We start from the raw sequence: 72,089 nt of genomic DNA, 5'->3' as shown, positions 1-72,089 counted from the left end.
CAAAGTCTACACATGTGGGAAAAAATGCATTTTAAGCCGATTTTAACGTCGATTTGGTGGAACGGTTAAACGCTTCAGTCATTACTCTATGTGACAGTGTCAGACAGTTTAAATACAATGATCAACTAGTATGTGCTGCTAAAGTGTTGTTTGTCAAACAGTTTTAGGCCCATATAAAATGTATTTTTCGAGTTCTGATAATTTTCATCAAAGTCTACACGTGGGAAAAAACGCATTTTCAGCCGATTTTAACGTCGATTTGGCGGAACGGTTAAACGCTTCAGTCATTACTCTATGTGACAGTGTCAGACAGTTTAAATACAATGATAAACTAGTATGTGCTGCTAAAGTGTTGTTTGCCAACCAGTTTTAGGCCCATATAAAATGTATTTTTCGAGTTATGATCATTTTCAGAACTTTGGACCGTTTGCTGTCTAGCTGAATTAGAGAAACACCGAACCATTGTCTCTTTGTAGGTGCATGATTCATAATACTGCAGTACAGCATAGAAATTTAATTAATATGATGAACTATTATGTGCTTCTTAAGTGTTTCTCACAGAGTTCTAGGCCCATCTAACATGTATTTGTGGAGTTATGATCATTTTCAGAACTTTGGACGATTTGCTGTCGAGCTGAATTTGAGAAACACCGAACCATTGTCTCTTTGTAGGTGAATGATTCAGAATGCTGCAGTACACCATAAAACTTTAATTAATATGAGGAACAATTATTTTGCTTCTTAAGTCTTTCGCAAAGACAGTTTAAATACAATGATAAACTAGTATGTGCTGCTAAAGTGTTGTTTGTCAACCAGTTTTAGGCCCATATAAAATGTATTTTTCGAGTTCTGATAATTTTCATCAAAGTCTACACATGTGGGAAAAAATGCATTTTCAGCTGATTTTAACGTCGATTTGGTGGAACGGTTAAACGCTTCAGTCATTACTCTATGTGACAGTGTCAGACAGTTTAAATACAATGATAAACTAGCATGTGCTGCTAAAGTGTTGTTTGTCAGCCAGTTTTAGGCCCTTATAAAATGTATTTTTCGAGTTATGATCATTTTCAGAACTTTGGACGATTTGCTGTCGAGCTGAATTAGAGAAACACCGAACCATTGTCTCTTTGTAGGTGAATGATTCAGGATGCTGCCGTACACCATATAACTTTAATTAATATGAGGAACAATTATTTTGCTTCTTAAGTCTTTCTGAAAGACAGTTTAAATACAATGATGAACTAGTATGTGCTGCTAATGTCTTGTTTGCCAACCAGTTTTAGGCCCATATAAAATGTATTTTTCGAGTTATGATCATTTTCAGAACTTTGGACCGTTTGCTGTCTAGCTGAATTAGAGAAACACCGAACCATTGTCTCTTTGTAGGTGCATGATTCAGAATACTGCAGTACAGCATAGAAATTTAATTAATATGATGAACTATTATGTGCTTCTTAAGTGTTTCTCACAGAGTTCTAGGCCCATCTAACATGTATTTGTGGAGTTATGATCATTTTCAGAACTTTGGACGATTTGCTGTCGAGCTGAATTAGAGAAACACCGAACCATTGTCTCTTTGTAGGTGAATGATTCAGAATGCTGCAGTACACCATATAACTTTAATTAATATGAGGAACAATTATTTTGCTTCTTAAGTCTTTCGCAAAGACAGTTTAAATACAATGATAAACTAGTATGTGCTGCTAAAGTGTTGTTTGTCAACCAGTTTTAGGCCCATATAAAATGTATTTTTCGAGTTCTGATAATTTTCATCAAAGTCTACACATGTGGGAAAAAATGCATTTTCAGCTGATTTTAACGTCGATTTGGTGGAACGGTTAAACGCTTCAGTCATTACTCTATGTGACAGTGTCAGACAGTTTAAATACAATGATAAACTAGGATGTGCTGCTAAAGTCTTGTTTGTCAACCAGTTCTAGGCCCATATAAAATGTATTTTTCGAGTTCTGATAATTTTCATCAAAGTCTACACATGTGGGAAAAAACACATTTTCAGTCGATTTAAACGTCGAAAAGGCGAATCGGTTAAACGCTTCAGTCATTACTCCATGTGACAGTGTCAGACAGTTTAAATACAATGATGAACTAGTATGTGCTGCTAAAGTGTTGTTTGTCAACCAGTTTTAGGCCCATATAAAATGTATTTTTCGAGTTCTGATAATTTTCATCAAAGTCTACACATGTGGGAAAAAATGCATTTTAAGCCGATTTTAACGTCGATTTGGTGGAACGGTTAAACGCTTCAGTCTTTACTCTATGTGACAGTGTCAGACAGTTTAAATACAATGATCAACTAGTATGTGCTGCTAAAGTGTTGTTTGTCAAACAGTTTTAGGCCCATATAAAATGTATTTTTCGAGTTCTGATAATTTTCATCAAAGTCTACACGTGGGAAAAAACGCATTTTCAGCCGATTTTAACGTCGATTTGGCGGAACGGTTAAACGCTTCAGTCATTACTCTATGTGACAGTGTCAGACAGTTTAAATACAATGATAAACTAGTATGTGCTGCTAAAGTGTTGTTTGCCAACCAGTTTTAGGCCCATATAAAATGTATTTTTCGAGTTATGATCATTTTCAGAACTTTGGACCGTTTGCTGTCTAGCTGAATTAGAGAAACACCGAACCATTGTCTCTTTGTAGGTGCATGATTCAGAATACTGCAGTACAGCATAGAAATTTAATTAATATGATGAACTATTATGTGCTTCTTAAGTGTTTCTCACAGAGTTCTAGGCCCATCTAACATGTATTTGTGGAGTTATGATCATTTTCAGAACTTTGGACGATTTGCTGTCGAGCTGAATTTGAGAAACACCGAACCATTGTCTCTTTGTAGGTGAATGATTCAGAATGCTGCAGTACACCATATAACTTTAATTAATATGAGGAACAATTATTTTGCTTCTTAAGTCTTTCGCAAAGACAGTTTAAATACAATGATAAACTAGTATGTGCTGCTAAAGTGTTGTTTGTCAACCAGTTTTAGGCCCATATAAAATGTATTTTTCGAGTTCTGATAATTTTCATCAAAGTCTACACATGTGGGAAAAAATGCATTTTCAGCTGATTTTAACGTCGATTTGGTGGAACGGTTAAACGCTTCAGTCATTACTCTATGTGACAGTGTCAGACAGTTTAAATACAATGATAAACTAGCATGTGCTGCTAAAGTGTTGTTTGTCAGCCAGTTTTAGGCCCTTATAAAATGTATTTTTCGAGTTATGATCATTTTCAGAACTTTGGACGATTTGCTGTCGAGCTGAATTAGAGAAACACCGAACCATTGTCTCTTTGTAGGTGAATGATTCAGGATGCTGCCGTACACCATATAACTTTAATTAATATGAGGAACAATTATTTTGCTTCTTAAGTCTTTCTCAAAGACAGTTTAAATACAATGATGAACTAGTATGTGCTGCTAATGTCTTGTTTGCCAACCAGTTTTAGGCCCATATAAAATGTATTTTTCGAGTTATGATCATTTTCAGAACTTTGGACCGTTTGCTGTCTAGCTGAATTAGAGAAACACCGAACCATTGTCTCTTTGTAGGTGCATGATTCAGAATACTGCAGTACAGCATAGAAATTTAATTAATATGATGAACTATTATGTGCTTCTTAAGTGTTTCTCACAGAGTTCTAGGCCCATCTAACATGTATTTGTGGAGTTATGATCATTTTCAGAACTTTGGACGATTTGCTGTCGAGCTGAATTAGAGAAACACCGAACCATTGTCTCTTTGTAGGTGAATGATTCAGAATGCTGCAGTACACCATATAACTTTAATTAATATGAGGAACAATTATTTTGCTTCTTAAGTCTTTCGCAAAGACAGTTTAAATACAATGATAAACTAGTATGTGCTGCTAAAGTGTTGTTTGTCAACCAGTTTTAGGCCCATATAAAATGTATTTTTCGAGTTCTGATAATTTTCATCAAAGTCTACACATGTGGGAAAAAATGCATTTTCAGCTGATTTTAACGTCGATTTGGTGGAACGGTTAAACGCTTCAGTCATTACTCTATGTGACAGTGTCAGACAGTTTAAATACAATGATAAACTAGGATGTGCTGCTAAAGTCTTGTTTGTCAACCAGTTCTAGGCCCATATAAAATGTATTTTTCGAGTTCTGATAATTTTCATCAAAGTCTACACATGTGGGAAAAAACACATTTTCAGTCGATTTAAACGTCGAAAAGGCGAATCGGTTAAACGCTTCAGTCATTACTCCATGTGACAGTGTCAGACAGTTTAAATACAATGATGAACTAGTATGTGCTGCTAAAGTGTTGTTTGTCAACCAGTTTTAGGCCCATATAAAATGTATTTTTCGAGTTCTGATAATTTTCATCAAAGTCTACACATGTGGGAAAAAATGCATTTTAAGCCGATTTTAACGTCGATTTGGTGGAACGGTTAAACGCTTCAGTCATCACTCTATGTGACAGTGTCAGACAGTTTAAATACAATGATCAACTAGTATGTGCTGCTAAAGTGTTGTTTGTCAAACAGTTTTAGGCCCATATAAAATGTATTTTTTCGAGTTCTGATAATTTTCATCAAAGTCTACACGTGGGAAAAAACGCATTTTCAGCCGATTTTAACGTCGATTTGGCGGAACGGTTAAACGCTTCAGTCATTACTCTATGTGACAGTGTCAGACAGTTTAAATACAATGATAAACTAGTATGTGCTGCTAAAGTGTTGTTTGCCAACCAGTTTTAGGCCCATATAAAATGTATTTTTCGAGTTATGATCATTTTCAGAACTTTGGACCGTTTGCTGTCTAGCTGAATTAGAGAAACACCGAACCATTGTCTCTTTGTAGGTGCATGATTCAGAATACTGCAGTACAGCATAGAAATTTAATTAATATGATGAACTATTATGTGCTTCTTAAGTGTTTCTCACAGAGTTCTAGGCCCATCTAACATGTATTTGTGGAGTTATGATCATTTTCAGAACTTTGGACGATTTGCTGTCGAGCTGAATTTGAGAAACACCGAACCATTGTCTCTTTGTAGGTGAATGATTCAGAATGCTGCAGTACACCATATAACTTTAATTAATATGAGGAACAATTATTTTGCTTCTTAAGTCTTTCGCAAAGACAGTTTAAATACAATGATAAACTAGTATGTGCTGCTAAAGTGTTGTTTGTCAACCAGTTTTAGGCCCATATAAAATGTATTTTTCGAGTTCTGATAATTTTCATCAAAGTCTACACATGTGGGAAAAAATGCATTTTCAGCTGATTTTAACGTCGATTTGGTGGAACGGTTAAACGCTTCAGTCATTACTCTATGTGACAGTGTCAGACAGTTTAAATACAATGATAAACTAGGATGTGCTGCTAAAGTGTTGTTTGTCAGCCAGTTTTAGGCCCTTATAAAATGTATTTTTCGAGTTATGATCATTTTCAGAACTTTGGACGACTTGCTGTCGAGCTGAATTAGAGAAACACCGAACCATTGTCTCTTTGTAGGTGAATGATTCAGGATGCTGCCGTACACCATATAACTTTAATTAATATGAGGAACAATTATTTTGCTTCTTAAGTCTTTCTCAAAGACAGTTTAAATACAATGATGAACTAGTATGTGCTGCTAATGTCTTGTTTGTCAACCAGTTTTAGGCCCATATAAAATATATTTTTCGAGTTCTGATAATTTTCATCAAAGTCTACACATGTGGGAAAAAAATGCATTTTAAGCCGATTTTAACGTCGATTTGGCGGAACGGTTAGACGCTTCAGTCATTACTCTATGTGACAGTGTCAGACAGTTTAAATACAATGATAAACTAGTATGTGCTGCTAAAGTGTTGTTTGTCAAACAGTTTTAGGCCCATATAAAATGTATTTTTCGAGTTATGATCATTTTCAGAACTTTGGACGATTTGCTGTCTAGCTGAATTAGAGAAACACCGAACCATTGTCTCTTTGTAGGTGCATGATTCAGAATACTGCAGTACAGCATAGAAATTTAATTAATATGATGAACTATTATGTGCTTCTAAAGTGTTTCTCACAGAGTTCTAGGTCCATCTAACATGTATTTGTGGAGTTATGATCATTTTCAGAACTTTGGACGATTTGCTGTGTGTTGTTTGTCAACCACTTTTAGGCCCATATAAAATGTATTTTTCGAGTTATGATCATTTTCAGAACTTTGGACGATTTGCTGTCTAGCTGAATTAGAGAAACACCGAACAATTGTCTCTTTGTAGGTGCATGATTTTGAATGCTGCAGTACACCATATAACTTTAATTAATATGAGGAACAATTATGTGCTTCTTAAGTCTTTCTCAAAGACAGTTTAAATACAATGATAAACTAGTATGTGCAGCTAAAGTCTTGTTTGTCAGCCAGTTTTAGGCCCATATAAAATGTATTTTTCGAGTTATGATAATTTTCATCAATGTCTACACGTGGGAAAAAACGCATTTTCAGTCGATTTAAACGTCGATTTGGCGGAACGGTTAAACGCTTCAGTCATTACTCTATGTGACAGTGTCAGTCAGCTTAAATACAATGATGAACTAGTATGTGCTGCTAAAGTCTTGTTTGTCAACCAGTTTTAGGCCCATATAAAATGTATTTTTCGAGTTCTGATAATTTTCATCAAAGTCTACACGTGAGAAAAAACGCATTTTCAGCCGATTTAAACGTCGAAAAGGCGAATCGGTTGAACGCTTCAGTCATTACTCTCTGTGACAGTGTCAGAAAGTGTAAATACAATGATAAACTAGTATGTGCTGCTAATGTGTTGTTTGCCAATCAGTATATAAAATGTATTTTTCGAGTTATGATCATTTTCCGAACTTTGGACCGTTTGCTGTCTAGCTGAATTAGAGAAACACCGAACCATTGTCTCTTTGTAGGCGCATGATTTAGAATGCTGCAGTACACCATATCACTTTAATGAATATGAGGAACTATTATGTGCTTCTTAAGTCTTTCTCAAAGACAGTTTAAATACAATGATAAACTAGTATGTGCTGCTAAAGTCTTGTTTGTCAACCAGTTTTAGGCCCATATAAAATGTATTTTTCGAGTTCTGATAATTTTCATCAAAGTCTACACATGTGGGAAAAAACGCATTTTCAGTCGATTTAAACGTCGAAAAGGCGAATCGGTTAAACGCTTCAGTCATTACTCCATGTGACAGTGTCAGACAGTTTAAATACAAAGATGAACTAGTATGCTGCTAAAGTGTTGTTTGTCAACCAGTTTTAGGCCCATATAAAATGTATTTTTCGAGTTCTGATCATTTTCAGAAATTTGGACGATTTGCTGTCTAGCTGAATTAGAGAAACACCGAACCATTGTCTCTTTGTAGGTGCATGATTCAGAATACTGCAGTACAGCATAGAAATTTAATTAATATGATGAACTATTATGTGCTTCTTAAGTGTTTCTCACAGAGTTCTAGGCCCATCTAACATGTATTTGTGGAGTTATGATCATTTTCATAACTTTGGACGATTTGCTGTCGAGCTGAATTAGAGAAACACAGAACCATTGTCTCTTTGTAGGTGAATGATTCAGAATGCTGCAGTACACCATATAACTTTAATTAATATGAGGAACAATTATTTTGCTTCTTAAGTCTTTCTCAAAGACAGTTTAAATACAATGATGAACTAGTATGTGCTGCTTATGTCTTGTTTGTCAACCAGTTTTAGGCCCATATAAAATGTATTTTTCGAGTTCTGATAATTTTCATCAAAGTCTACACGTGGGAAAAAACGCATTTTCAGCCGATTTTAACGTCGATTTGGCGGAACGGTTAAACGCTTCAGTCATTACTCTATGTGACAGTGTCAGACAGTTTAAATACAATGATAAACTAGTATGTGCTGCTAAAGTGTTGTTTGTCAGCCAGTTTTAGGCCCTTATAAAATGTATTTTTCGAGTTATGATCATTTTCAGAACTTTGGACGATTTGCTGTCGAGCTGAATTAGAGAGACACCGAACCATTGTCTCTTTGTAGGTGAATGATTCAGGATGCTGCCGTACACCATATAACTTTAATTAATATGAGGAACAATTATTTTGCTTCTTAAGTCTTTCTCAAAGACAGTTTAAATACAATGATGAACTAGTATGTGCTGCTAATGTCTTGTTTGTCAACCAGTTTTAGGCCCATATAAAATGTATTTTTCGAGTTCTGATCATTTTCATCAAAGTCTACACGTGGGAAAAAACGCATTTTCAGCCGATTTTAACGTCGATTTGGCGGAACGATTAAACGCTTCAGTCATTACTCTATGTGACAGTGTCAGACAGTTTAAATACAATGATCAACTAGTATGTGCTGCTAAAGTGTTGTTTGTCAAACAGTTTTAGGCCCATATAAAATGTATTTTTCGAGTTCTGATAATTTTCATCAAAGTCTACACGTGGGAAAAAACGCATTTTCAGCCGATTTAAAGGTCGATTTGGCGGAACGGTTAAACGCTTCAGTCATTACTCTATGTGACAGTGTCAGAAAGTGTAAATACAATGATAAACTAGTATGTGCTGCTAAAGTGTTGTTTGTCAACCAGTTTTAGGCCCATATAAAATGTATTTTTCGAGTTCTGATCATTTTCAGAAATTTGGACGATTTGCTGTCTAGCTGAATTAGAGAAACACCGAACCATTGTCTCTTTGTAGGTGCATGATTCAGAATACTGCAGTACAGCATAGAAATTTAATTAATATGATGAACTATTATGTGCTTCTTAAGTGTTTCTCACAGAGTTCTAGGCCCATCTAACATGTATTTGTGGAGTTATGATCATTTTCAGAACTTTGGACGATTTGCTGTCGAGCTGAATTAGAGAAACACAGAACCATTGTCTCTTTGTAGGTGAATGATTCAGAATGCTGCAGTACACCATATAACTTTAATTAATATGAGGAACAATTATTTTGCTTCTTAAGTCTTTCTCAAAGACAGTTTAAATACAATGATGAACTAGTATGTGCTGCTTATGTCTTGTTTGTCAACCAGTTTTAGGCCCATATAAAATGTATTTTTCGAGTTCTGATAATTTTCATCAAAGTCTACACGTGGGAAAAAACGCATTTTCAGCCGATTTTAACGTCGATTTGGCGGAACGGTTAAACGCTTCAGTCATTACTCTATGTGACAGTGTCAGACAGTTTAAATACAATGATAAACTAGTATGTGCTGCTAAAGTGTTGTTTGTCAGCCAGTTTTAGGCCCTTATAAAATGTATTTTTCGAGTTATGATCATTTTCAGAACTTTGGACGATTTGATGTCGAGCTGAATTAGAGAGACACCAAACCATTGTCTCTTTGTAGGTGAATGATTCAGGATGCTGCCGTACACCATATAACTTTAATTAATATGAGGAACAATTATTTTGCTTCTTAAATCTTTCTCAAAGACAGTTTAAATACAATGATGAACTAGTATGTGCTGCTAATGTCTTGTTTGTCAACCAGTTTTAGGCCCATATAAAATGTATTTTTCGAGTTCTGATCATTTTCATCAAAGTCTACACGTGGGAAAAAACGCATTTTCAGCCGATTTTAACGTCGATTTGGCGGAACGGTTAAACGCTTTAGTCATTACTCTATGTGACAGTGTCAGACAGTTTAAATACAATGATAAACTAGTATGTGCTGCTAAAGTCTTGTTTGTCAACCAGTTTTAGGCCCATATAAAATGTATTTTTCGAGTTCTGATAATTTTCATCAATGTCTACACGTGGGAAAAAACGCATTTTCAGTCGATTTAAACGTCGATTTGGCGGAACGGTTAAACGCTTCAGTCATTACTCTATGTGACAGTGTCAGACAGTTTAAATACAATGATAAACTAGTATGTGCTGCTAAAGTCTTGTTTGTCAACCAGTTTTAGGCCCATATAAAATGTATTTTTCGAGTTCTGATAATTTTCATCAAAGTCTACACGTGAGAAAAAACGCATTTTCAGCCGATTTAAACGTCGAAAAGGCGAATCGGTTGAATGCTTCAGTCATTACTCTATGTGACAGTGTCAGAAAGTGTAAATACAATGATAAACTAGTATGTGCTGCTAATGTGTTGTTTGTCAACCAGTTTTAGGCCCATATAAAATGTATTTTTCGAGTTATGATCATTTTCCGAACTTTGGACCGTTTGCTGTCTAGCTGAATTAGAGAAACACCGAACCATTGTCTCTTTGTAGGCGCATGATTTAGAATGCTGCAGTACACCGTATAACTTTAATGAATATGAGGAACTATTATGTGCTTCTTAAGTCTTTCTCAAAGACAGTTTAAATACAATGATAAACTAGTATGTGCTGCTAAAGTCTTGTTTGTCAACCAGTTTTAGGCCCATATAAAATGTATTTTTCGAGTTCTGATAATTTTCATCAATGTCTACACGTGGGAAAAAACGCATTTTCAGTCGATTTAAACGTCGATTTGGCGGAACGGTTAAACGCTTCAGTCATTACTCTATGTGACAGTGTCAGACAGTTTAAATACAATGATAAACTAGTATGTGCTGCTAAAGTGTTGTTTGTCAGCCAGTTTTAGGCCCTTATAAAATGTATTTTTCGAGTTATGATCATTTTCAGAACTTTGGACGATTTGCTGTCGAGCTGAATTAGAGAGACACCGAACCATTGTCTCTTTGTAGGTGAATGATTCAGGATGCTGCAGTACACCATATAACTTTAATTAATATGAGGAACTATTATGTGCTTCTTAAGTCTTTCTCAAAGACAGTTTAAATACAATGATAAACTAGTATGTGCTGCTAAAGTCTTGTTTGTCAACCAGTTTCAGGCCCATATAAAATGTATTTTTCGAGTTCTGATAATTTTAATCAATGTCTACACGTGGGAAAAAACGCATTTTCAGTCGATTTAAACGTCGATTTGGCGGAACGGTTAAACGCTTCAGTCATTACTCTATGTGACAGTGTCAGACAGTTTAAATACAATGATCAACTAGTATGTGCTGCTAAAGTGTTGTTTGTCAAACAGTTTTAGGCCCATATAAAATGTATTTTTCGAGTTCTGATAATTTTCATCAAAGTCTACACGTGGGAAAAAACGCATTTTCAGCCGATTTAAACGTCGATTTGGCGGAACGGTTAAACGCTTCAGTCATTACTCTATGTGACAGTGTCAGACAGTTTAAATACAATGATAAACTAGTATGTGCTGCTAAAGTTTTGTTTGTCAACCAGTTTTAGGCCCATATAAAATGTATTTTTCGAGTTATGATCATTTTCCGAACTTTGGACCGTTTGCTGTCTAGCTGAATTAGAGAACACCGAACCATTGTCTCTTTGTAGGCGCATGATTTAGAATGCTGCAGTACACCATATCACTTTAATGAATATGAGGAACTATTATGTGCTTCTTAAGTCTTTCTCAAAGACAGTTTAAATACAATGATAAACTAGTATGTGCTGCTAAAGTCTTGTTTGTTAACCAGTTTTAGGCCCATATAAAATGTATTTTTCGAGTTCTGATAATTTTCATCAAAGTCTACACATGTGGGAAAAAACGCATTTTCAGTCGATTTAAACGTCGAAAAGGCGATTCGGTTAAACGCTTCAGTCATTACTCCATGTGACAGTGTCAGACAGTTTAAATACAAAGATGAACTAGTATGTGCTGCTAAAGTGTTGTTTGTCAACCAGTTTTAGGCCCATATAAATTGTATTTTTCGAGTTCTGATCATTTTCAGAAATTTGGACGATTTGCTGTCTAGCTGAATCAGAGAAACACCGAACCATTGTCTTTTTGTAGGTGCATGATTCAGAATACTGCAGTACAGCATAGAAATTTAATTAATATGATGAACTATTATGTGCTTCTTAAGTGTTTCTCACAGAGTTCTAGGCCCATCTAACATGTATTTGTGGAGTTATGATCATTTTCAGAACTTTGGACGATTTGCTGTCGAGCTGAATTAGAGAAACACAGAACCATTGTCTCTTTGTAGGTGAATGATTCAGAATGCTGCAGTACACCATATAACTTTAATTAATATGAGGAACAATTATTTTGCTTCTTAAGTCTTTCTTAAAGACAGTTTAAATACAATGATGAACTAGTATGTGCTGCTTATGTCTTGTTTGTCAACCAGTTTTAGGCCCATATAAAATGTATTTTTCGAGTTCTGATAATTTTCATCAAAGTCTACACGTGGGAAAAAACGCATTTTCAGCCGATTTTAACGTCGATTTGGCGGAACGGTTAAACGCTTCAGTCATTACTCTATGTGACAGTGTCAGACAGTTTAAATACAATGATAAACTAGTATGTTCTGCTAAAGTGTTGTTTGTCAAACAGTTTTAGGCCCATATAAAATGTATTTTTCGAGTTATGATCATTTTCAGAACTTTGGACGATTTGCTGTCTAGCTGAATTAGAGAAACACCGAACAATTGTCTCTTTGTAGGTGCATGATTTTGAATGCTGCAGTACACCATATAACTTTAATTAATATGAGGAACTATTATGTGCTTCTTAAGTCTTTCTCAAAGACAGTTTAAATACAATGATAAACTAGTATGTGCTGCTAAAGTCTTGTTTGTCAACCAGTTTCAGGCCCATATAAAATGTATTTTTCGAGTTCTGATAATTTTCATCAATGTCTACACGTGGGAAAAAACGCATTTTCAGTCGATTTAAACGTCGATTTGGCGGAACGGTTAAACGCTTCAGTCATTACTCTATGTGACAGTGTCAGACAGTTTAAATACAATGATGAACTAGTATGTGCTGCTAAAGTCTTGTTTGTCAACCAGTTTTAGGCCCATATAAAATGTATTTTTCGAGTTCTGATAATTTTCATCAAAGTCTACACGTGAGAAAAAACGCATTTTCAGCCGATTTAAACGTCGAAAAGGAGAATTGGTCAAAAGCTTTAGTCATTACTTTGAGTGACAGAGTCAGACAGTTTAAATACAATGAATAACTAGTATGTGCTGCTAAAGTGTTGTATGTCAAACAGTTTTAGGCCCATTTAAAATGTATTTGTTGAGTTATGATCATTTTCATCATAGTGTGCACATGTGGGAAAAAACGCATTTTCAGCCGATTTAAACGTCGAAAAGGCGAATTGGTTAAACGCTTCAGTCATTACTCTGTGTGACAGTGACAGACAGTTTAAATACAATGATGAACTAGTATATGCTGCTAAAGTGTTGTTTGTCAAACAGTTTTAGGCCCATAGAAAATGTATTTGTCGAGTTATGATCATTTTCATCATAGTGTGCACATGTGGGAAAAAACGCATTTTCAGCCGATTTAAACGTTGAAAAGGCGAATTGGTTAAAAGCTTCAGTCATTACTCTGTGTGACAGTGTCAGACAGTTTAAATACAATGATTAACTAGTACGTGCTGCTAAAGTGTTGTTTGTCAACCAGTTTTAGGCCCATATAAAATGTATTTGTCGAGGTATGAGCATTTTCATAACATTGGACGGTTTGCTGTCTAGCTGAATTAGAGAAACACCGAACAATTGTCTCTTCAGAGGTGAATGATTCAGAATGCTGCAGTACAGCATAGAAATTTAATTAATATGATGAACTATTATGTGCTTCCTAAGTGTTTCTCTCAGATTTCTATGCCCATCTAACATGTATTTGTGGAGTTATGATCATTTTCAGAACTTTTGACGTTTTGCTGTCTAGCTGAATTAGAGAAACACCGAACCATTGTCTCTTCAGAGGTGAATGATTCAGAATGCTGCAGTACAGCATAGAAATTTAATTAATATGATGAACTATTATGTGCTTCCTAAGTGTTTCTCTCAGATTTCTATGCCCATCTAACATGTATTTGTGGAGTTATGATCATTTTCAGAACTTTTGACGTTTTGCTGTCTAGCTGAATTAGAGAAACACCGAACCATTGTCTCTTCAGAGGTGAATGATTCAGAATGCTGCAGTACAGCATAGAAATTGAATTAATATGATGAACTATTATGTCCTTCTTATGTGTTTCTCACAGAGTTCTAGGCCCATCTAACATGTATTTGTGGAGTTATGATCATTTTCATCATTGTGTGCACATGTGGGAAAAAACGCATTTTCAGCCGATTTAAACGTCGAAAAGGCGAATTGGTTAAACACTTCAGTCATTACTCTGTGTGACAGTGTCAGACAGTTTAAATACAATGGTGAACTAGTATATGCTGCTAAAGTGTTGTTTGTCAAACTGTTTTAGGCCCATGTAAAATGTATTTGTCGAGTTATGATCATTTTCATCATATTGTGCACATGTGGGAAAAAACGCATTTTCAGCCGATTTAAACGTCGAAAAGGCGAATTGGTTAAACGCTTCAGTCATTACTCTGTGTGACAGTGTCAGACAGTTTAAATACAATGAATAACTAGTATGTGCGGCTAAAGTGTTGTTTGTCAACCAGTGCGCATGCGCGACTGGCATCCGACAGCACCAGGAAGTGGAACACCGCGGGTGGAACACGGAAGGGAGTTTTTTCCGGACTCCAGAACGTCTTTACGGAATCTTTTTCATTTTTATGTGACTGATCCTCCAGCAGTGGTTGTTTTCAGTGCGTGGGGGGTCCCCCCCCCCACACACCCCAACCACCCTTTTTCTTCGGGTGTGCGATGACCGATCACATTGAAACAAACTCTGCGACCGGGAAAATGGATCACGTACGGCTGAATGAAGAAGCAAACGCACCAAAAGGTGGCGGCGAAGCAGACAGAAGCTATGGAAAAGAGCTTACAGTCTGTGTGGAACTGCAAGGGGAGGAAAGTATTACGACGACGGAATTGATGAAGAACGTGCGAGAGCTCTGCGGCGGTTTACTAGCTTGCCGCACCACCGGAGATCGACGATACGAACTTACAATGAGTCACCAAAGAGGGAAAGATCGCCTGCTGGAGGGATTCAAGATTGGAGAGGTAAGAATAATAGCCAGAGAATTGAGGAACGACGAGATGGTCGTTTCTTTCCTCAACCTCCCGGCTTATATTACTGACGACGAAATACTGGGGAAGCTACATGGTTGGGGCGTGTCGGCCACCTCGCCGATTAAGCGCAGAATGTGGCCAGGAACCCGTATTGCGGACGGTACACGGTTTATGAGAGTAAAATTCAATAAATTAGTTCAGAGTCTTCCATACTCTGCAAAGTTTCACACTGCCATAGGGCCAGAGTACTTCCGCGTCATTCACGATAGACAATCAAAGGTCTGCCGCCTCTGTATACAGCCTGGACATATCCTACGGGAATGTCCGGAGTTCTTCTGTCGCAAATGTGGATTGCAAGGACACTTTGCGAGAGAGTGCAAAAGTGCCAAGAAATGTGACCTGTGTCATAACACTTGGAATGAATGTGACTGCAATAAGAGCGAGGAGGACGGCGGCGCTCCGCTGGTCACGACGGCCGCTTCAACCGATAGGCAAGGCGAACTGCATAGCGAGGATGAAAATAAAATGGAGACTGAGACGGGGCAGGCGGATGTGAGGGATGAAACTCAACCTGCAGTGGCGGGTAGTATGAACCAAGCAAGCAAGGTGAGGCTAGATCTGAGCTCCGGCTCTGACGAGGAGAGCGGAGCGAGACGAGGAGCGAGGCTGAAGGCGGAGGTGGGAGGGGAGGTGCTAGCCTTGGGAGTGGGCCCCACCCCCCCTCCTACCCCGCTGCTGCTGAAGCAAATCAGAGATCCTGCATCTGAGATGGGAATGATGAATAGGTCATCATCTCAGTCCCAGCCCCTCCAGCGACTGCCTCTTGATAACCCGATCTCAAGTGCAAGTGAGGCCGAATCCGAGATAGACTTGTCTCATATGAACAGAATTGGGAAAAGGCTAAGTGAAAAGCAGATGAGAAGGAGAAGCAAGAGAAACAAAGACAGAGTTAATAACTAAATGTCGAAAATCATACTCTCTTCTCAGTGTGACTCTAATGATTAGCTTCACTTCTCTAAATGCTAACGGCCTACGCACAAAATCGAAAATAGATTCTGTACTGCAAACTTTGAACTCGGATGTAGTCTGCCTGCAAGAAACTTGGTGGGACCAGGAGCATCACGACTATGTGGCGAACCAGAGAAACAAGCAGGTATTTTCAAACCACGGGTCAGCAAGATCATGCGGGGTAGCAATCATATCTAAGATTGCTTCAGGCATGAGTGCTGAAGAGATATACAAAGACGATCAAGGCAGAGTATTAATTGTAGATTTTTCACTTAATAAACAACGATATAGAATAATTAACATATATGCACCAAACAATGAAAATCATAGAAAGCAGTTTTTCATTAAATTAAAGAAATGGTACGGAAACAATGTAATAATAACTGGAGACTTTAATGTGGCTCTAACAAAAATGGACGTGTCAGTAAACAATACCTTCAAGAGTGACGCCAGTCGAACAACCCTAATGAATTTGATAAATCACCATAACCTAGTAGAAATGTGGAGAATCTCAAACCCTTTGAAGCGGGACTTCTCGAGAAGGCAGATTGTAAAGGGGGTCCTCAAACAGTCCAGAATCGATCTCTGTCTGGCTTCCTCCAGCATTATCAGGGACATTAACAAAATTAAATATGAGTTCAATAGCTGGAGCGATCACGCATCTTTATACTGGCAATTAGGGGACGATGGAAGGCCCAGAGGTGGGGGCATCTGGTGCTTCAATGCCAGTCTCCTTGAGGACCAAACCTTCAAAAAAAAGATAAGGAATCTACTGAGCAATATAACAGATGAATTAGCTTTAGAAGAAAACTACATTAAATCATGGGACGATGTAAAAAGACGAATTAAGAGAGCCTGTATAGATTATAGTAAAGAGAAAGGATGGCGGGAAGGAATGGAGGAGAGAACATTAAGGCACCTCCTCGCAAAAGAAATTACATTACTTGACCATAACCCTGACAGAAGTTGTGCAAAATTTGAAGAATATGAAGCTAAACTTCACTCTTTTGAAAAGAAAAGATGCATAGGAGCAGCTGCTAGAAGTAGATTTAAAAATATCACAGATGGGGAGAAATGTACAGCTTTTTTCCTTGGCCTAGAAAAACAAAAACAAAACAAAGCCAGAATGGGTCAGATTGAAAATAGTAAGGGGGAAATAATAGCTGAGCAGGAAGACATACTGGACGAAATACATAGGTATTACGAGAACCTCTTTACTAGTAACAGCTCCAATCCAAAACAGACTAAAGAAATACTGGAATGTATTGATAGGGAAATCAATCACATCGACAAAGAAGAGTGCGACACGGTAATCACATTAGCTGAAGTAGAACTGGCAATAGATGGACAAAATAAGAAGAAAAGCCCAGGCCCAGACGGAATCTCGACAGAGTTCTACCAGTGCTTCAAAGCCCAGCTGGCCCCCTTGCTGCTAAAACTTTACACTAGTATTAGAGTAAACCAGACAACTCCGGACTCCCTCACAAAAGGTATCATCACAATTGTATTTAAGAATAAAGGATGCCGGAACCAACTGAAAAACTATAGGCCAATTAGCCTACTCAATTCAGATTATAAGATTCTGGCAAAAATTCTGGCTAATAGACTTCAAGCAGTAATAGGCTCAATCATCAGCAATACGCAAACTTACAGTATCCCAGGCAGAGATATTACAGACTCCATCAATACAATTAGGGATACAGTAAAAACAATGACTATGCAGAGGGGCCTGCTGCTTGGAGTAGACCTAGAAAAAGCTTTTGACAGGGTTGAGCATCCGTTCCTCTGGTCCGTAATGAAAAAGTTCGGCTTCGGAGCAAAGTTCATCGATTGGATCAAGGTTTTATATCGAAGTGCGAGTAGCAGGGTGAAATGCAACGGACTTCTCACCAGGGACATTCGGATCGAGAGGTCGGTGAGACAGGGATGCCCCCTCTCAGCTCTGCTATACACCCTGGTCGCAGAACCCCTCGCACTCCTAATACTGAAAGACAAAAATATAAAAGGTATCTTAACGCCAAATGGCAACAAAACCAAAATAGTCCAATATGCAGACGACATTAATATCATGGTCTCGGATGGTGACAGCATAGACCATGTCTTCAAACACCTAGGGGCCTATGAGAAAGCCTCTGGCGCAAGAATCAATAAAGAAAAATCTGCAATAATGTTCTGCGGTAAGAATCAAAAAACGATAAACAAATGGGGCCTTAAAGAGACCACAGGGTGCAGAGAAATCTTGGGTGTGTACATTGGGAAAGACGAGAGTGAAGCAAGAGATAAAACATGGAAGAGTGTGATAATTAAAATACAGTGTACCTTGAACCTGTGGAGGGCGAGGGGGCTTAGTCTAAAAGGAAAGGTAATAGTATCTAATGCCCTAGTGCTGTCAAAAATAAATCATGCTTTGGGAACCTGTGAGCTGCCCGATTGGGCACTAAATTCATTGAACGGTGAGATCTCCTCCTTTCTTTGGAAGGGTAAGGGAAATATGTTCGCCCACAGGACGTTAATTGCTAATAAACGGGAGGGGGGATTAGGGCTGATTGACATTGGTGCCAAAAGAGACGCACTGAGGGTTAAATTGATAGGGAAATTCTTGGATTCGACCAGGCAGTATCCCTTGGAGGACGCACTCGCAGGCTACCTGGCGGAGTTTGGGGAGAGGAGCAAATACAATCTCTGTACCCACTACCCCAGAAAAACTTACAGTGGCCTGCCGGGCTTCTACCAGGAGGTGCTGGAGGCATGGGGAAGGATACTCCCCCACCTCAGACCCGAGTGCAGTAAAAAAGAGCATGTGCTGCAGTTACCTTTCCTCTCGAATCCATGCTTCACCTATAATGGGAGAAACCTCGTCAGCAGTCACTTGACGGCAGCAGGCCTAACAAGAGTGGGACAGGTGACCGACCACAAAGGGAACTTTGATATAGGGAATGTACTATGGGAATTAGACAGATGGAAGGTGCAATACAGGGAAAAACTGATTGTCTCTTTCGGGGAAAAATTTGATCAAAGCCTACTACCTGAGTGGCGAGGCATGCTCAAAGAGAAAGGACCCAAGGTGCAGGATGATGCCCTGAACTTCCTCCTGTGCCTTAGAGGAAAATTCCCCACCATCCAATCAGTGAAAACCAGAGACTGGTATAGATTACTCATTTCAAAGATTGTGACAATTCCAGTTTCAGAAAAGGCCTGGTCAAGGATATTTCCTGGCTATTCAATTAGAAATATATGGAACAACATGGAAATCCCTTTTGCCACATCAGCCATCTTCCACCTGGATTTCAAGATAAGGTACAGGAGGATTTTTACTGGCATCATCCTGCATCAATAACACAAAGACTTGCACAAAAGGGAGTGTGTGGTCTGCATGGAAGAAGCAGAAGACATTGAGCACCTGTTCCTTAGGTGCACGGCCCTCACAAACTATAGGGAGAGGGTCAAGAGCCTACTGGTGGAACATTGTGGCCTTAGGAGACTAACAGGGCTTACATGGGACTGGGCCTACATGTTTGCCCCCCCCCCCAAAACAATGAGCCCAACGGAAAACTTACTGATAAACACTGTGCTGGCATTTGCCAGGCGCGCAACATGGACAAGAAGGAACTTGGCACTATATGAGGGTAGAGACGTAAGCATACAAAACCTCTTTGGAAACTCACTAAAAGCCCACTTATTGTTGCTAAATGGAGGAAACAAAGACCTTTTTGTAATCCAATTTATGCAACAAACTACCCTACTCCAGGAAACTGAATGCCACTCTCTCTCCTTCGCATTCTGATAGGATAGAGAAGGGAGAAAAAGGGAAAACATGTATTTCCCAAGTGTTTAAAAATGTTTTCTTGGCATAATTGTTACTGTTGATGATTCTGTATTTTTATATTAAAAAAAAAAAATGTATTTGTTGAGTTATGATCATTTTCATCATAGTGTGCACATGAGGGAAAAAACGCATTTTCAGCCGATTTAAACGTCGAAAAGGGGAATTGGTTAAACGCTTCAGTCGTTACTCTGTGTGACAGTGTCAGACAGTTTAAATACAATGGTGAACTAGTATATGCTGCTAAAGCGTTGTTTGTCAAACAGTTTTAGGCCCATGTTAAACTGTCTGACACTGTCACACACGGTGTTTCTCTAATTCAGCTAGACAGCAAACCGTCACAAGTTCTGAAAATGCTCATACCTCAACAAATACATGTTGTATGGGCCTAAAACTGTTTGACAAACAACGCTTTAGCAGCATATACTAGTTCACCATTGTATTTAAACTGTCTGACACTGTCACACAGAGTAATGACTGAAGCGTTTAACCAATTCCCCTTTTCGACGTTTAAATCGGCTGAAAATGCGTTTTTTCCCACATGTGCACACAATGATGAAAATAATCATAACTCGACAAATACATTTTACATGGGCCTAAAACTGTTTGACAAACAACACTTTAGCAGCATATACTAGTTCACCATTGTATTTAAACTGTCTGACACTGTCACACAGAGTAATGACTGAAGCGTTTAAGCAATTCCCCTTTTCGACGTTTAAATCGGCTGAAAATGCGTTTTTTCCCACATGTACACATAATGATGAAAATGATCATAACTCGACAAATACATGTTAGATGGGCCTAAAACTGGTTGACAAACAACACTTTGGCAGCATATACTAGTTCACCATTGTATTTAAACTGTCTGACACTGTCACACAGAGTAATGACTGAAGCGTTTAACCAATTCCCCTTTTCGACGGTTAAATCGGCTGAAAATGCGTTTTTTCCCACATGTGCACATAATGATGAAAATGATCATAACTCGACAAATACATGTTAGATGGGCCTAAAACTGTTTGACAAACAACACTTTAGCAGCATATACTAGTTCACCATTGTATTTAAACTGTCTGACACTGTCACACAGAGTAATGACTGAAGCGTTTAACCAATTCCCCTTTTCGACGTTTAAATCGGCTGAAAATGCATTTTTTCCCACATGTGCACACAATGATGAAAATAATCATAACTCGACAAATACATTTTACATGGGCCTATAACTGTTTGACAAACAACACTTTAGCAGCATATACTAGTTCACCATTGTATTTAAACTGTCTGACACTGTCACACAGAGTAATGACTGAAGCGTTTAAGCAATTCCCCTTTTCGACGTTTAAATCGGCTGAAAATGCGTTTTTTCCCACATGTACACATAATGATGAAAATGATCATAACTCGACAAATACATGTTAGATGGGCCTAAAACTGGTTGACAAACAACACTTTAGCATCATATAATAGTTCACCATTAGTTCACACAGAGTAATGACTGAAGCGTTTAACCAATTCCCCTTTTCGACGTTTAAATCGGCTGAAAATGCGTTTTTTCCCACATGTGCACACTATGATGAAAATGATCCTAACTCCACAAATACATGTTAAATGGGCATAGAAATCTGTGAGAAACACTTAAGAAGCACTTAATAGTTCATCATATTAATTAAATTTCTATGCTGTACTGCAGCATTCTGAATCATTCACCTCTGAAGAGACAATGGTTCGGTGTTTCTCTAATTCAGCTAGACAGCAAACCGTCACAAGTTCTGAAAATGCTCATACCTCAACAAATACATGTTGTATGGGCCTAAAACTGTTTGACAAACAACGCTTTAGCAGCATATACTAGTTCACCATTGTATTTGAACTGTCTGACACTGTCACACAGAGTAATGACTGAAGCGTTTAACCAATTCCCCTTTTCGACGTTTAAATCGGCTGAAAATGCGTTTTATCCCACATGTGCACACAATGATGAAAATAATCATAACTCGACAAATACATTTTACATGGGCCTAAAACTGTTTGACAAACAACACTTTAGCAGCATATACTAGTTCACCATTGTATTTAAACTGTCTGACACTGTCACACAGAGTAATGACTGAAGCGTTTAAGCAATTCCCCTTTTCGACGTTTAAATCGGCTGAAAATGCGTTTTTTCCCACATGTACACATAATGATGAAAATGATCATAACTCGACAAATACATGTTAGATGGGCCTAAAACTGGTTGACAAACAACACTTTAGCAGCATATACTAGTTCACCATTGTATTTAAACTGTCTGACACTGTCACACCGAGTAATGACTGAAGCGTTTAACCAATTCCCCTTTTCGACGGTTAAATCGGCTGAAAATGCGTTTTTTCCCACATGTGCACATAATGATGAAAATGATCATAACTCGACAAATACATGTTAGATGGGCCTAAAACTGTTTGACAAACAACACTTTAGCAGCATATACTAGTTCACCATTGTATTTAAACTGTCTGACACTGTCACACAGAGTAATGACTGAAGCGTTTAACCAATTCCCCTTTTCGACGGTTAAATCGGCTGAAAATGCGTTTTTTCCCACATGTGCACATAATGATGAAAATGATCATAACTCGACAAATACATGTTAGATGGGCCTAAAACTGTTTGACAAACAACACTTTAGCAGCATATACTAGTTCACCATTGTATTTAAACTGTCTGACACTGTCACACAGAGTAATGACTGAAGCGTTTAACCAATTCCCCTTTTCGACGTTTAAATCGGCTGAAAATGCGTTTTTTCCCACATGTGCACACTATGATGAAAATGATCCTAACTCCACGAATACATGTTAGATGGGCATAGAAATCTGAGAGAAAAACTTAGGAAGCACATAATAGTTCATCATATTAATAAAATTTCAATGCTGTACTGCAGCATTCTGAATCATTCACCTCTGAAGAGACAATGGTTCGGTGTTTCTCTAATTCAGCTAGACAGCAAACCGTCCAATGTTCTGAAAATGCTCATACCTCGAGAAATACATGTTGTATGGGCCTAAAACTGTTTGACAAACAACGCTTTAGCAGCATATACTAGTTCACCATTGTATTTAAACTGTCTGACACTGTCACACAGAGTAATGACTGAAGCGTTTAACCAATTCCCTTTTCGACGTTTAAATCGGCTGAAAATGCGTTTTTTCCCACATGTGCACACAATGATGAAAATAATCATAACTCGACAAATACATTTTACATGGGCCTAAAACTGTTTGACAAACAACACTTTAGCAGCATATACTAGTTCACCATTGTATTTAAACTGTCTGACACTGTCACACAGAGTAATGACTGAAGCGTTTAACCAATTCCCCTTTTCGACGTTTAAATCGGCTGAAAATGCGTTTTTTCCCACATGTGCACACAATGATGAAAATAATCATAACTCGACAAATACATTTTACATGGGCCTAACACTGTTTGACAAACAACACTTTAGCAGCATATACTAGTTCACCATTGTATTTAAACTGTCTGACACTGTCACACAGAGTAATGACTGAAGCGTTTAAGCAATTCCCCTTTTCGACGTTTAAATCGGCTGAAAATGCGTTTTTTCCCACATGTACACATAATGATGAAAATGATCATAACTCGACAAATACATGTTAGATGGGCCTAAAACTGGTTGACAAACAACACTTTAGCAGCATATACTAGTTCACCATTGTATTTAAACTGTCTGACACTGTCACACAGAGTAATGACTGAAGCGTTTAACCAATTCCCCTTTTCGACGTTTAAATCGGCTGAAAATGCGTTTTTTCCCACATGTGCACACTATGATGAAAATGATCCTAACTCCACGAATACATGTTAGATGGGCATAGAAATCTGAGAGAAAAACTTAGGAAGCACATAATAGTTCATCATATTAATAAAATTTCAATGCTGTACTGCAGCATTCTGAATCATTCACCTCTGAAGAGACAATGGTTCGGTGTTTCTCTAATTCAGCTAGACAGCAAACCGTCCAATGTTCTGAAAATGCTCATACCTCAACAAATACATGTTGTATGGGCCTAAAACTGTTTGACAAACAACGCTTTAGCAGCATATACTAGTTCACCATTGTATTTAAACTGTCTGACACTGTCACACAGAGTAATGACTGAAGCGTTTAACCAATTCCCCTTTTCGACGGTTAAATCGGCTGAAAATGCGTTTTTTCCCACATGTGCACATAATGATGAAAATGATCATAACTCGACAAATACATGTTAGATGGGCCTAAAACTGTTTGACAAACAACACTTTAGCAGCATATACTAGTTCACCATTGTATTTAAACTGTCTGACACTGTCACACAGAGTAATGACTGAAGCGTTTAACCAATTCCCCTTTTCGACGTTTAAATCAGCTGAAAATGCGTTTTTTCCCACATGTGCACACTATGATGAAAATGATCCTAACTCCACAAATACATGTTAGATGGGCATAGAAATCTGTGAGAAACACTTAAGAAGCACTTAATAGTTCATCATATTAATTAAATTTCTATGCTGTACTGCAGCATTCTGAATCATTCACCTCTGAAGAGACAATGGTTCGGTGTTTCTCTAATTCAGCTAGACAGCAAACCGTCACAAGTTCTGAAAATGCTCATACCTCAACAAATACATGTTGTATGGGCCTAACACTGTTTGACAAACAACACTTTAGCAGCATATACTAGTTCACCATTGTATTTAAACTGTCTGACACTGTCACACAGAGTAATGACTGAAGCGTTTAAGCAATTCCCCTTTTCGACGTTTAAATCGGCTGAAAATGCGTTTTTTCCCACATATGAACACTATGATGAAAATGATCATAACTCGACAAATACATGTTAGATGGGCTTAAAACTGTTTGACAAACAACACTTTAGCATCATATACTAGTTCACCATTGTATTTAAACTGTCTGACACTGTCACACAGAGTAATGACTAAGCGTTTAAGCAATTCCCCTTTTCGACGTTTAAATCGGCTGAAAATGCGTTTTTTCCCACATGTGCACACTATGATGAAAATGATCATAACTCGACAAATACATGTTAGATGGGCCTAAAACTGTTTGACAAACAACACTTTAGCAGCATATACTACTTCCTCATTGAATTTGAACTGTCTGACTCTGTCACTCAAAGTAATGACTAAAGCTTTTGACCAATTCGCCTTTTCGACGTTTAAATCGGCTGAAAATGCGTTTTTTCCCACATGTGCACACTATGATGAAAATGATCCTAACTCCACAAATACATGTTAGATGGGCATAGAAATCTGAGAGAAAAACTTAGGAAGCACATAATAGTTCATCATATTAATTAAATTTCAATGCTGTATTGCAGCATTCTGAATCATTCACCTCTGAAGAGACAATGGTTCGGTGTTTCTCTAATTCAGCTAGACAGCAAACCGTCCAATGTTCTGAAAATGCTCATACCTCGACAAATAAATGTTGTTTGGGCCTAAAACTGTTTGACAAACAACACTTTAGCAGTATATACTAGTTCACCATTGTATTTAAACTGTCTGACACTGTCACACAGAGTAATGACTGAAGCGTTTAACCAATTCCCCTTTTCGACGTTTAAATCGGCTGAAAATGCGTTTTTTCCCACATGTACACATAATGATGAAAATGATCATAACTCGACAAATACATGTTAGATGGGCCTAAAACTGGTTGACAAACAACACTTTAGCAGCATATACTAGTTCACCATTGTATTTAAACTGTCTGACACTGTCACACAGAGTAATGACTGAAGCGTTTAACCAATTCCCCTTTTCGACGTTTAAATCGGCTGAAAATGCGTTTTTTCCCCCATGTGCACACTATGATGAAAATGATCCTAACTCCACAAATACATGTTAGATGGGCATAGAAATCTGTGAGAAACACTTAAGAAGCACTAAATAGTTCATCATATTAATTAAATTTCTATGCTGTACTGCAGCATTCTGAATCATTCACCTCTGAAGAGACAATGGTTCGGTGTTTCTCTAATTCAGCTAGACAGCAAACCGTCACAAGTTCTGAAAATGATCATAACTCCAGAAATACATGTTAGATGGGCATAGAAATCTGAGAGAAAAACTTAGGAAGCACATAATAGTTCATCATATTAATAAAATTTCAATGCTGTACTGCAGCATTCTGAATCATTCACCTCTGAAGAGACAATGGTTCGGTGTTTCTCTAATTCAGCTAGACAGCAAACCGTCACAAGTTCTGAAAATGCTCATACCTCAACAAATACATGTTGTATGGGCCTAACACTGTTTGACAAACAACGCTTTAGCAGCATATACTAGTTCACCATTGTATTTAAACTGTCTGACACTGTCACACAGAGTAATGACTGAAGCGTTTAAGCAATTCCCCTTTTCGACGTTTAAATCGGCTGAAAATGCGTTTTTTCCCACATGTGCACATAATGATGAAAATGCTTATACCTCAACAAATACATGTTGTATGGGCCTAACACTGTTTGACAAACAACGCTTTAGCAGCATATACTAGTTCACCATTGTATTTAAACTGTCTGACACTGTCACACAGAGTAATGACTGAAGCGTTTAACCAATTCCCCTTTTCGACGTTTAAATCGGCTGAAAATGCGTTTTTTCCCACATGTGCACACAATGATGAAAATGATCCTAACTCCACAAATACATTTTACATGGGCCTAAAACTGTTTGACAAACAACACTTTAGCAGCATATACTAGTTCACCATTGTATTTAAACTGTCTGACACTGTCACACAGAGTAATGACTGAAGCGTTTAACCAATTCCCCTTTTCGACGTTTAAATCGGCTGAAAATGCGTTTTTTCCCACATGTGCACACAATGATGAAAATGATCATAACTCCACAAATACATGTTAGATGGGCCTAGAAATCTGTGAGAAACACTTAAGAAGCACATAATAGTTCATCATATTAATTAAATTTCTATGCTATACTGCAGCATTCTGAATCATTCACCTCTGAAGAGACAATGGTTCGGTGTTTCTCTAATTCAGCTAGACAGCAAACCGTCACAAGTTCTGAAAATGCTCATACCTCAACAAATACATGTTGTATGGGCCTAACACTGTTTGACAAACAACACTTTAGCAGCATATACTAGTTCACCGTTGTATTTAAACTGTCTGACACTGTCACACAGAGTAATGACTGAAGCGTTTAACCAATTCCCCTTTTCGACGTTTAAATCGGCTGAAAATTCGTTTTTTCCGACATTTGCACACAATGATGAAAATGATCCTAACTCCACAAATACATTTTACATGGGCCTAAAACTGTTTGACAAACAACACTTTAGCAGCATATACTAGTTCACCATTGTATTTAAACTGTCTGACACTGTCACACAGAGTAATGACTGAAGCGTTTAACCAATTCCCCTTTTCGACGTTTAAATCGGCTGAAAATGCGTTTTTTCCCACATGTGCACACAATGATGAAAATGATCATAACTCCACAAATACATGTTAGATGGGCCTAGAAATCCGTGAGAAACACTTAAGAAGCACATAATAGTTCATCATATTAATTAAATTTCTATGCTATACTGCAGCATTCTGAATCATTCACCTCTGAAGAGACAATGGTTCGGTGTTTCTCTAATTCAGCTAGACAGCAAACCGTCACAAGTTTTGAAAATGATCATATCTCCAGAAATATATGTTAGATGGGCATAGAAATCTGAGAGAAAACTAAGGAAGCACATAATAGTTCATCACATTAATTAAATTTCAATGCTGTACTGCAGCATTCTGAATCATTCACCTCTGAAGAGACAATGGTTCGGTGTTTCTCTAATTCAGCTAGACAGCAAACCGTCCAATGTTCTGAAAATGTTCATACCTCGACAAATACATGTTGTGTGGGCCTAAAACTGTTTGACAAATAACGCTTAAGCAGCATATACTAGTTCACCGTTGTATTTAAACTGTCTGACACTGTCACACAGAGTAATGACTGAAGCGTTTAAGCAATTCCCCTTTTCGACGTTTAAATCGGCTGAAAATGCGTTTTTTCCCACATGTACACATAATGATGAAAATGACCATAACTCAACAAATACATGTTAGATGGGCCTAAAACTGTTTGACAAACAACACTTTAGCAGCATATACTAGTTCACCATTGTATTTAAACTGTCTGACACTGTCACACAGAGTAATGACTGAAGCGTTTAACCAATTCCCCTTTTCGACGTTTAAATCGGCTGAAAATGCGTTTTTTCCCACATGTGCACATAATGATGAAAATGATCATAACTCGACAAATACATGTTAGATGGGCCTAAAACTGTTTGACAAACAACACTTTAGCATCATATACTAGTTCACCATTGTATTTAAACTGTCTGACACTGTCACACAGAGTAATGACTGAAGCGTTTAAGCAATTCCCCTTTTCGACGTTTAAATCGGCTGAAAATGCGTTTTTTCCCACATGTGCACATAATGATGAAAATGACCATAACTCAACAAATACATGTTAGATGGGCCTAAAACTGTTTGACAAACAACACTTTAGCAGCATATACTAGTTCACCATTGTATTTAAGCTGTCTGACACTGTCACACAGAGTAATGACTGAAGCGTTTAACCAATTCCCCTTTTCGACGTTTAAATCAGCTGAAAATGCGTTTTTTCCCACATGTGCACACTATGATGAAAATGATCCTAACTCCACAAATACATGTTAGATGGGCATAGAAATCTGTGAGAAACACTTAAGAAGCACTTAATAGTTCATCATATTAATTAAATTTCTATGCTGTACTGCAGCATTCTGAATCATTCACCTCTGAAGAGACAATGGTTCGGTGTTTCTCTAATTCAGCTAGACAGCAAACCGTCACAAGTTCTGAAAAGGCTCATACCTCAACAAATACATGTTGTATGGGCCTAAAACTGTTTGACAAACAACACTTTAGCATCATATACTAGTTCACCATTGTATTTAAACTGTCTGACACTGTCACACAGAGTAATGACTGAAGCGTTTAAGCAATTCCCCTTTTCGACGTTTAAATCGGCTGAAAATGCGTTTTTTCCCACATGTGCACACAATGATGAAAATGATCATAACTCGACAAATACATGTTAGATGGGCCTAAAACTGTTTGACAAACAACACTTTAGCAGTATATACTAGGTCACCATTGTATTTAAACTGTCTGACACTGTCACACAGAGTAATGACTGAAGCGTTTAACCAATTCCCCTTTTCGACGTTTAAATCGGCTGAAAATGCGTTTTTTCCCACATGTGCACATAATGATGAAAATGACCATAACTCGACAAATACATGTTAGATGGGCCTAAAACTGTTTGACAAACAACACTTTAGCAGCATATACTAGTTCACCATTGTATTTAAACTGTCTGACACTGTCACACAGAGTAATGACTGAAGCGTTTAACCAATTCCCCTTTTCGACGTTTAAATCGGCTGAAAATGCGTTTTTTCCCACATGTGCACATAATGATGAAAATGACCATAACTCGACAAATACATGTTAGATGGGCCTAAAACTGTTTGACAAACAACACTTTAGCAGCATATACTAGTTCACCATTGTATTTAAACTGTCTGACACTGTCACACAGAGTAATGACTGAAGCGTTTAACCAATTCCCCTTTTCGACGTTTAAATCAGCTGAAAATGCGTTTTTTCCCACATGTGCACACTATGATGAAAATGATCCTAACTCCACAAATACATGTTAGATGGGCATAGAAATCTGTGAGAAACACTTAAGAAGCACTTAATAGTTCATCATATTAATTAAATTTCAATGCTGTACTGCAGCATTCTGAATCATTCACCTCTGAAGAGACAATGGTTCGGTGTTTCTCTAATTCAGCTAGACAGCAAACCGTCACAAGTTCTGAAAATGCTCATACCTCAACAAATACATGTTGTATGGGCCTAACACTGTTTGACAAACAACACTTTAGCAGCATATACTAGTTCACCATTGTATTTAAACTGTCTGACACTGTCACACAGAGTAATGACTGAAGCGTTTAAGCAATTCCCCTTTTCGACGTTTAAATCGGCTGAAAATGCGTTTTTTCCCACATATGAACACTATGATGAAAATGATCATAACTCGACAAATACATTTTACATGGGCCTAAAACTGTTTGACAAACAAAACTTTAGCAGCATATACTAGTTCACCATTGTATTTAAACTGTCTGACACTGTCACACAGAGTAATGACTGAAGCGTTTAACCAATTCCCCTTTTCGACGTTTAAATCGGCTGAAAATGCGTTTTTTCCCACATGTGCACACAATGATGAAAATGATCATAACTCCACAAATACATATTAGATGGGCCTAGAAATCTGTGAGAAACACTTAAGAAGCACATAATAGTTCATCATATTAATTAAATTTCTATGCTGTACTGCAGCATTCTGAATCATTCACCTCTGAAGAGACAATGGTTCGGTGTTTCTCTAATTCAGCTAGACAGCAAACCGTCCAATGTTCTGAAAATGTTCATACCTCGACAAATACATGTTGTGTGGGCCTAAAACTGTTTGACAAATAACGCTTAAGCAGCATATACTAGTTCACCGTTGTATTTAAACTGTCTGACACTGTCACACAGAGTAATGACTGAAGCGTTTAACCAATTCCCCTTTTCGACGTTTAAATCGGCTGAAAATGCGTTTTTTCCCACATGTGCACACAATGATGAAAATGATCATAACTCGACAAATACATGTTAGATGGGCCTAAAACTGTTTGACAAACAACACTTTAGCAGTATATACTAATTCACCATTGTATTTAAACTGTCTGACACTGTCACACAGAGTAATGACTGAAGCGTTTAACCAATTCCCCTTTTCGACGTTTAAATCGGCTGAAAATGCGTTTTTTCCCACATGTGCACACTATGATGAAAATGATCCTAACTCCACAAATACATGTTAGATGGGCCTAGAAATCTGTGAGAAACACTTAAGAAGCACATAATAGTTCATCATATTAATTAAATTTCTATGCTGTACTGCAGCATTCTGAATCATTCACCTCTGAAGAGACAATGGTTCGGTGTTTCTCTAATTCAGCTAGACAGCACACCGTCCCAAGTTCTGAAAATGCTCATACCTCAACAAATACATGTTGTATGGGCCTAACACTGTTTGACAAACAACACTTTAGCAGCATATACTAGTTCACCATTGTATTTAAACTGTCTGACACTGTCACACAGAGTAATGACTGAAGCGTTTAACCAATTCCCCTTTTCGACGTTTAAATCGGCTGAAAATGCGTTTTTTCCCACATGTGCACATAATGATGAAAATGATCATAACTCGACAAATACATGTTAGATGGGCCTAAAACTGTTTGACAAACAACACTTAAGCATAATATACTAGTTCACCATTGTATTTAAACTGTCTGACACTGTCACACAGAGTAATGACTGAAGCGTTTAAGCAATTCCCCTTTTCGACGTTTAAATCGGCTGAAAATGCGTTTTTTCCCACATGTGCACATAATGATGAAAATGACCATAACTCAACAAATACATGTTAGATGGGCCTAAAACTGTTTGACAAACAACACTTTAGCAGCATATACTAGTTCACCATTGTATTTAAGCTGTCTGACACTGTCACACAGAGTAATGACTGAAGCGTTTAACCAATTCCCCTTTTCGACGTTTAAATCAGCTGAAAATGCGTTTTTTCCCACATGTGCACACTATGATGAAAATGATCCTAACTCCACAAATACATGTTAGATGGGCATAGAAATCTGTGAGAAACACTTAAGAAGCACTTAATAGTTCATCATATTAATTAAATTTCTATGCTGTACTGCAGCATTCTGAATCATTCACCTCTGAAGAGACAATGGTTCGGTGTTTCTCTAATTCAGCTAGACAGCAAACCGTCACAAGTTCTGAAAAGGCTCATACCTCAACAAATACATGTTGTATGGGCCTAACACTGTTTGACAAACAACACTTTAGCAGCATATACTAGTTCACCATTGTATTTAAACTGTCTGACACTGTCACACAGAGTAATGACTGAAGCGTTTAACCAATTCCCCTTTTCGACGTTTAAATCGGCTGAAAATGCGTTTTTTCCCACATGTGCACACAATGATGAAAATAATCATAACTCGACAAATACATTTTACATGGGCCTAAAACTGTTTGACAAACAAAACTTTAGCAGCATATACTAGTTCACCATTGTATTTAAACTGTCTGACACTGTCACACAGAGTAATGACTGAAGCGTTTAACCAATTCCCCTTTTCGACGTTTAAATCGGCTGAAAATGCGTTTTTTCCCACATGTGCACACAATGATGAAAATGATCATAACTCCACAAATACATATTAGATGGGCCTAGAAATCTGTGAGAAACACTTAAGAAGCACATAATAGTTCATCATATTAATTAAATTTCTATGCTGTACTGCAGCATTCTGAATCATTCACCTCTGAAGAGACAATGGTTCGGTGTTTCTCTAATTTAGCTAGACAGCAAACCGTCCAATGTTCTTAAAATGCTCATACCTCGACAAATACATGTTGTATGGGCCTAAAACTGTTTGACAAACAACACTTTAGCATCATATACTAGTTCACCATTGTATTTAAACTGTCTGACACTGTCACACAGAGTAATGACTGAAGCGTTTAAGCAATTCCCCTTTTCGACGTTTAAATCGGCTGAAAATGCGTTTTTTCCCACATGTGCACACAATGATGAAAATGATCATAACTCGACAAATACATGTTAGATGGGCCTAAAACTGTTTGACAAACAACACTTTAGCAGTATATACTAGGTCACCATTGTATTTAAACTGTCTGACACTGTCACACAGAGTAATGACTGAAGCGTTTAACCAATTCCCCTTTTCGACGTTTAAATCGGCTGAAAATGCGTTTTTTCCCACATGTGCACACAATGATGAAAATGATCATAACTCCACAAATACATGTTAGATGGGCCTAGAAATCTGTGAGAAACACTTAAGAAGCACATAATAGTTCATCATATTAATTAAATTTCTATGCTGTACTGCACCATTCTGAATCATTCACCTCTGAAGAGACAATGGTTCGGTGTTTCTCTAATTCAGCTAGACAGCAAACCGTCACAAGTTCTGAAAATGATCCTAACTCCACAAATACATGTTAGATGGGCATAGAAATCTGAGAGAAAAACTTAGGAAGCACATAATAGTTCATCATATTAATAAAATTTCAATGCTGTACTGCAGCATTCTGAATCATTCACCTCTGAAGAGACAATGGTTCGGTGTTTCTCTAATTCAGCTAGACAGCAAACCGTCACAAGTTCTGAAAATGCTCATACCTCAACAAATACATGTTGTATGGGCCTAACACTGTTTGACAAACAACACTTTAGCAGCATATACTAGTTCACCATTGTATTTAAACTGTCTGACACTGTCACACAGAGTAATGACTGAAGCGTTTAAGCAATTCCCCTTTTCGACGTTTAAATCGGCTGAAAATGCGTTTTTTCCCACATGTACACATAATGATGAAAATGATCATAACTCGACAAATACATGTTAGATGGGCCTAAAACTGGTTGACAAACAACACTTTAGCAGTATATACTAGTTCACCATTGTATTTAAACTGTCTGACACTGTCACACAGAGTAATGACTGAAGCGTTTAACCAATTCCCCTTTTCGACGTTTAAATCGGCTGAAAATGCGTTTTTTCCCACATGTGCACACAATGATGAAAATGATCATAACTCCACAAATACATGTTAGATGGGCCTAGAAATCTGTGAGAAACACTTAAGAAGCACATAATAGTTCATCATATTAATTAAATTTCTATGCTATACTGCAGCATTCTGAATCATTCACCTCTGAAGAGACAATGGTTCGGTGTTTCTCTAATTCAGCTAGACAGCAAACCGTCACAAGTTCTGAAAATGATCATATCTCCAGAAATATATGTTAGATGGGCATAGAAATCTGAGAGAAAAACTAAGGAAGCACATAATAGTTCATCACATTAATTAAATTTCAATGCTGTACTGCAGCATTCTGAATCATTCACCTCTGAAGAGACAATGGTTCGGTGTTTCTCTAATTCAGCTAGACAGCAAACCGTCCAATGTTCTGAAAATGCTCATACCTCGACAAATACATGTTGTATGGGCCTAAAACTGTTTGACAAACAACGCTTTAGCAGCATATACTAGTTCACCATTGTATTTAAACTGTCTGACACTGTCACACAGAGTAATGACTGAAGCGTTTAACCAATTCCCCTTTTCGACGTTTAAATCGGCTGAAAATGCGTTTTTTCCCACATGTGCAAACAATGATGAAAATGATCATAACTCGACAAATACATGTTAGATGGGCCTAAAACTGTTTGACAAACAACACTTTAGCAGTAAATACTAGTTCACCATTGTATTTAAACTGTCTGACACTGTCACACAGAGTAATGACTGAAGCGTTTAACCAATTCCCCTTTTCGACGTTTAAATCGGCTGAAAATGCGTTTTTTCCCCCATGTGCACACTATGATGAAAATGATCCTAACTCCACAAATACATGTTAGATGGGCATAGAAATCTGTGAGAAACACTTAAGAAGCACTAAATAGTTCATCATATTAATTAAATTTCTATGCTGTACTGCAGCATTCTGAATCATTCACCTCTGAAGAGACAATGGTTCGGTGTTTCTCTAATTCAGCTAGACAGCAAACCGTCACAAGTTCTGAAAATGATCATAACTCCAGAAATACATGTTAGATGGGCATAGAAATCTGAGAGAAAAACTTAGGAAGCACATAATAGTTCATCATATTAATTAAATTTCAATGCTGTACTGCAGCATTCTGAATCATTCACCTCTGAAGAGACAATGGTTCGGTGTTTCTCTAATTCAGCTAGACAGCAAACCGTCACAAGTTCTGAAAATGATCATAACTCCAGAAATACATGTTAGATGGGCATAGAAATCTGAGAGAAAAACTTAGGAAGCACATAATAGTTCATCATATTAATTAAATTTCAATGCTGTACTGCAGCATTCTGAATCATTCACCTCTGAAGAGACAATGGTTTGGTGTTTCTCTAATTTAGCTAGACAGCAAACCGTCACAAGTTCTGAAAATGATCATAACTCTAGAAATACATGTTAGATGGGCATAGAAATCTGAGAGAAAAACTTAGGAAGCACATAATAGTTCATCATATTAATTAAATTTCAATGCTGTACTGCAGCATTCTGAATCATTCACCTCTGAAGAGACAATGGTTCGGTGTTTCTCTAATTCAGCTAGACAGCAAACCGTCACAAGTTCTGAAAATGATCATACCTCGACATATACATGTTGTATGGGCCTAAAACTGTTTGACAAACAACGCTTTAGCAGCATATACTAGTTCACCATTGTATTTAAACTGTCTGACACTGTCACACAGAGTAATGACTGAAGCGTTTAAGCAATTCCCCTTTTCGACGTTTAAATCGGCTGAAAATGCGTTTTTTCCCACATGTACACATAATGATGAAAATGATCATAACTCGACAAATACATGTTAGATGGGCCTAAAACTGGTTGACAAACAACACTTTAGCAGTATATACTAGTTCACCATTGTATTTAAACTGTCTGACACTGTCACACAGAGTAATGACTGAAGCGTTCAACCAATTCCCCTTTTCGACGTTTAAATCGGCTGAAAATGCGTTTTTTCCCACATGTGCACACAATGATGAAAATGATCCTAACTCCACAAATACATTTTACATGGGCCTAAAACTGTTTGACAAACAACACTTTAGCAGCATATACTAGTTCACCATTGTATTTAAACTGTCTGACACTGTCACACAGAGTAATGACTGAAGCGTTTAACCAATTCCCCTTTTCGACGTTTAAATCGGCTGAAAATGCGTTTTTTCCCACATGTGCACACAATGATGAAAATGATCATAACTCCACAAATACATGTTAGATGGGCCTAAAACTGTTTGACAAACAACACTTTAGCAGTAAATACTAGTTCACCATTGTATTTAAACTGTCTGACACTGTCACACAGAGTAATGACTGAAGCGTTTAACCAATTCCCCTTTTCGACGTTTAAATCGGCTGAAAATGCGTTTTTTCCCCCATGTGCACACTATGATGAAAATGATCCTAACTCCACAAATACATGTTAGATGGGCATAGAAATCTGTGAGAAACACTTAAGAAGCACTTAATAGTTCATCATATTAATTAAATTTCTATGCTGTACTGCAGCATTCTGAATCATTCACCTCTGAAGAGACAATGGTTCGGTGTTTCTCTAATTCAGCTAGACAGCAAACCGTCACAAGTTCTGAAAATGATCATAACTCCAGAAATACATGTTAGATGGGCATAGAAATCTGAGAGAAAAACTTAGGAAGCACATAATAGTTCATCATATTAATTAAATTTCAATGCTGTACTGCAGCATTCTGAATCATTCACCTCTGAAGAAACAATGGTTCGGTGTTTCTCTAATTCAGCTAGACAGCAAACCGTCACAAGTTCTGAAAATGATCATAACTCCAGAAATACATGTTAGATGGGCATAGAAATCTGAGAGAAAAACTTAGGAAGCACATAATAGTTCATCATATTAATTAAATTTCAATGCTGTACTGCAGCATTCTGAATCATTCACCTCTGAAGAGACAATGGTTCGGTGTTTCTCTAATTCAGCTAGACAGCAAACCGTCACAAGTTCTGAAAATGCTCATACCTCGACAAATACATGTTGTATGGGCCTAAAACTGTTTGACAAACAACGCTTTAGCAGCATATACTAGTTCACCATTGTATTTAAACTGTCTGACACTGTCACACAGAGTAATGACTGAAGCGTTTAACCAATTCCCCTTTTCGACGTTTAAATCGGCTGAAAATGCGTTTTTTCCCACATGTACACATAATGATGAAAATGATCATAACTCGACAAATACATGTTACAAAAAAAAGAAAGATTTAAAGATAGAATAAAAGAAAGATTGAAAGAAAGATTGAAAAAAGAAAGAAAGATTGAAAGATTGAAAGAAATATTGAAAGACAGAAAGATTGAAAGAAACAATGAAAGAAAGATTGAAAGATTAAAAGAAAGAATGAAAGAAAGATTGAAAGAAAGATTGAAAGAACGATTGAAAGAAAGATTGAAAGAAAGAATGAAACAAAGATTGAAATAAAGAATGAAAGAAAGATTGAAAGATAGATAGAAAGAAAGATTGAAAGATTGAAAGTAAGATTGAAAAAAAGATTGAAAGACTGTAAGAAAGAATGAAAGAAAGATTGAAAGATTAAACAATTGAAAGAAAGTTTGCAAGAAAGATTGAAAAAAGGAAGATTGAAAGAAAGAATGAAAGAAAGATTGAAAGATAGATGGAAAGAAAGATTGAAAGAAAGAAAGATTGAAAGAATAACAAAAGAAAGATTGAAAGATTGGAAGAAATATTGAAAGATAGAAAAATTGAAAGAAAGAAAGATTGAAAGAAAGAATTAAAGAAAGATTGAAAGATTGAAAGAAAGAATGAAAGAAAGATTGAAAGATTGAAATATTGAAAGAAAGAATGAAAGAAAGATTGAAAGATTGAAAGATTGAAATAAAGATTGAAAGTTTGAAAGAAAGATTGAAAGAAAGATTTAAAGAAAGAAAGATTGAAAGAAACATTGAAAGAAAGATTGAAAGATTGAAAGAAAGATTGAAAGAAAGAATGAAAGAAAGATTGAACGATTGAAATATTGAAATAAAGAATGAAAGTTTGAAAGAAAGATTGAAAGAAAGATTTAAAGAAAGAAAGATTGAAAGTAAAAAAGATTGAAAGAAATATTGAAAGAAAGATTGAAAGATTGAAAGAAGGAATGAATGAAAGATTGAAAGAAAGATTGAAAGAAAGATTGAAAGATTGAAATATTGAAAGAAAGAATGAAAGAAAGATTGAAAGATTGAAAGATTGAAATAAAGATTGAAAGTTTGAAAGAAAGATTGAAAGAAAGATTTAAAGAAAGAAAGATTGAAAGAAAGATTGAAAGAAAGATTGAAAGATTGAAAGAAAGATTGAAAGAAAGAATGAAAGAAAGATTGAACGATTGAAATATTGAAATAAAGAATGAAAGTTTGAAAGAAAGATTGAAAGAAAGATTTAAAGAAAGAAAGATTGAAAGTAAAAAAGATTGAAAGAAATATTGAAAGAAAGATTGAAAGATTGAAAGAAGGAATGAATGAAAGATTGAAAGAAAGATTGAAAGAAAGATTGAAAGATTGAAGGAAAGAATGAAAGAAAGATTGAAAGAAAAATTGAAAGAAAGATTAAAAGAAAGATTGAAAGACTGAAGGAAAGAATGACAGAAAGATGGAAAGAAAGATGGAAAGAAAGATTGACAGAAAGAAAGATTGAAAGAAATATTGAAAGAAAGATTGAAAGATTGAAAGAAGGAATGAAAGAAAGATTGAAAGAAAGAATGAAAGAAAGATTGAAAGATTGAAATATTGAAAGAAAGAATGAAAGAAAGATTGAAAGATTGAAAGATTGAAATAAAGATTGAAAGTTTGAAAGAAAGATTGAAAGAAAGATTTAAAGAAAGAAAGATTGAAAGAAACATTGAAAGAAAGATTGAAAGATTGAAAGAAAGATTGAAAGAAAGAATGAAAGAAAGATTGAACGATTGAAATATTGAAATAAAGAATGAAAGTTTGAAAGAAAGATTGAAAGAAAGATTTAAAGAAAGAAAGATTGAAAGTAAAAAAGATTGAAAGAAATATTGAAAGAAAGATTGAAAGATTGAAAGAAGGAATGAATGAAAGATTGAAAGAAAGATTGAAAGAAAGATTGAAAGATTGAAATATTGAAAGAAAGAATGAAAGAAAGATTGAAAGATTGAAAGATTGAAATAAAGATTGAAAGTTTGAAAGAAAGATTGAAAGAAAGATTTAAAGAAAGAAAGATTGAAAGAAAGATTGAAAGAAAGATTGAAAGATTGAAAGAAAGATTGAAAGAAAGAATGAAAGAAAGATTGAACGATTGAAATATTGAAATAAAGAATGAAAGTTTGAAAGAAAGATTGAAAGAAAGATTTAAAGAAAGAAAGATTGAAAGTAAAAAAGATTGAAAGAAATATTGAAAGAAAGATTGAAAGATTGAAAGAAGGAATGAATGAAAGATTGAAAGAAAGATTGAAAGAAAGATTGAAAGATTGAAGGAAAGAATGAAAGAAAGATTGAAAGAAAAATTGAAAGAAAGATTAAAAGAAAGATTGAAAGACTGAAGGAAAGAATGACAGAAAGATGGAAAGAAAGATGGAAAGAAAGATTGACAGAAAGAAAGATTGAAAGAAATATTGAAAGAAAGATTGAAAGATTGAAAGAAAGAATGAAAGAAAGATTGAAAGATTGAAAGATTGAAAGATTGAAAGAAAGAATGAAAGAAAGACTGAAAGATTGAAAGAAAAATTGAAAGAAAGATTGAAAGATTGAAAGATTGAAAGAAAGATTGAAAGTTTGAAAGACAGATTGAAAGACTGAAAGAAAGATTGCAAGAAAGATTGAAAAAACAGAAAGATTTAAAGATAGAATAAAAGAAAGATTGAAAGAAAGATTGAAAAAAAAAGAAAGATTGAAAGATAGAAAGAAATATTGAAAGACAGAAAGATTGAAAGAAACAATTAAAGAAAGATTGAAAGATTAAAATAAAGAATGAAAGAACGATTGAAAGAAAGATTGAAAGAAAGATTGAAAGAAAGATTGAAAGAAAGATTGAATGAAAGATTGAAAGAAAGAATGAAAGAACGATTGAAAGAAAGAATGAAAGAAAAATTGACTGATTGAAAGAAATATTGAAAAAAGAAACATTGAAAGAAAGAATGAAAGAACGATTGAAAGAAAGAATGAAAGAAAAATTGACTGATTGAAAGAAATATTGAAAAAAGAAACATTGAAAGAAAGAATGAAAGAAAGATTGAAAGAAAGATGGAAAGAAAGATTGAAAGAAAGAAAGATTGAAAGAAATAATGAAAGAAAGATTGAACGATTGGAAGAAATATTGAAAGATAGAAAAATTGAAAGTAAGAGAGATTGAAAGAAAGAATGAAAGAAAGATTGAAAGATTGAAAGAAAGAATGAAAGATAGATTTAAAGAAAGATTGAAAGACTGATAGAAAGATTGAAAGAAAGAAAGATTTATAGAAAGAATGAAAGAAAGATTGAAAAAAGAAAGATAGATTGAAAGAAAGATTGAAAGAGTGAAAGAAAGAATGAAAGAAAGATTGAAAAAAAGATTGAAAAAAAGAAAGATTGAAAGAACGATTGAAAGAAAGATTGAAAGAAAGATTGAAAGAAAGATTGAAAGAAAGATTGAATGAAAGATTGAAAGAAAGAATGAAAGAACGATTGAAAGAAAGAATGAAAGAAAAATTGACTGATTGAAAGAAATATTGAAAAAAGAAACATTGAAAGAAAGAATGAAAGAACGATTGAAAGAAAGAATGAAAGAAAAATTGACTGATTGAAAGAAATATTGAAAAAAGAAACATTGAAAGAAAGAATGAAAGAAAGATTGAAAGAAAGATGGAAAGAAAGATTGAAAGAAAGAAAGATTGAAAGAAATAATGAAAGAAAGATTGAACGATTGGAAGAAATATTGAAAGATAGAAAAATTGAAAGTAAGAAAGATTGAAAGAAAGAATGAAAGAAAGATTGAAAGATTGAAAGAAAGAATGAAAGATAGATTTAAAGAAAGATTGAAAGACTGATAGAAAGATTGAAAGAAAGAAAGATTTATAGAAAGAATGAAAGAAAGATTGAAAAAAGAAAGATAGATTGAAAGAAAGATTGAAAGAGTGAAAGAAAGAATGAAAGAAAGATTGAAAAAAAGATTGAAAAAAAGAAAGATTAAAAGAAAGAATGAAAGAAAGATTGAAAGAAAGATTGAAAGAACGATTGAAAGAAAGATTGAAAGAAAGAATGAAACAAAGATTGAAATAAAGAATGAAAGAAAGATTGAAAGATAGATAGAAAGAAAGATTGAAAGATTGAAAGTAAGATTGAAAAAAAGATTGAAAGACTGTAAGAAAGAATGAAAGAAAGATTGAAAGATTAAACAATTGAAAGAAAGTTTGCAAGAAAGATTGAAAAAAGGAAGATTGAAAGAAAGAATGAAAGAAAGATTGAAAGATAGATGGAAAGAAAGATTGAAAGAAAGAAAGATTGAAAGAATAACAAAAGAAAGATTGAAAGATTGGAAGAAATATTGAAAGATAGAAAAATTGAAAGAAAGAAAGATTGAAAGAAAGAATTAAAGAAAGATTGAAAGATTGAAAGAAAGAATGAAAGAAAGATTGAAAGATTGAAATATTGAAAGAAAGAATGAAAGAAAGATTGAAAGATTGAAAGATTGAAATAAAGATTGAAAGTTTGAAAGAAAGATTGAAAGAAAGATTTAAAGAAAGAAAGATTGAAAGAAACATTGAAAGAAAGATTGAAAGATTGAAAGAAAGATTGAAAGAAAGAATGAAAGAAAGATTGAACGATTGAAATATTGAAATAAAGAATGAAAGTTTGAAAGAAAGATTGAAAGAAAGATTTAAAGAAAGAAAGATTGAAAGTAAAAAAGATTGAAAGAAATATTGAAAGAAAGATTGAAAGATTGAAAGAAGGAATGAATGAAAGATTGAAAGAAAGATTGAAAGAAAGATTGAAAGATTGAAATATTGAAAGAAAGAATGAAAGAAAGATTGAAAGATTGAAAGATTGAAATAAAGATTGAAAGTTTGAAAGAAAGATTGAAAGAAAGATTTAAAGAAAGAAAGATTGAAAGAAAGATTGAAAGAAAGATTGAAAGATTGAAAGAAAGATTGAAAGAAAGAATGAAAGAAAGATTGAACGATTGAAATATTGAAATAAAGAATGAAAGTTTGAAAGAAAGATTGAAAGAAAGATTTAAAGAAAGAAAGATTGAAAGTAAAAAAGATTGAAAGAAATATTGAAAGAAAGATTGAAAGATTGAAAGAAGGAATGAATGAAAGATTGAAAGAAAGATTGAAAGAAAGATTGAAAGATTGAAGGAAAGAATGAAAGAAAGATTGAAAGAAAAATTGAAAGAAAGATTAAAAGAAAGATTGAAAGACTGAAGGAAAGAATGACAGAAAGATGGAAAGAAAGATGGAAAGAAAGATTGACAGAAAGAAAGATTGAAAGAAATATTGAAAGAAAGATTGAAAGATTGAAAGAAAGAATGAAAGAAAGATTGAAAGATTGAAAGATTGAAAGATTGAAAGAAAGAATGAAAGAAAGACTGAAAGATTGAAAGAAAAATTGAAAGAAAGATTGAAAGATTGAAAGATTGAAAGAAAGATTGAAAGTTTGAAAGACAGATTGAAAGACTGAAAGAAAGATTGCAAGAAAGATTGAAAAAACAGAAAGATTTAAAGATAGAATAAAAGAAAGATTGAAAGAAAGATTGAAAAAAAAAGAAAGATTGAAAGATAGAAAGAAATATTGAAAGACAGAAAGATTGAAAGAAACAATTAAAGAAAGATTGAAAGATTAAAATAAAGAATGAAAGAACGATTGAAAGAAAGATTGAAAGAAAGATTGAAAGAAAGATTGAAAGAAAGATTGAATGAAAGATTGAAAGAAAGAATGAAAGAACGATTGAAAGAAAGAATGAAAGAAAAATTGACTGATTGAAAGAAATATTGAAAAAAGAAACATTGAAAGAAAGAATGAAAGAACGATTGAAAGAAAGAATGAAAGAAAAATTGACTGATTGAAAGAAATATTGAAAAAAGAAACATTGAAAGAAAGAATGAAAGAAAGATTGAAAGAAAGATGGAAAGAAAGATTGAAAGAAAGAAAGATTGAAAGAAATAATGAAAGAAAGATTGAACGATTGGAAGAAATATTGAAAGATAGAAAAATTGAAAGTAAGAAAGATTGAAAGAAAGAATGAAAGAAAGATTGAAAGATTGAAAGAAAGAATGAAAGATAGATTTAAAGAAAGATTGAAAGACTGATAGAAAGATTGAAAGAAAGAAAGATTTATAGAAAGAATGAAAGAAAGATTGAAAAAAGAAAGATAGATTGAAAGAAAGATTGAAAGAGTGAAAGAAAGAATGAAAGAAAGATTGAAAAAAAGATTGAAAAAAAGAAAGATTGAAAGAAAGATTGAAAGAAAGATTGAAAGACTGAAGGAAAGAATGAAAGAAAGATGGAAAGAAAGATGGAAAGAAAGATTGAAAGAAAGAAAGATTGAAAGAAATACTGAAAGAAAGATTGAAAGATTGAAAGAAAGAATGAAAGAAAGATTGAAAGATTGAAAGATTGAAAGATTGAAAGAAAGAATGAAAGAAAGATTGAAAGAAAGATGGAAAGAAAGATTGAAAGAAAGAAAGATTGAAAGAAATAATGAAAGAAAGATTGAACGATTGGAAGAAATTTTGAAAGATAGAAAAATTGAAAGTAAGAAAGATTGAAAGAAAGAATGAAAGAAAGATTGAAAGATTGAAAGAAAGAATGAAAGAAAGATTGAAATATTGAAAGAAAGAATGAAAAAAAGATTGAAAGACTGAAAGAAAGAATGAAAGAAAGATTGAAAGATTAAACAATTGAAAGAAAGTTTGCAAGAAAGTTTGAAAAAAGAAAGATTGAAAGAAAGAATGAAAGAAAGATTGAAAGATAGATGGATAGAAAGATTGAAAGAAAGAAAGATTGAAAGAATAACAAAAGAAAGATTGAAAGATTGAAAGAAAGAATTAAAGAAAGATTGAAAGATTGAAAGAAAGAATGAAAGAAAGATTGAAATATTGAAAGAAAGATTAAAATAAAGATTGAAAGTTTGAAAGAAAGATTGAAAGAAAGATTTAAAGAAAGAAAGATTGAAAGAAATATTGAAAGAAAGATTGAAAGATTGAAAGAAAGATTGAAAGAAAGAATGAAAGAAAGATTGAAAGAAAGATTGAATGAAAGATTGAAAGAAAGAATGAAACAAAGATTGAAATAAAGAATGAAAGAAAGACTGAAAGAAAGAATGACGGACAGAAAGATTGAAAGAAAGAATGAAAGAAAGATTGAAAAAAGGTTGAAAGACTGAAAGAAAGAACGAAAGAAAGATTGAAAGATTAAACAATTGAAAGAACGATTGCAAGAAAGATTGAAAAAAGAAAGATTGAAAGAAAGATTGAATGAAAGATTGAAAGAAAGAATGAAACAAAGATTGAAATAAAGAATGAAAGAAAGACTGAAAGAAAGAATGACGGACAGAAAGATTGAAAGAAAGAATGAAAGAAAGATTGAAAAAAGGTTGAAAGACTGAAAGAAAGAACGAAAGAAAGATTGAAAGATTAAACAATTGAAAGAACGATTGCAAGAAAGATTGAAAAAAGAAAGATTGAAAGAAAGAATGAAAGACTGAAGGAAAGAATGAAAGAAAGATTGAAAGATTAAAAGAAAGAATGAAAGAAAGATTGAAAAATTGAAAGATTGAAAGAAAGACTAAAAGAAAGAAAGAACGATTGAAATAAAGATTGAAAGAAAGAATGAAAGAAAGAATGAAAGAAAGATTGAAAGAAACAATGAAAGAAAGATTGAAAGATTAAAAGAAAGAATGAAAGAAAGATTGAAAAATTGAAAGATTGAAAGAAAGACTAAAAGAAAGAAAGAACGATTGAAAGAAAGATTGAAAGAAAGAATGAAAGAATGAATGAAAGAAAGATTGAAAGATTAAACAATTGAAAGAAAGATTGCAAGAAAGATTGAAAAAAGAAAGATTGAAAGAAAGAATGAAAGAAAGATTGAAAGAAAGATGGAAAGAAAGATTGAAAGAAAGAAAGATTGAAAGAGATAAAAGAAAGATTGAAAGAAATAATGAAAGAAAGATTGAACGATTGGAAGAAATATTGAAAGAGAAAAATTGAAAGTAAGAAAGATTGAAAGAAAGAATGAAAGAAAGATTGAAAGATTGAAATATTTAAAGAAAGAATGAAAGAAAGATTGAACGATTGAAAGAAGATTGAAAGAAAGATTGAATGATTGAAATATTTAAAGAAAGATTGAAAGATTGAAAGAAAGAATGAAAGAACGATTGAAAGAAAGAATGAAAGAAAAATTGACTGATTGAAAGAAATGTTGAAAAAAGAAACATTGAAAGAAAGATTGAAAGAAAGATTGAAAGAAAGATTGAATGAAAGATTGAAAGAAAGAATGAAAGAACGATTGAAAGAAAGAATGAAAGAAAAATTGACTGATTGAAAGAAATATTGAAAAAAGAAACATTGAAAGAAAGAATGAAAGAAAGATTGAAAGAAAGATGGAAAGAAAGATTGAAAGAAAGAAAGATTGAAAGAAATAATGAAAGAAAGATTGAACGATTGGAAGAAATATTGAAAGATAGAAAAATTTAAAGTAAGAAAGATTGAAAGAAAGAATGAAAGAAAGAATGAAAGAAAGATTGAAAGATTGAAAGAAAGAATGAAAGATAGATTTAAAGAAAGATTGAAAGACTGAAAGAAAGATTGAAAGAAAGAAAGATTTATAGAAAGAATGAAAGAAAGATTGAAAAAAGAAAGATAGATTGAAAGAAAGATTGAAAGATTGAAAGAAAGAATGAAAGAAAGATTGAAAAAAAGATTGAAAAAAAGAAAGATTGAAAGAAAGATTGAAAGAAAGATTGAAAGACTGAAGGAAAGAATGAAAGAAAGATGGAAAGAAAGATGGAAAGAAAGATTGAAAGAAAGAAAGATTGAAAGAAATAATGAAAGAAAGATTGAACGATTGGAAGAAATATTGAAAGATAGAAAAATTGAAAGTAAGAAAGATTGAAAGAAAGAATGAAAGAAAGATTGAAAGATTGAAAGAAAGAATGAAAGATAGATTTAAAGAAAGATTGAAAGACTGAAAGAAAGATTGAAAGAAAGAAAGATTTATAGAAAGAATGAAAGAAAGATTGAAAAAAGAAAGATAGATTGAAAGAAAGATTGAAAGAGTGAAAGAAAGAATGAAAGAAAGATTGAAAAAAAGATTGAAAAAAAGAAAGATTGAAAGAAAGATTGAAAGAAAGATTGAAAGACTGAAGGAAAGAATGAAAGAAAGATGGAAAGAAAGATGGAAAGAAAGATTGAAAGAAAGAAAGATTGAAAGAAATACTGAAAGAAAGATTGAAAGATTGAAAGAAAGAATGAAAGAAAGATTGAAAGATTGAAAGATTGAAAGATTGAAAGAAAGAATGAAAGAAAGATTGAAAGAAAGATGGAAAGAAAGATTGAAAGAAAGAAAGATTGAAAGAAATAATGAAAGAAAGATTGAACGATTGGAAGAAATTTTGAAAGATAGAAAAATTGAAAGTAAGAAAGATTGAAAGAAAGAATGAAAGAAAGATTGAAAGATTGAAAGAAAGAATGAAAGAAAGATTGAAATATTGAAAGAAAGAATGAAAAAAAGATTGAAAGACTGAAAGAAAGAATGAAAGAAAGATTGAAAGATTAAACAATTGAAAGAAAGTTTGCAAGAAAGTTTGAAAAAAGAAAGATTGAAAGAAAGAATGAAAGAAAGATTGAAAGATAGATGGATAGAAAGATTGAAAGAAAGAAAGATTGAAAGAATAACAAAAGAAAGATTGAAAGATTGAAAGAAAGAATTAAAGAAAGATTGAAAGATTGAAAGAAAGAATGAAAGAAAGATTGAAATATTGAAAGAAAGATTAAAATAAAGATTGAAAGTTTGAAAGAAAGATTGAAAGAAAGATTTAAAGAAAGAAAGATTGAAAGAAATATTGAAAGAAAGATTGAAAGATTGAAAGAAAGATTGAATTAAAGAATGAAAGAAAGATTGAAAGAAAGATTGAATGAAAGATTGAAAGAAAGAATGAAACAAAGATTGAAATAAAGAATGAAAGAAAGACTGAAAGAAAGAATGACGGACAGAAAGATTGAAAGAAAGAATGAAAGAAAGATTGAAAAAAAGATTGAAAGACTGAAAGAAAGAATGAAAGAAAGATTGAAAGATTAAACAATTGAAAGAACGATTGCAAGAAAGATTGAAAAAAGAAAGATTGAAAGAAAGAATGAAAGACTGAAGGAAAGAATGAAAGAAAGATTGAAAGATTAAAAGAAAGAATGAAAGAAAGATTGAAAAATTGAAAGATTGAAAGAAAGACTAAAAGAAAGAAAGAACGATTGAAAGAAAGATTGAAAGAAAGAATGAAAGAAAGAATGAAAGAAAGATTGAAAGAAACAATGAAAGAAAGATTGAAAGATTAAAAGAAAGAATGAAAGAAAGATTGAAAAATTGAAAGATTGAAAGAAAGACTAAAAGAAAGAAAGAACGATTGAAAGAAAGATTGAAAGAAAGAATGAAAGAATGAATGAAAGAAAGATTGAAAGATTAAACAATTGAAAGAAAGATTGCAAGAAAGATTGAAAAAAGAAAGATTGAAAGAAAGAATGAAAGAAAGATTGAAAGAAAGATGGAAAGAAAGATTGAAAGAAAGATGGAAAGAAAGATTGAAAGAAAGAAAGATTGAAAGAAATAATGAAAGAAAGATTGAACGATTGGAAGAAATATTGAAAGATAGAAAAATTGAAAGTAAGAAAGATTGAAAGAAAGAATGAAAGAAAGATTGAAAGATTGAAAGAAAGAATGAAAGATAGATTTAAAGAAAGATTGAAAGACTGATAGAAAGATTGAAAGAAAGAAAGATTTATAGAAAGAATGAAAGAAAGATTGAAAAAAGAAAGATAGATTGAAAGAAAGATTGAAAGAGTGAAAGAAAGAATGAAAGAAAGATTGAAAAAAAGATTGAAAAAAAGAAAGATTAAAAGAAAGAATGAAAGAAAGATTGAAAGAAAGATTGAAAGAACGATTGAAAGAAAGATTGAAAGAAAGAATGAAACAAAGATTGAAATAAAGAATGAAAGAAAGATTGAAAGATAGATAGAAAGAAAGATTGAAAGATTGAAAGTAAGATTGAAAAAAAGATTGAAAGACTGTAAGAAAGAATGAAAGAAAGATTGAAAGATTAAACAATTGAAAGAAAGTTTGCAAGAAAGATTGAAAAAAGGAAGATTGAAAGAAAGAATGAAAGAAAGATTGAAAGATAGATGGAAAGAAAGATTGAAAGAAAGAAAGATTGAAAGAATAACAAAAGAAAGATTGAAAGATTGGAAGAAATATTGAAAGATAGAAAAATTGAAAGAAAGAAAGATTGAAAGAAAGAATTAAAGAAAGATTGAAAGATTGAAAGAAAGAATGAAAGAAAGATTGAAAGATTGAAATATTGAAAGAAAGAATGAAAGAAAGATTGAAAGATTGAAAGATTGAAATAAAGATTGAAAGTTTGAAAGAAAGATTGAAAGAAAGATTTAAAGAAAGAAAGATTGAAAGAAACATTGAAAGAAAGATTGAAAGATTGAAAGAAAGATTGAAAGAAAGAATGAAAGAAAGATTGAACGATTGAAATATTGAAATAAAGAATGAAAGTTTGAAAGAAAGATTGAAAGAAAGATTTAAAGAAAGAAAGATTGAAAGTAAAAAAGATTGAAAGAAATATTGAAAGAAAGATTGAAAGATTGAAAGAAGGAATGAATGAAAGATTGAAAGAAAGATTGAAAGAAAGATTGAAAGATTGAAATATTGAAAGAAAGAATGAAAGAAAGATTGAAAGATTGAAAGATTGAAATAAAGATTGAAAGTTTGAAAGAAAGATTGAAAGAAAGATTTAAAGAAAGAAAGATTGAAAGAAAGATTGAAAGAAAGATTGAAAGATTGAAAGAAAGATTGAAAGAAAGAATGAAAGAAAGATTGAACGATTGAAATATTGAAATAAAGAATGAAAGTTTGAAAGAAAGATTGAAAGAAAGATTTAAAGAAAGAAAGATTGAAAGTAAAAAAGATTGAAAGAAATATTGAAAGAAAGATTGAAAGATTGAAAGAAGGAATGAATGAAAGATTGAAAGAAAGATTGAAAGAAAGATTGAAAGATTGAAGGAAAGAATGAAAGAAAGATTGAAAGAAAAATTGAAAGAAAGATTAAAAGAAAGATTGAAAGACTGAAGGAAAGAATGACAGAAAGATGGAAAGAAAGATGGAAAGAAAGATTGACAGAAAGAAAGATTGAAAGAAATATTGAAAGAAAGATTGAAAGATTGAAAGAAAGAATGAAAGAAAGATTGAAAGATTGAAAGATTGAAAGATTGAAAGAAAGAATGAAAGAAAGACTGAAAGATTGAAAGAAAAATTGAAAGAAAGATTGAAAGATTGAAAGATTGAAAGAAAGATTGAAAGTTTGAAAGACAGATTGAAAGACTGAAAGAAAGATTGCAAGAAAGATTGAAAAAACAGAAAGATTTAAAGATAGAATAAAAGAAAGATTGAAAGAAAGATTGAAAAAAAAAGAAAGATTGAAAGATAGAAAGAAATATTGAAAGACAGAAAGATTGAAAGAAACAATTAAAGAAAGATTGAAAGATTAAAATAAAGAATGAAAGAACGATTGAAAGAAAGATTGAAAGAAAGATTGAAAGAAAGATTGAAAGAAAGATTGAATGAAAGATTGAAAGAAAGAATGAAAGAACGATTGAAAGAAAGAATGAAAGAAAAATTGACTGATTGAAAGAAATATTGAAAAAAGAAACATTGAAAGAAAGAATGAAAGAACGATTGAAAGAAAGAATGAAAGAAAAATTGACTGATTGAAAGAAATATTGAAAAAAGAAACATTGAAAGAAAGAATGAAAGAAAGATTGAAAGAAAGATGGAAAGAAAGATTGAAAGAAAGAAAGATTGAAAGAAATAATGAAAGAAAGATTGAACGATTGGAAGAAATATTGAAAGATAGAAAAATTGAAAGTAAGAAAGATTGAAAGAAAGAATGAAAGAAAGATTGAAAGATTGAAAGAAAGAATGAAAGATAGATTTAAAGAAAGATTGAAAGACTGATAGAAAGATTGAAAGAAAGAAAGATTTATAGAAAGAATGAAAGAAAGATTGAAAAAAGAAAGATAGATTGAAAGAAAGATTGAAAGAGTGAAAGAAAGAATGAAAGAAAGATTGAAAAAAAGATTGAAAAAAAGAAAGATTGAAAGAAAGATTGAAAGAAAGATTGAAAGACTGAAGGAAAGAATGAAAGAAAGATGGAAAGAAAGATGGAAAGAAAGATTGAAAGAAAGAAAGATTGAAAGAAATACTGAAAGAAAGATTGAAAGATTGAAAGAAAGAATGAAAGAAAGATTGAAAGATTGAAAGATTGAAAGATTGAAAGAAAGAATGAAAGAAAGATTGAAAGAAAGATGGAAAGAAAGATTGAAAGAAAGAAAGATTGAAAGAAATAATGAAAGAAAGATTGAACGATTGGAAGAAATTTTGAAAGATAGAAAAATTGAAAGTAAGAAAGATTGAAAGAAAGAATGAAAGAAAGATTGAAAGATTGAAAGAAAGAATGAAAGAAAGATTGAAATATTGAAAGAAAGAATGAAAAAAAGATTGAAAGACTGAAAGAAAGAATGAAAGAAAGATTGAAAGATTAAACAATTGAAAGAAAGTTTGCAAGAAAGTTTGAAAAAAGAAAGATTGAAAGAAAGAATGAAAGAAAGATTGAAAGATAGATGGATAGAAAGATTGAAAGAAAGAAAGATTGAAAGAATAACAAAAGAAAGATTGAAAGATTGAAAGAAAGAATTAAAGAAAGATTGAAAGATTGAAAGAAAGAATGAAAGAAAGATTGAAATATTGAAAGAAAGATTAAAATAAAGATTGAAAGTTTGAAAGAAAGATTGAAAGAAAGATTTAAAGAAAGAAAGATTGAAAGAAATATTGAAAGAAAGATTGAAAGATTGAAAGAAAGATTGAAAGAAAGAATGAAAGAAAGATTGAAAGAAAGATTGAATGAAAGATTGAAAGAAAGAATGAAACAAAGATTGAAATAAAGAATGAAAGAAAGACTGAAAGAAAGAATGACGGACAGAAAGATTGAAAGAAAGAATGAAAGAAAGATTGAAAAAAGGTTGAAAGACTGAAAGAAAGAACGAAAGAAAGATTGAAAGATTAAACAATTGAAAGAACGATTGCAAGAAAGATTGAAAAAAGAAAGATTGAAAGAAAGATTGAATGAAAGATTGAAAGAAAGAATGAAACAAAGATTGAAATAAAGAATGAAAGAAAGACTGAAAGAAAGAATGACGGACAGAAAGATTGAAAGAAAGAATGAAAGAAAGATTGAAAAAAGGTTGAAAGACTGAAAGAAAGAACGAAAGAAAGATTGAAAGATTAAACAATTGAAAGAACGATTGCAAGAAAGATTGAAAAAAGAAAGATTGAAAGAAAGAATGAAAGACTGAAGGAAAGAATGAAAGAAAGATTGAAAGATTAAAAGAAAGAATGAAAGAAAGATTGAAAAATTGAAAGATTGAAAGAAAGACTAAAAGAAAGAAAGAACGATTGAAATAAAGATTGAAAGAAAGAATGAAAGAAAGAATGAAAGAAAGATTGAAAGAAACAATGAAAGAAAGATTGAAAGATTAAAAGAAAGAATGAAAGAAAGATTGAAAAATTGAAAGATTGAAAGAAAGACTAAAAGAAAGAAAGAACGATTGAAAGAAAGATTGAAAGAAAGAATGAAAGAATGAATGAAAGAAAGATTGAAAGATTAAACAATTGAAAGAAAGATTGCAAGAAAGATTGAAAAAAGAAAGATTGAAAGAAAGAATGAAAGAAAGATTGAAAGAAAGATGGAAAGAAAGATTGAAAGAAAGAAAGATTGAAAGAGATAAAAGAAAGATTGAAAGAAATAATGAAAGAAAGATTGAACGATTGGAAGAAATATTGAAAGAGAAAAATTGAAAGTAAGAAAGATTGAAAGAAAGAATGAAAGAAAGATTGAAAGATTGAAATATTTAAAGAAAGAATGAAAGAAAGATTGAACGATTGAAAGAAGATTGAAAGAAAGATTGAATGATTGAAATATTTAAAGAAAGATTGAAAGATTGAAAGAAAGAATGAAAGAACGATTGAAAGAAAGAATGAAAGAAAAATTGACTGATTGAAAGAAATGTTGAAAAAAGAAACATTGAAAGAAAGATTGAAAGAAAGATTGAAAGAAAGATTGAATGAAAGATTGAAAGAAAGAATGAAAGAACGATTGAAAGAAAGAATGAAAGAAAAATTGACTGATTGAAAGAAATATTGAAAAAAGAAACATTGAAAGAAAGAATGAAAGAAAGATTGAAAGAAAGATGGAAAGAAAGATTGAAAGAAAGAAAGATTGAAAGAAATAATGAAAGAAAGATTGAACGATTGGAAGAAATATTGAAAGATAGAAAAATTTAAAGTAAGAAAGATTGAAAGAAAGAATGAAAGAAAGAATGAAAGAAAGATTGAAAGATTGAAAGAAAGAATGAAAGATAGATTTAAAGAAAGATTGAAAGACTGAAAGAAAGATTGAAAGAAAGAAAGATTTATAGAAAGAATGAAAGAAAGATTGAAAAAAGAAAGATAGATTGAAAGAAAGATTGAAAGATTGAAAGAAAGAATGAAAGAAAGATTGAAAAAAAGATTGAAAAAAAGAAAGATTGAAAGAAAGATTGAAAGAAAGATTGAAAGACTGAAGGAAAGAATGAAAGAAAGATGGAAAGAAAGATGGAAAGAAAGATTGAAAGAAAGAAAGATTGAAAGAAATAATGAAAGAAAGATTGAACGATTGGAAGAAATATTGAAAGATAGAAAAATTGAAAGTAAGAAAGATTGAAAGAAAGAATGAAAGAAAGATTGAAAGATTGAAAGAAAGAATGAAAGATAGATTTAAAGAAAGATTGAAAGACTGAAAGAAAGATTGAAAGAAAGAAAGATTTATAGAAAGAATGAAAGAAAGATTGAAAAAAGAAAGATAGATTGAAAGAAAGATTGAAAGAGTGAAAGAAAGAATGAAAGAAAGATTGAAAAAAAGATTGAAAAAAAGAAAGATTGAAAGAAAGATTGAAAGAAAGATTGAAAGACTGAAGGAAAGAATGAAAGAAAGATGGAAAGAAAGATGGAAAGAAAGATTGAAAGAAAGAAAGATTGAAAGAAATACTGAAAGAAAGATTGAAAGATTGAAAGAAAGAATGAAAGAAAGATTGAAAGATTGAAAGATTGAAAGATTGAAAGAAAGAATGAAAGAAAGATTGAAAGAAAGATGGAAAGAAAGATTGAAAGAAAGAAAGATTGAAAGAAATAATGAAAGAAAGATTGAAAGATTGGAAGAAATTTTGAAAGATAGAAAAATTGAAAGTAAGAAAGATTGAAAGAAAGAATGAAAGAAAGATTGAAAGATTGAAAGAAAGAATGAAAGAAAGATTGAAATATTGAAAGAAAGAATGAAAAAAAGATTGAAAGACTGAAAGAAAGAATGAAAGAAAGATTGAAAGATTAAACAATTGAAAGAAAGTTTGCAAGAAAGTTTGAAAAAAGAAAGATTGAAAGAAAGAATGAAAGAAAGATTGAAAGATAGATGGATAGAAAGATTGAAAGAAAGAAAGATTGAAAGAATAACAAAAGAAAGATTGAAAGATTGAAAGAAAGAATTAAAGAAAGATTGAAAGATTGAAAGAAAGAATGAAAGAAAGATTGAAATATTGAAAGAAAGATTAAAATAAAGATTGAAAGTTTGAAAGAAAGATTGAAAGAAAGATTTAAAGAAAGAAAGATTGAAAGAAATATTGAAAGAAAGATTGAAAGATTGAAAGAAAGATTGAATTAAAGAATGAAAGAAAGATTGAAAGAAAGATTGAATGAAAGATTGAAAGAAAGAATGAAACAAAGATTGAAATAAAGAATGAAAGAAAGACTGAAAGAAAGAATGACGGACAGAAAGATTGAAAGAAAGAATGAAAGAAAGATTGAAAAAAAGATTGAAAGACTGAAAGAAAGAATGAAAGAAAGATTGAAAGATTAAACAATTGAAAGAACGATTGCAAGAAAGATTGAAAAAAGAAAGATTGAAAGAAAGAATGAAAGACTGAAGGAAAGAATGAAAGAAAGATTGAAAGATTAAAAGAAAGAATGAAAGAAAGATTGAAAAATTGAAAGATTGAAAGAAAGACTAAAAGAAAGAAAGAACGATTGAAAGAAAGATTGAAAGAAAGAATGAAAGAAAGAATGAAAGAAAGATTGAAAGAAACAATGAAAGAAAGATTGAAAGATTAAAAGAAAGAATGAAAGAAAGATTGAAAAATTGAAAGATTGAAAGAAAGACTAAAAGAAAGAAAGAACGATTGAAAGAAAGATTGAAAGAAAGAATGAAAGAATGAATGAAAGAAAGATTGAAAGATTAAACAATTGAAAGAAAGATTGCAAGAAAGATTGAAAAAAGAAAGATTGAAAGAAAGAATGAAAGAAAGATTGAAAGAAAGATGGAAAGAAAGATTGAAAGAAAGAAAGATTGAAAGAGATAAAAGAAAGATTGAAAGAAATAATGAAAGAAAGATTGAACGATTGGAAGAAATATTGAAAGAGAAAAATTGAAAGTAAGAAAGATTGAAAGAAAGAATGAAAGAAAGATTGAAAGATTGAAATATTTAAAGAAAGAATGAAAGAAAGATTGAACGATTGAAAGAAGATTGAAAGAAAGATTGAATGATTGAAATATTTAAAGAAAGATTGAAAGATTGAAAGAAAGAATGAAAGAACGATTGAAAGAAAGAATGAAAGAAAAATTGACTGATTGAAAGAAATATTGAAAAAAGAAACATTGAAAGAAAGATTGAAAGAAAGATTGAAAGAAAGATTGAATGAAAGATTGAAAGAAAGAATGAAAGAACGATTGAAAGAAAGAATGAAAGAAAAATTGACTGATTGAAAGAAATATTGAAAAAAGAAACATTGAAAGAAAGAATGAAAGAAAGATTGAAAGAAAGATGGAAAGAAAGATTGAAAGAAAGAAAGATTGAAAGAAATAATGAAAGAAAGATTGAACGATTGGAAGAAATATTGAAAGATAGAAAAATTTAAAGTAAGAAAGATTGAAAGAAAGAATGAAAGAAAGAATGAAAGAAAGATTGAAAGATTGAAAGAAAGAATGAAAGATAGATTTAAAGAAAGATTGAAAGACTGAAAGAAAGATTGAAAGAAAGAAAGATTTATAGAAAGAATGAAAGAAAGATTGAAAAAAGAAAGATAGATTGAAATAAAGATTGAAAGATTGAAAGAAAGAATGAAAGAAAGATTGAAAAAAAGATTGAAAAAAAGAAAGATTGAAAGAAAGATTGAAAGAAAGATTGAAAGACTGAAGGAAAGAATGAAAGAAAGATGGAAAGAAAGATGGAAAGAAAGATTGAAAGAAAGAAAGATTGAAAGAAATAATGAAAGAAAGATTGAACGATTGGAAGAAATATTGAAAGATAGAAAAATTGAAAGTAAGAAAGATTGAAAGAAAGAATGAAAGAAAGATTGAAAGATTGAAAGAAAGAATGAAAGATAGATTTAAAGAAAGATTGAAAGACTGAAAGAAAGATTGAAAGAAAGAAAGATTTATAGAAAGAATGAAAGAAAGATTGAAAAAAGAAAGATAGATTGAAAGAAAGATTGAAAGAGTGAAAGAAAGAATGAAAGAAAGATTGAAAAAAAGATTGAAAAAAAGAAAGATTGAAAGAAAGATTGAAAGAAAGATTGAAAGACTGAAGGAAAGAATGAAAGAAAGATGGAAAGAAAGATGGAAAGAAAGATTGAAAGAAAGAAAGATTGAAAGAAATACTGAAAGAAAGATTGAAAGATTGAAAGAAAGAATGAAAGAAAGATTGAAAGATTGAAAGATTGAAAGATTGAAAGAAAGAATGAAAGAAAGATTGAAAGAAAGATGGAAAGAAAGATTGAAAGAAAGAAAGATTGAAAGAAATAATGAAAGAAAGATTGAACGATTGGAAGAAATTTTGAAAGATAGAAAAATTGAAAGTAAGAAAGATTGAAAGAAAGAATGAAAGAAAGATTGAAAGATTGAAAGAAAGAATGAAAGAAAGATTGAAATATTGAAAGAAAGAATGAAAAAAAGATTGAAAGACTGAAAGAAAGAATGAAAGAAATATTGAAAGATTAAACAATTGAAAGAAAGTTTGCAAGAAAGTTTGAAAAAAGAAAGATTGAAAGAAAGAATGAAAGAAAGATTGAAAGATTGAAAGAAAGAATGAAAGATAGATTTAAAGAAAGATTGAAAGACTGAAAGAAAGATTGAAAGAAAGAAAGATTTATAGAAAGAATGAAAGAAAGATTGAAAAAAGAAAGATAGATTGAAAGAAAGATTGAAAGAGTGAAAGAAAGAATGAAAGAAAGATTGAAAAAAAGATTGAAAAAAAGATTGAAAGACTGAAGGAAAGAATGAAAGAAAGATGGAAAGAAAGATGGAAAGAAAGATTGAAAGAAAGAAAGATTGAAAGAAATACTGAAAGAAAGATTGAAAGATTGAAAGAAAGAATGAAAGAAAGATTGAAAGATTGAAAGATTGAAAGATTGAAAGAAAGAATGAAAGAAAGATTGAAAGAAAGATGGAAAGAAAGATTGAAAGAAAGAAAGATTGAAAGAAATAATGAAAGAAAGATTGAACGATTGGAAGAAATTTTGAAAGATAGAAAAATTGAAAGTAAGAAAGATTGAAAGAAAGAATGAAAGAAAGATTGAAAGATTGAAAGAAAGAATGAAAGAAAGATTGAAATATTGAAAGAAAGAATGAAAAAAAGATTGAAAGACTGAAAGAAAGAATGAAAGAAAGATTGAAAGATTAAACAATTGAAAGAAAGTTTGCAAGAAAGTTTGAAAAAAGAAAGATTGAAAGAAAGAATGAAAGAAAGATTGAAAGATAGATGGATAGAAAGATTGAAAGAAAGAAAGATTGAAAGAATAACAAAAGAAAGATTGAAAGATTGAAAGAAAGAATTAAAGAAAGATTGAAAGATTGAAAGAAAGAATGAAAGAAAGATTGAAATATTGAAAGAAAGATTAAAATAAAGATTGAAAGTTTGAAAGAAAGATTGAAAGAAAGATTTAAAGAAAGAAGGATTGAAAGAAATATTGAAAGAAAGATTGAAAGATTGAAAGAAAGATTGAAAGAAAGAATGAAAGAAAGATTGAAAGAAAGATTGAATGAAAGATTGAAAGAAAGAATGAAACAAAGATTGAAATAAAGAATGAAAGAAAGACTGAAAGAAAGAATGACGGACAGAAAGATTGAAAGAAAGAATGAAAGAAAGATTGAAAAAAAGATTGAAAGACTGAAAGAAAGAATGAAAGAAAGATTGAAAGATTAAACAATTGAAAGAACGATTGCAAGAAAGATTGAAAAAAGAAAGATTGAAAGAAAGAATGAAAGACTGAAGGAAAGAATGAAAGAAAGATTGAAAGATTAAAAGAAAGAATGAAAGAAAGATTGAAAAATTGAAAGATTGAAAGAAAGACTAAAAGAAAGAAAGAACGATTCAAAGAAAGATTGAAAGAAAGAATGAAAGAAAGAATGAAAGAAAGATTGAAAGAAACAATGAAAGAAAGATTGAAAGATTAAAAGAAAGAATGAAAGAAAGATTGAAAAATTGAAAGATTGAAAGAAAGACTAAAAGAAAGAAAGAACGATTGAAAGAAAGATTGAAAGAAAGAATGAAAGAATGAATGAAAGAAAGATTGAAAGATTAAACAATTGAAAGAAAGATTGCAAGAAAGATTGAAAAAAGAAAGATTGAAAGAAAGAATGAAAGAAAGATTGAAAGAAAGATGGAAAGAAAGATTGAAAGAAAGAAAGATTGAAAGAGATAAAAGAAAGATTGAAAGAAATAATGAAAGAAAGATTGAACGATTGGAAGAAATATTGAAAGAGAAAAATTGAAAGTAAGAAAGATTGAAAGAAAGAATGAAAGAAAGATTGAAAGATTGAAATATTTAAAGAAAGAATGAAAGAAAGATTGAACGATTGAAAGAAGATTGAAAGAAAGATTGAATGATTGAAATATTTAAAGAAAGATTGAAAGATTGAAAGAAAGAATGAAAGAACGATTGAAAGAAAGAATGAAAGAAAAATTGACTGATTGAAAGAAATATTGAAAAAAGAAACATTGAAAGAAAGATTGAAAGAAAGATTGAAAGAAAGATTGAATGAAAGATTGAAAGAAAGAATGAAAGAACGATTGAAAGAAAGAATGAAAGAAAAATTGACTGATTGAAAGAAATATTGAAAAAAGAAATATTGAAAGAAAGAATGAAAGAAAGATTGAAAGAAAGATGGAAAGAAAGATTGAAAGAAAGAAAGATTGAAAGAAATAATGAAAGAAAGATTGAACGATTGGAAGAAATATTGAAAGATAGAAAAATTTAAAGTAAGAAAGATTGAAAGAAAGAATGAAAGAAAGAATGAAAGAAAGATTGAAAGATTGAAAGAAAGAATGAAAGATAGATTTAAAGAAAGATTGAAAGACTGAAAGAAAGATTGAAAGAAAGAAAGATTTATAGAAAGAATGAAAGAAAGATTGAAAAAAGAAAGATAGATTGAAAGAAAGATTGAAAGATTGAAAGAAAGAATGAAAGAAAGATTGAAAAAAAGATTGAAAAAAAGAAAGATTGAAAGAAAGATTGAAAGAAAGATTGAAAGACTGAAGGAAAGAATGAAAGAAAGATGGAAAGAAAGATGGAAAGAAAGATTGAAAGAAAGAAAGATTGAAAGAAATACTGAAAGAAAGATTGAAAGATTGAAAGAAAGAATGAAAGAAAGATTGAAAGATTGAAAGATTGAAAGATTGAAAGAAAGAATTGAAGAAAGATTGAAAGAAAGATGGAAAGAAAGATTGAAAGAAAGAAAGATTGAAAGAAATAATGAAAGAAAGATTGAACGATTGGAAGACATTTTGAAAGATAGAAAAATTGAAAGTAAGAAAGATTGAAAGAAAGAATGAAAGAAAGATTGAAAGATTGAAAGAAAGAATGAAAGAAAGATTGAAAGATTGAAATATTGAAAGAAAGAATGAAAAAAAGATTGAAAGACTGAAAGAAAGAATGAAAGAAAGATTGAAAGATTAAACAATTGAAAGAAAGTTTGCAAGAAAGTTTGAAAAAAGAAAGATTGAAAGAAAGAATGAAAGAAAGATTGAAAGATAGATGGATAGAAAGATTGAAAGAAAGAAAGATTGAATGAATAACAAAAGAAAGATTGAAAGATTGAAAGAAAGAATTAAAGAAAGATTGAAAGATTGAAAGAAAGAATGAAAGAAAGATTGAAATATTGAAAGAAAGATTGAAATAAAGATTGAAAGTTTGAAAGAAAGATTGAAAGAAAGATTTAAAGAAAGAAAGATTGAAAGAAATATTGAAAGAAAGATTGAAAGATTGAAAGAAAGATTGAAAGAAAGAATGAAAGAAAGATTGAAAGATTGAAAGATTGAAATAAAGAATGAAAGAAAGATTGAAAGATTGAAAGATTGAAATAAAGAATGAAAGTTTGAAAGAAAAATTGAAAGAAAGATTTAAAAAAAGAAAGATTGAAAGTAAGAAAGATTGAAAGACATATTGAAAGAAAGATTGAAAGATTGAAAGAAAGATTGAAAGAAAAAATGAAAGAAAGATTGAAAGAAAGATTGAAAGACTGAAGGAAAGAATGAAAGAAAGATTGAAAGAAAGATTGAAAGAAAGAAAGATTGAAAGATTGAATGATTGAAAGATTGAATGATTGAAAGATTGAAAGAAAGATTGAAAGAAAGATTGAACGACTGAAAGATTGAAAGAAATATTGAAAGTTTGAAAGAAAGATTGAAAGACTGAAAGATACATTGAAAGATTGAAGATTGAAAGATTGAAAGAAAGATTGAAAGAAAGATTGAAAGTTTGAAAGAAAGATTGAAAGACTGAAAGAAATAATGAAAGAAAGATTGAAAGAAAGAATGAAAGAAAGATTGAAAGAAAGATTGAAAGAAAGATTGAATGAAAGATTGAAAGAAAGAATGAAAGAACGATTGAAAGAAAGAATGAAAGAAAAATTGACTGATTGAAAGAAATATTGAAAAAAGAAACATTGAAAGAAAGAATGAAAGAAAGATTGAAAGAAAGATGGAAAGAAAGATTGAAAGAAAGAAAGATTGAAAGAAATAATGAAAGAAAGATTGAACGATTGGAAGAAATATTGAAAGATAGAAAAATTGAAAGTAAGAAAGATTGAAAGAAAGAATGAAAGAAAGATTGAAAGATTGAAAGAAAGAATGAAAGATAGATTTAAAGAAAGATTGAAAGACTGAAAGAAAGATTGAAAGAAAGAAAGATTTATAGAAAGAATGAAAGAAAGATTGAAAAAAGAAAGATTGATTGAAAGAAAGATTGAAAGATTGAAAGAAAGAATGAAAGAAAGATTGAAAAAAAGATTGAAAAAAAGAAAGATTGAAAGAAAGATTGAAAGAAAGATTGAAAGAAAGATTGAAAGACTGAAGGAAAGAATGAAAGAAAGATGGAAAGAAAGATGGAAAGAAAGATTGAAAGAAAGAAAGATTGAAAGAAATATTGAAAGAAAGATTGAAAGATTGAAAGAAAGAATGAAAGAAAGATTGAAAGATTGAAAGATTGAAAGATTGAAAGAAAGAATGAAAGAAAGATTGAAAGAAAGATGGAAAGAAAGATTGAAAGAAAGAAAGATTGAAAGAAATAATGAAAGAAAGATTGAACGATTGGAAGAAATTTTGAAAGATAGAAAAATTGAAAGAAAGAAAGATTGAAAGAAAGAATGAAAGAAAGATTGAAAGATTGAAAGAAAGAATGAAAGATAGATTGAAAGATTGAAATATTGAAAGAAAGAATGAAAAAAAGATTGAAAGACTGAAAGAAAGAATGAAAGAAAGATTGAAAGATTAAACAATTGAAAGAAAGTTTGCAAGAAAGTTTGAAAAAAGAAAGATTGAAAGAAAGAATGAAAGAAAGATTGAAAGATAGATGGATAGAAAGATTGAAAGAAAGAAAGATTGAAAGAATAACAAAAGAAAGATTGAAAGATTGAAAGAAAGAATTAAAGAAAGATTGAAAGATTGAAAGAAAGAATGAAAGAAAGATTGAAATATTGAAAGAAAGATTAAAATAAAGATTGAAAGTTTGAAAGAAAGATTGAAAGAAAGATTTAAAGAAAGAAAGATTGAAAGAAATATTGAAAGAAAGATTGAAAGATTGAAAGAAAGATTGAAAGAAAGAATGAAAGAAAGATTGAAAGAAAGATTGAATGAAAGATTGAAAGAAAGAATGAAACAAAGATTGAAATAAAGAATGAAAGAAAGACTGAAAGAAAGAATGACGGACAGAAAGATTGAAAGAAAGAATGAAAGAAAGATTGAAAAAAAGATTGAAAGACTGAAAGAAAGAATGAAAGAAAGATTGAAAGATTAAACAATTGAAAGAACGATTGCAAGAAAGATTGAAAAAAGAAAGATTGAAAGAAAGAATGAAAGACTGAAGGAAAGAATGAAAGAAAGATTGAAAGATTAAAAGAAAGAATGAAAGAAAGATTGAAAAATTGAAAGATTGAAAGAAAGACTTAAAGAAAGAAAGAACGATTGAAAGAAAGATTGAAAGAAAGAATGAAAGAAAGAATGAAAGAAAGATTGAAAGAAACAATGAAAGAAAGATTGAAAGATTAAAAGAAAGAATGAAAGAAAGATTGAAAAATTGAAAGATTGAAAGAAAGACTAAAAGAAAGAAAGAACGATTGAAAGAAAGATTGAAAGAAAGAATGAAAGAATGAATGAAAGAAAGATTGAAAGATTAAACAATTGAAAGAAAGATTGCAAGAAAGATTGAAAAAAGAAAGATTGAAAGAAAGAATGAAAGAAAGATTGAAAGAAAGATGGAAAGAAAGATTGAAAGAAAGAAAGATTGAAAGAGATAAAAGAAAGATTGAAAGAAATAATGAAAGAAAGATTGAACGATTGGAAGAAATATTGAAAGAGAAAAATTGAAAGTAAGAAAGATTGAAAGAAAGAATGAAAGAAAGATTGAAAGATTGAAATTTTTAAAGAAAGAATGAAAGAAAGATTGAACGATTGAAAGAAAGATTGAAAGAAAGATTGAATGATTGAAATATTTAAAGAAAGATTGAAAGATTGAAAGAAAGAATGACAGAACGATTGAAAGAAAGAATGAAAGAAAAATTGACTGATTGAAAGAAATATTGAAAAAAGAAAGATTGAAAGAAAGAATGAAAGAAAGATTGAAAGAAAGATGGAAAGAAAGATTGAAAGAAAGAAAGATGGAAAGAAAGATTGAAAGAAAGAAAGATTGAAAGAAATATTGAAAGAAAGATTGAAAGATTGAAAGAAAGAATGAAAGAAAGATTGAAGATTGAAAGATTGAAAGATTGAAAGAAAGAATGAAAGAAAGATTGAAAGAAAGATGGAAAGAAAGATTGAAAGAAAGAAAGATTGAAAGAAATAATGAAAGAAAGATTGAACGATTGGAAGAAATTTTGAAAGATAGAAAAATTGAAAGTAAGAAAGATTGAAAGAAAGAATGAAAGAAAGATTGAAAGATTGAAAGAAAGAATGAAAGAAAGATTGAAAGATTGAAAGAAAGAATGAAAGAAAGATTGAAAGATTAAACAATTGAAAGAAAGTTTGCAAGAAAGTTTGAAAAAAGAAAGATTGAAAGAAAGAATGAAAGAAAGCTTGAAAGATAGATGGATAGAAAGATTGAAAGAAAGAAAGATTGAAAGAATAACAAAAGAAAGATTGAAAGATTAAAAGAAAGAATTAAAGAAAGATTGAAAGATTGAAAGAAAGAATGAAAGAAAGATTGAAATATTGAAAGAAAGATTGAAATAAAGATTGAAAGTTTGAAAGAAAGATTGAAAGAAAGATTTAAAGAAAGAAAGATTGAAAGAAATATTGAAAGAAAGATTGAAAGATTGAAAGAAAGATTGAAAGAAAGAATGAAAGAAAGATTGAAAGAAAGATTGAATGAAAGATTGAAAGAAAGAATGAAACAAAGATTGAAATAAAGAATGAAAGAAAGACTGAAAGAAAGAATGACGGACAGAAAGATTGAAAGAAAGAATGAAAGAAAGATTGAAAAAAAGATTGAAAGACTGAAAGAAAGAATGAAAGAAAGATTGAAAGATTAAACAATTGAAAGAACGATTGCAAGACAGATTGAAAAAAGAAAGATTGAAAGAAAGAATGAAAGACTGAAGGAAAGAATGAAAGAAAGATTGAAAGATTAAAAGAAAGAATGAAAGAAAGATTGAAAATTGAAAGATTGAAAGAAAGACTAAAAGAAAGAAAGAACGATTGAAAGAAAGATTGAAAGAAAGAATGAAAGAAAGAATGAAAGAAAGATTGAAAGAAACAATGAAAGAAAGATTGAAAGATTAAAAGAAAGAATGAAAGAAAGATTGAAAAATTGAAAGATTGAAAGAAAGACTAAAAGAAAGAAAGAACGATTGAAAGAAAGATGGAAAGAAAGATTGAAAGAAAGAAAGATTGAAAGAGATAAAAGAAAGATTGAAAGAAATAATGAAAGAAAGATTGAACGATTGGAAGAAATATTGAAAGAGAAAAATTGAAAATAAGAAAGATTGAAAGAAAGAATGAAAGAAAGATTGAAAGATTGAAATATTTAAAGAAAGAATGAAAGAAAGATTGAACGATTGAATGAAAGATTGAAAGAAAGATTGAATGATTGAAATATTTAAAGAAAGATTGAAAGATTGAAAGAAAGAATGAAAGAACGATTGAAAGAAAGAATGAAAGAAAAATTGACTGATTGAAAGAAATATTGAAAAAAGAAACATTGAAAGAAAGAATGAAAGAAAGATTGAAAGAAAGATGGAAAGAAAGATTGAAAGAAAGAAAGATTGAAAGAAATAATGAAAGAAAGATTGAACGATTGGAAGAAATATTGAAAGATAGAAAAATTGAAAGTAAGAAAGATTGAAAGAAAGAATGAAAGAAAGATTGAAAGATTGAAAGAAAGAATGAAAGATAGATTTAAAGAAAGATTGAAAGACTGAAAGAAAGATTGAAAGAAAGAAAGATTTATAGAAAGAATGAAAGAAAGATTGAAAAAAGAAAGATAGATTGAAAGAAAGATTGAAAGATTGAAAGAAAGAATGAAAGAAAGATTGAAAAAAAGATTGAAAAAAAGAAAGATTGAAAGAAAGATTGAAAGAAAGATTGAAAGACTGAAGGAAAGAATGAAAGAAAGATGGAAAGAAAGATGGAAAGAAAGATTGAAAGAAAGAAAGATTGAAAGAATAACAAAAGAAAGATTGAAAGATTGGAAGAAATATTGAAAGATAGAAAAATTGAAAGTAAGAAAGATTGAAAGAAAGAATTAAAGAAAGATTGAAAGATTGAAAGAAAGAATGAAAGAAAGATTGAAATATTGAAAGAAAGATTGAAATAAAGATTGAAAGTTTGAAAGAAAGATTGAAAGATTGAAAGAAAGATTGAAAGAAAGAATGAAAGAAAGATTGAAAGATTGAAAGATTGAAATAAAGAATGAAAGAAAGATTGAAAGATTGAAAGATTGAAATAAAGAATGAAAGTTTGAAAGAAAGATTGAAAGAAAGATATAAAAAAAGAAAGATTGAAAGTAAGAAAGATTGAAAGACATATTGAAAGAAAGATTGAAAGATTGAAAGAAAGATTGAAAGAAAGAATGAAAGAAAGATTGAAAGAAAGATTGAAAGACTGAAGGAAAGAATGATATAAAGATTGAAAGAAAGTTTGAAAGAAAGATTGAACGACTGAAAGATTGAAAGAAATATTGAAAGTTTGAAAGAAAGATTGAAAGACTGAAAGATAGATTGAAAGATTGAAGATTGAAAGATTGAAAGAAAGATTGAAAGAAAGATTGAACGACTGAAAGATTGAAAGAAAGATTGAAAGTTTGAAAGAAAGATTGAAAGACTGAAAGAAATAATGAAAGAAAGATTGAAAGAAAGAATGAAAGAAAGATTGAAAGAAAGATGGAAAGAAAGATTGAAAGAAAGAAAGATTGAAAGATATAACAAAAGAAAGATTGAAAGAAATAATGAAAGAAAGATTGAACGATTGGAAGAAATATTGAAAGATAGAAAAATTGAAAGATTGAAAGATTGAAAGAAAGAATGAAAGAAAGATTGAAAGATTGAAAGAAAGAATGAAAGAAAGATTGAAAGATTGAAATATTGAAAGAAAGAATGAAAGAAAGACTGAAAGATTGAAAGAAAGATTGAAAGAAAGATTGAAAGATTGAAATATTTAAAGAAAGATTGAAAGAAAGAATGAAAGAAAAATTGAAAGAAAGAATGAAAGAATGAAAGAAAAATTGACAGATTGAAAGAAATATTGAAAAAAGAAAGATTGAAAGAAAGAATGAAAGAAAGATTGAAAGAAAGATGGAAAGAAAGATTGAAAGAAAGAAAGATTGAAAGAAATAATAAAAGAAAGATTGAACGATTGGAAGAAATATTGAAAGATAGAAAAATTGAAAGTAAGAAAGATTGAAAGAAAGAATGAAAGAAAGATTGAAAGATTGACAGAAAGAATGACAGAAAGATTGAAAGATTGAAATATTGAAAGAAAGAATGAAAAAAAAGTTGAAAGACTGAAAGAAAGAATGAAAGAAAGATTGAAAGATTAAACAATTGAAGGAAAGTTTGCAAGAAAGATTGAAAAAAGAAAGATTGAAAGAAAGAATGAAAAAAAGATTGATAGATAGATGGATAGAAAGATTGAAAGAAAGAAAGATTGAAAGAATAACAAAAGAAAGATTGAAAGATTGGAAGAATTATTGAAAGATAGAAAAATTGAAAGTAAGAAAGATTGAAAGAAAAAATTAAAGAAAGATTGAAAGATTGAAAGAAAGAATGAAAGAAAGGTTGAAAGATTGAAATATTGAAAGAAAGAATGAAAGAAAGTTTGAAAGATTGAAAGAAAGATTGAAAGAAAGATTGAAAGATTGAAAGTTTGAAATAAAGATTGAAAGTTTGAAAGAAAGATTGAAAGAAAGATTTAAAGAAAGAAAGATTGAAAGAAATATTGAAAGAAAGACTGAAAGATTGAAAGAAAGATTGAAAGAAAGAATGAAAGAAAGATTGAAAGATTGAAAGATTGAAATAAAGAATGAAAGTTTGAAAGAAAGATTGAAAGAAAGATTTAAAGAAAGAAAGATTGAAAGTAAGAAAGATTGAAAGAAATATTGAAAGAAAGATTGAAAGATTGAAAGAAAGATTGTAAGAAAGAATGAAAGAAAGATTGAAAGAAAGATTGAAAGAAAGATTGAAAGACTGAAGGAAAGAATGAAAGAAAGATTGAAAGAAAGATTGAAAGAAAGAAAAATTGAAAGAAAGATTGAATGATTGAAAGAAAGACTGAAAGATAGATTGAAAGATTGAAGATTGAAAGATTCAAAGAAAGATTGAAAGAAAGATTGAACGACTGAAAGATTGAAAGAAAGATTGAAAGTTTGAAACAAATTTTGAAAGACTGAAAGAAAGAATGAAAGAAAGATTGAAAGAAAGATTGAAAAAAGAAAGATTGAAAGAAAATTTGAAAGAAAGATTGAAAGAAGGAATGAAAGAAAGATTGAATGAAATATTGAAAGACAGAAAGATTGAAAGAAACAATGAAAGAAAGATTGAAAGATTAAAAGAAAGAATGAAAGAAAGATTGAAAAATTGAAAGATTGAAAGAAAGATTGAAAAAAAGATTGAAAGACTGGAAGAAAGAATGAAAGAAAGATTGAAAGATTCAACAATTGAAAGAAAGATTGCAAGAAAGATTTAAAAAAGAAAGATTGAAAGAAAGATTGAAAGAATGAAAGATTGAAATAATGATTGAAAGTTTGAAAGAAAGATTGAAAGAAAGATTTAAACAAAGACATATTGAAAGTAAGAAAGATTGAAAGAAATATTGAACGAAAGATTGAAAGAAAGGATGAAAGAAAGATTGAAAGAAAGATTGAAAAAAAGAAAGATTGAAAGAAAGATTGAACGACTGAAGGAAAGAATGAAAGAAAGATTGAAAGAAAGATTGAAAGAATGAAATATTGAAGGAAAGATTGAAAGATTGAATGATTGAAAGAAAGACTGAAAGAAAGATTGACAGACAGAAAGATTGAAAGAAAGATTGAAAGAAAGAATAAAAGAAATTTTGAAAGATTATACAATTGAAAGAAAGATTGCAAGAAAGAATGAAAGAAAGATTGAAAGATTAAACAATTGAAAGAAAGATTGCAAGAAAGATTGAAAAAAGAAAGATTGAAAGAAAGAATAAAAGAAAGATTGAAAGAAAGATGAAAAGAAAGAAAGATTGAAAGAAATAACAAAAGAAAGAATGAAAGAAAGAATGAAAGAAAGATTGAACGATTGGAAACAATATTGAAAGAAAGAAAGATTGAAAGTAAGATAGATTGAAAGAAAGAATGAAAGAAAGATTGAAAGATTGAAAGAAAGAATTAAAGAAAGATTGAAAGATTGAAAGAAAGATTGAAAGATTGAAAGATTGAAATAAAGATTGAAAGTTTGAAAGAAAGATTGAAAGAAAGATTTAAAGAAAGATTGAAAGACTGAAAGAAAGAATGAAAGGCAGATTGAAAGAAAGATTGAAATTAAGAAGGATTGATAGAAAGAATGAAAGAAAGATTGAAAGATTGCAAGAAAGAATGAAAGAAAGATTGAAAGATTGAAATATTGAAAGAAAGAATGAAAGAAAGATTGAAAGATTGAAAGAAAGAATGAAAGAAAGATTGAAAGAAAGATTGAAAGATTGAAAGATTGAAATAAAGATTGAAAGTTTGAAAGAAAGATTGAAAGAAAGACTGAAAGAAAGATTGAAAGATTGAAAGAAAGATTGAAAGAAAGATTGAAAGATTGAAATATTGAAAGAAAGAATGAAAGAAAGATTGAAAGATTGAAAGAAAGATTGAAAGAAAGATTGAAAGAATGAAAGATTGAAATAATGATTGAAAGTTTGAAAGAAAGATTGAAAGAAAGATTTAAACAAAGAAAGATTGAAAGTAAGAAAGATTGAAAGAAATATTGAACGAAAGATTGAAAGAAATATTGAAAGAAAGATTGAAAGATTGAAAGAAAGAATGAAAGAAAGATTGAAAGAAAGATTGAAAGATTGAAAGATTGAAATAAAGATTGAAAGTTTGAAAGACAGATTGAAAGAAAGACTGAAAGAAAGATTGAAAGATTGAAAGAAAGATTGAAAGAAAGATTGAAAGATTGAAATATTGAAAGAAAGAATGAAAGAAAGATTGAAAGATTGAAAGAAAGATTGAAAGAATGAAAGATTGAAATAATGATTGAAAGTTTGAAAGAAAGATTGAAAGAAAGATTTAAACAAAGAAAGATTGAAAGTAAGAAAGATTGAAAGAAATATTGAACGAAAGATTGAAAGAAAGATTGAAAGAAAGATTGAAAAAAAGAAAGATTGAAAGAAAGATTGAACGACTGAAGGAAAGAATGAAAGAAAGATTGAAAGAAAGATTGAAAGAATGAAATATTGAAGGAAAGATTGAAAGATTGAATGATTGAAAGAAAGACTGAAAGAAAGATTGACAGACAGAAAGATTGAAAGAAAGAATGAAAGAAAGATTGAAAGAAAGAATAAAAGAAATATTGAAAGATTAAACAATTGAAAGAAAGATTGCAAGAAAGATTGAAAAAAGAAAGATTGAAAGAAAGAATAAAAGAAAGATTGAAAGAAAGATGGAAAGAAAGAAAGATTGAAAGAAATAACAAAAGAAAGATTGAAAGAAAGAATGAAAGAAAGATTGAACGATTGGAAGAAATATTGAAAGAAAGAAAGATTGAAAGTAAGATAGATTGAAAGTAAGAATGAAAGAAAGATTGAAAGATTTAAAGAAAGAATGAAAGAAAGATTGAAAGATTGAAATATTGAAAGAAAGAATGAAAGAAAGATTGAAAGATTGAAAGAAAGATTGAAAGATTGAAAGATTGAAATAAAGATTGAAAGTTTGAAAGAATGATTGAAAGAGAGATTTAAAGAAAGATTTAAAGAAAGATTGAAAGACTGAAAGAAAGAATGAAAGGTAGATTGAAAGAAAGATTGAAAGTAAGAAAGATTGAAAGAAAGAATGAAAGAAAGATTGAAAGATTGCAAGAAAGAATGAAAGAAATATTGAAAGATTGAAATATTGAAAGAAAAAATGAAAGAAAGATTGAAAGTAAGAAAGAAAGAAAGATTGAAAGAAATAAAGATAGAAAAATTGAAAGTAAGAAAGAATGAAAGAAAGATTGAAAGATTGAAATATTGAAAGAAAGAATGAAAGAAAGATTGAAAGATGAAAGAAAGGTTGAAAGAAAGATTGAAAGATTGAAAGATTGAAATCAAGATTGAAAGTTTGAAAGAAAGATTGAAAGAAAGATTTAAGAAAGAAAGATTGAAAGTAAGAAAGATTGAAAGAAAAATTGAAAGAAAGATTGAAAAAAAGAAAGATTGAAAGAAAGATTGAAAGAAAGATTGAAAGACTGATGGAAAGAATGAAATAAAGATTGAAAGAAAGATTGAAAGAAAGAAATATTGAAGGAAAGATTGAAAGATTGAATGATTGAAAGAAAGACTGAAAGAAAGATTGACGGACAGAAAGATTGAAAGAAAGAATGAAAGAAAGATTGAAAGAAAGAATGAAAGAAAGATTGAAAGATTAAACAATTGAAAGAAAGATTGCAAGAAAGATTGAAAAAAGAAAGATTGAAAGAAAGAATAAAAGAAAGATTGAAAGAAAGATGGAAAGAAAGAAAGATTGAAAGAAATAACAAAAGAAAGATTGAAAGAAAGAATGAAAGAAAGATTGAACGATTGGAAACAATATTGAAAGAAAGAAAGATTGAAAGTAAGATAGATTGAAAGAAAGAATGAAAGAAAGATTGAAAGATTGAAAGAAAGAATGAAAGAAAGATTGAAAGATTGAAAGAAAGATTGAAAGATTGAAAGACTGAAATAAAGATTGAAAGTTTGAAAGAAAGATTGAAAGAAAGATTTAAAGAAAGATTGAAAGACTGAAAGAAAGAATGAAAGGCAGATTGAAAGAAAGATTGAATGTAAGAAGGATTGAAAGAAAGAATGAAAGAAAGATTGAAAGATTGCAAGAAAGAATGAAAGAAAGATTGAAAGATTGAAATATTGAAAGAAAGAATGAAAGAAAGATTGAAAGATTGAAAGAAAGAATGAAAGAAAGATTGAAAGAAAGATTGAAAGATTGAAAGATTGAAATAAAGATTGAAAGTTTGAAAGAAAGATGGAAAGAAAGACTGAAAGAAAGATTGAAAGAATGAAAGAAAGATTGAAAGAAAGATTGAAAGATTGAAATATTGAAAGAAAGAATGAAAGAAAGATTGAACGATTGAAAGAAAGATTGAAAGAAAGATTGAAAGAATGAAAGATTGGAATAATGATTGAAAGTTTGAAAGAAAGATTGAAAGAAAGATTTAAACAAAGAAAGATTGAAAGTAAGAAAGATTGAAAGAAATATTGAACGAAAGATTGAAAGAAAGGATGAAAGAAAGATTGAAAGAAATAACAAAAGAAAGATTGAAAGAAAGAATGAAAGAAAGATTGAACGATTGAAGAAATATTGAAAGAAAGAAAGATTGAAAGTAAGATAGATTGAAAGTAAGAATGAAAGAAAGATTGAAAGATTGAAAGAAAGAATGAAAGAAAGATTGAAAGAAAGATTGAAAGATTGAAAGATTGAAATAAAGATTGAAAGTTTGAAAGAAAGATTGAAAGAAAGACTGAAAGAAAGATTGAAAGATTGAAAGAAAGATTGAAAGAAAGATTGAAAGATTGAAATATTGAAAGAAAGATTGAAAGAAAGATTGAAAGAATGAAAGATTGAAAGAATGAAAGATTGAAATAATGATTGAAAGTTTGAAAGAAAGATTGAAAGAAAGATTTAAACAAAGAAAGATTGAAAGTAAGAAAGATTGAAAGAAATATTGAACGAAAGATTGAAAGAAAGGATGAAAGAAAGATTGAAAGAAATAACAAAAGAAAGATTGAAAGAAAGAATGAAAGAAAGATTGAACGATTGGAAGAAATATTGAAAGAAAGAAAGATTGAAAGTAAGATAGATTGAAAGTAAGAATGAAAGAAAGATTGAAAGATTTAAAGAAAGAATGAAAGAAAGATTGAAAGATTGAAATATTGAAAGAAAGAATGAAAGAAAGATTGAAAGATTGAAAGAAAGATTGAAAGATTGAAAGAAAGATTGAAAGATTGAAATAAAGATTGAAAGTTTGAAAGAATGATTGAAAGAGAGATTTAAAGAAAGATTTAAAGAAAGATTGAAAGACTGAAAGAAAGAATGAAAGGCAGATTGAAAGAAAGATTGAAAGTAAGAAAGATTGAAAGAAAGAATGAAAGAAAGATTGAAAGATTGCAAGAAAGAATGAAAGAAATATTGAAAGATTGAAATATTGAAAGAAAGAATGAAAGAAAGATTGAAAGTAAGAAAGAAAGATTGAAAGAAAGATTGAAAGAAAGATTGAAAGAAAGATTGAAAGATTGAAATAAAGATTGAAAGTTTGAAAGAAAGATTGAAAGAAAGATTTAAAGAAAGAAAGAAAGATTAAAAGAAAGATTGAAAGAAAGATTGAAAGAAAGAATGAAACAAAGATTGAAATAAAGAATGAAAGAAAGATTAAAAGAAAGATTGAAAGAAAGAAAGATTGAAAGATTAAATGATTGAAAGAAAGACTGAAAGAAAGAATGACGGACAGAAAGATTGAAAGAAAGAATGAAAGAAAGATTGAAAAAAAGATTGAAAGACTGAAAGAAAGAATGAAAGAAACATTGAAAGATTAAACAATTGAAAGAAAGATTGCAAGAAAGATGGAAAGAATGAAAGATTGAAATAATGATTGAAAGTTTGAAAGAATGATTGAAAGAAAGATTTAAACAAAGAAAGATTACATTTACATTTACATTTAGTCATTTAGCAGACGCTTTTATCCAAAGCGACTTACAAGGGAGAATAACATTCAGCTACATTGCGACAGAGATTAGTGTAACAACAACATTGGTGTAACAATAAATACTGCAAGGTGGTGCTCAGTAATTGTAGATTAGGACAGGAGGTACTCACTGAAGAGCTGGGTCTTCAGGTGCTTCTTAAAGACAGAGAGGGAGGTCCCCGCTCTGGTCATTTTTGGCAGCTCGTTCCACCAACGTGGAACTACAAATGAGAATAGCCTGGATTGCCGTGGCTGTATGGCCG

This window comes from Zeus faber, assembly GCF_960531495.2.
Source record: "Zeus faber genome assembly, chromosome: 8".
In the NCBI taxonomy this organism is placed as follows: Eukaryota; Metazoa; Chordata; class Actinopteri; order Zeiformes; family Zeidae; genus Zeus; species Zeus faber.
The sequence above is the reverse complement of the archived record's forward strand: the minus strand, read 5'-3'. Positions refer to the sequence as shown.